This window comes from Centropristis striata, chromosome 15 (assembly GCF_030273125.1).
Source record: "Centropristis striata isolate RG_2023a ecotype Rhode Island chromosome 15, C.striata_1.0, whole genome shotgun sequence".
Taxonomy (NCBI): Eukaryota; Metazoa; Chordata; class Actinopteri; order Perciformes; family Serranidae; genus Centropristis; species Centropristis striata.
In genome coordinates this window covers 35,338,954-35,411,042 of record NC_081531.1, presented here as the reverse complement: position 1 = coordinate 35,411,042, position 72,089 = coordinate 35,338,954, and the positions used below count along the sequence as shown (strand labels likewise).

Below are 72,089 nucleotides of genomic sequence, written 5' to 3'. Positions count from 1 at the left end.
ATATACCTTTATGACAACATCAGGGTTAAGGGATCAGTTAAGGATCCTCAGGGTGTTTTTAAAGGTGAATACTCTCACCAGTCCTTATATTGCATGCAATTAAATATACTGAATTAGTTATAAAGTGCTTTTTTCTACTTTCATATTTTTCCTACATTTCTAAAAAACAAAAAATCCTTATATTAATGAGGAGGAATGGACCCTAGACATTTCGCACAAGATATTTCTGTGATGAATTTAAGTGTATTAGATTTGTTTGCCACTGGATCCTAAAACTGCTGCTACAACATAGCAAATTATTTTTTTTCCAAATTAAAGAAAAATCAATCCATTTGTATATGACATTTAATGTTGACTTAAAGTTGGTGAATCAGTATAATTTTCTTTCTTGGTGGAAAATGTGAAGATGCACAAACTCAGTATATCATCTACGGTGCTTAAAGATTATAATTATTATTATTATTATTGTACTTAGATTAGTGTGTTAGATTATCTCGATTTTACTCCTGATATACTATTAGACTGCACCGTCAACTTTCCTGGTTAATGGTAGAGTACAGGTTGGCGTTCAATACAACACATTTTTTTATTTTAAATTACATTTTTTCTTTTCAACCTGTTTTCTTATATAACCAAATTGTCAGATGTGATCAGGTTCATTCCTATGAGACAAGGTCAGCTAATGGTGGTCAGATGATGTTACCATGTCCAAAATCAAATGTCTTAAAGAGAACAGTTATTTATCGTGCTATCAGTTATTGGAATAATTGCCCACTGAATATACGTGAACTGAATAGTAAAGTATCTTTTAATTATTACTTGAGAATGCACTATTTAAATTTGTGAGTAGTGAATTAACATATTTACTGTATGAAAGTGAGAATTAATGTAATAGATATGAATGTAATAACTTATTCGGAATGATTTCTGATGACGTATATAATAATGTCTACAATGTTTAATTCTTAAGTGATTTTTGTTTTGTCTTGTGGACCCCAGGAAGACTAGCTCCTCCCACTTTTGGTGACAGCTAATGGGGATCTTTTTAACAATAAACAATATACTATTAGACCGATATGCTATATTTACTCCCTATTATACTTATTTATTATACTAAATAGTGCGAGTTTAATGTCATTACCTAATCAGAAAGAGAATGTGTCAAATGTAATAAGCTAAATATTTATTATTATTATTATTATTATTATTGTACTTAGATTAGTGTGTTAGATTATCTCGATTTTACTCCTGATATACTATTAGACCGATATGCTATATGTACTCCCTATTATACTTAAATAGTGCGAGTTTAATGTAATTACCTAATCAGAAAAAGAATGTGTCAAATGTAATAAGCTAAATATTTATTATTATTACTATTATTATTGTACTTAGATTAGTGTGTTAGATTATCTCGATTTTACTCCTGATATACTATTAGACCGATATGCTATATTTACTCCCTATTATACTTAAATAGTGTGAGTTTAACGTCATTGCCTAATCAGAAAAATAATGTGTCAAATGCAATAAGGTAAATATATAGAAAAATATATATAAAATATGCTTGTGTCAGTATAATTTAATAATAATAACCTGGTTCATTACATACTGTCTATGCACTTTATGTGTTTTTATGCACACTGTTCATTGCACCTTATTTGTTTCATAGCACCAACATTTTTATACTGTATATTCATATTTATTCTGCACTGGAATTCTATTCTACTCCTTAATACATACTCCTTCTTTAGACACTTTATATCTTATTGTATTTTTATTGTATTTTTATATTTTATTGCTTGAAGTATGCCTAGGTTGTTCTTTTTACTTAATTGTGTTGTTATTGTCTCTGTGTGTAATGCTGCTGCTACACTGTAATTTCCCAGCTTGGGATAAATAAAGTATATCTATCTATCTATCTATCTATCTATCTAGAAAAACAATATCTTCATGGTATATATTGATCTTTTGCTGCCCTGGTCATGTGACCGTAAACAGCATTGATCATCTGTTGAGTGCAGCCAGCATCATCCTCAGCCTGTGGTAGTGTTTCAGTATTTGTGGGTCAGAAGGTTCAGTAAATGCAGTCAGTATAAGTTGTGTGAGAGGGAAGCATGGCCCACAGCAGCCTCTAGTGAATCTCAGGGGTTACATCAGCTCGCTCCTGCAGCAGGACTGCTCCTCTGCCACTTGGCTTCTTTATAGATAAGACTATATGAGTCATACAGCCCCTGAATGAAACATCACTCGTTGGCACTCCTGGATTATTTCCCTGTGCGCAAAAAAAAACAGCACAAAATGCACCACTTAAGGTGGCGTTTAAGGTTGTGAAATTCATAAAATATTTAAAGCCTTGTGAGTGGATTATAGCATATTAAAGACTATATTATTCAGCCTATACATTGTCGTGATCTGCAGGCTTACATATTGGAGGACATTTTAAAACACTCCTCAGAAAATGTTGCACAGGCATTTTTTTTAAAAATGTTTAAATTACAAAAATGATGCTATTGTTTCAACTTACTAAATCACTAAGTTTAAAGCAGCAAAGCATCTGTCTTATTAAAAAAAAAAAAAAAAAGATGGTGCATTTATATTTATACTAGTTGCCAGCCTGGTCTAAGCAGATGAACAGGCTAATATTAGGAGGAAAACAACACCAACGTTAACTGCGTTTTATGTAAAAGGCGCACATTATTATTATTTTTTTTAATTTTTAACTCACCTGGTTTGTGGCCAAATTAAAATAGAAAGTAGAGCCAGAGTAGCAACAGAAGAAAAGCAAAAGAGATATCCAACAGGTTTATCCGACCCCGCGGGAAAGGTTGAAGTTAACGGACAGTTTCCTCTCAGTGCAGCTCTGTTTCCATGGCGATCAGCGTCACGACATTTAAATCACGACGACCACCAGGTGACAACCACTCAAGTTTGAAACAACCGTTGTACCTCGGGGCTACCCAAAAAACATCCCCGCAGTTTGATAAACTTATTTGCGGGGCTAACAGTGATGTGTCACAGTCTGAACTACCGGCGTGCCACCGCACTGCACCGCCTGGCTGTTGCGGGGTGAACATCACACCAGACGGGGGTGAGTCATCCTCTCTCCCCGCCGTGATCCACACCGTAAATCTAATCATCAATCAACCGCTTTCACCGCCTACTACCCCGCCGGTAGAACATCCACATCCACTTTTAACCGACCACATTCACCCGCCAAATAATATTAACCAAAAAAAAACACAGTTAAAATACTAAAAATGTCGTTTTTAACGGTTAACGGTTAGTTGTTTTTATAAATTTCATTCACATTTCGCAAAGGAGGGGGAGGAGGGGGGTATCTGCCTTGTGACGTAGGATGGAATACCGCCACCACGTGACCCTGTGACGTCGGCCATATTTTGGTAAGACACCAGGAAGTGCTGAAGAAGGCGAAGACCGAAACCTGAAAAGGCTGAAGTTTAACTAACAGTTTTCACGTTATTTAACTACTTTTTTCGCGGATTGCCCGCAAGGATTTGATTTTATAATAGTTTGGTTCGCCGAGAGTCGTCCGACATGCCTGGTATGGAGAGTATCCTTTTAAAAACAACGAGGAGAAAGGAGGGTGTTGTGTAAAGAGCGAGCGCAACAACACGACGATACTGGTGAGATTTATGTGTTACAGACACCTGGAACCTGATTATAAGGAGGTCACATATTCACCACAGACATAAGAGTTGTTGTTGAATAACCTGGACATGTCACAGTAGTTTTTAGGCGTCGTAAATCGGGACAGAAGTGGACTGAAGGCCCTTGGAGGTCCACTGCTAATAACTGGATATTCCCAACAACAGACATTTCGTGATTTACACTTTAACCATGTAGTCAGTGTGTTAGTTTAAATTCCAAATACTAAAGTAAATAGGTCCGTACCAGTTTCTGTTTTACTTGGTAATGTTGTGATCTTTAATTTAACACGGTATTAACACCAGCAGATGAATAGGAAGCTCAAAAGTAGGCAGTTACATAACTTGTATTTGCATGTATCAGGTGTACAGGTGTGGTAAATGTGTTTTAAATATATTGATGAAAGAAAAAATTATTTTCCAAACTTTTTTGTATTTTACACACCCTGTGTGTGTAGAATAAGTATACAATTGCATGCACGCCAGTGGAACGAAAGAATGGGAGGTTATACATTTAACAGCTTTTTTGTTATTATGCTCACAAATAGATTTTGGCAAATTTTGATTTTGTTTAAAATTTGGATTTATTGATATAGAATTTAGTCAAAAATAACAAGTAGATTAATGAAATAGAATTGTCAGCAAAGATTTCTTTATTTAGCAAATCCAAATGATAGAACTTCGACATAGTATGTGGTTGTTATTATCAGTAAGATGACTTAATTATGTATTTTGGTATGTGGATATATATAAATGATCACCCAGCCTTATTTAAAGGCATGTCTAGTCATTGCACTAATAGGTGCGACTAATGATTGTTTTTATTATCTGCTATTTAGACTATTTATAATAGACTATTTTCTCTATTAAGCGTATGTTCTTCAAATGTAAGAAAATAGTTTAAAAAATGTCCATCCCAGCTTCTCACAGTTGAAGGAGATGCTTTCAGAACGTCTTATTGGGTGGTTCTAAGATATTCAGTTTAATATAATTTTTTTTAAATGCACTCTGCCCTTTTTGCATTAAAAATAACAATTTATCAGTTATAAAGTTGGTGATTATTTTTCTGTCAAGAGATTTGATTAGTTCACTTATCATTGCACCGCTACATCCCATATTTCCTCAAACATAGAATTGTTAAACTTATCTTAGGTTGCCTCTTGTGTTTGGATTTTGTTCTTCTTAACCTGTGATCACAGAACAGCTCTTCAATTTGAAGTTCGCTGCCAAAGAACTCCAAAGAAATTCCAAGAAATGTGACAAAGAGGAAAAAGTCGAGAAGGCTAAAGTTAAGAAAGTAAGTTGAACCGATGTAGCACCGCATGAAAACCCTTTTTGTTGGTTTTTGCTGCAGAAGCACCTTATTTCTGTGTCTGTATCTCTAGGCCATCCAGAAGGGGAATATGGAAGTGGCGAGGATCCACGCAGAGAACGCCATCAGACAGAAGAACCAGTCTGTGAACTTCCTGAGGATGAGTGCTCGGGTAGATGCAGTGGCAGCGAGGGTCCAAACTGCAGTTACAATGAACCAGGTACATTGAATACTGGGTCACTACATTCTGCTCTAGGCCTTAAAAAACACGTTTCAGGCAGCAGATTTTCTTTTCAAACTTTAGAAAGTTTGTGTGTTGTCATTTTTTTTTTTTTTTTTTTTGAAATATTAAATTTATAATATTAATATATATATATATATACTATAATATAATATAATATATATATATTAATATATAATATTAATATTTAAATAATATTAAAATTATTTGAAATATTTTTTATTGCATTTTCCAACATAGACAAAAACAACAAACAACACACTGTGGCCACAGAAAACAAATATCCAATTACTTATTACGTAATACAGACATTACAATGAAAATGCTCTGTCCCATTACAATTGACAGTGATGTAGCAAATACACATCTGGAAAAAAAAGAAGTGAAGAGTCGTTAAAAATAAAAAAATTAAAAAAACAATTTTTCCAAAAATCTCAATTTCCATTTTGAGAGAAAGCTATTTATTTTTGATAATTAAAATTAATAATAAGTAAATGAATGTCCTTCCTTATAACCCAAAAACATCAATTAGCCAGTTTCCCTCATTGCCATCTATCATCCCTTTTAATACAATAGTTGTGAGTCGTTTACCAGAATATTTAAAGACCCAGATCTTTAAAAAATCATCCATCTTACATTTAAATCTGTGTGTTAGATATTCCATTGGTATTAGGTCAAATATCACTTTGTGCCAACCCCCAATTGTTGGAGGTGCGTTATCAATCCATCTGAGCTGTGTGTTGTCATTTTAGTGATGTGTTTTATTTCTCAGGTCACAAAATCCATGGCTGGAGTGGTGAAAGGCATGGACTCCACTCTGAAGAGTATGAATCTGGAAAAGGTAAGAGTGTAATTTACACATGAAATAATGTTGTCCTTCCAATGTAATTGTCATTATCAATTATCAATATTTATCATCAATAGTTTCTAACAATTTCTCTGTATTATAAAACAAAACCTTTTTTTTTTCTTCTGTCAGATTTCAGGTCTCATGGACAAATTTGAGCACCAATTTGAAACTCTGGATGTTCAAACAGCCCACATGGAGGACACCATGAGCAGCACAACCACACTCACAACACCTCAGGTACATTCCTCTGCTCCACTAATATATTCTTTCTTGTTGTTGTTTACAAGACAAGCACATTCACTATAAATCTAATGTGTGTTTTCAGAACCAAGTGGACTCATTGATGCATGAACTGGCTGATGAAGCAGGGTAACCTTTTCATTCTTTCTCTCAACGATCTTGATGTTAAATCACATAGACAGATTTATGAAACGCATTCTTAGAGTACAGTCATTGTTATTAAAAAAGCCCAACAATGATAGATATGAATAAACAGACTGTTTTATCCACTATAATCTGAGCAAAGATTGTGTTTTTCATCTAAAAATAAGAGTGTAATGTTGGTGTGTTCTTCATGTTTAGATTGGACCTGAACATGGAGCTTCCTCAGGGACAGACCGGATCAGTGGGCAGCAGCGTGGCCTCTGCAGAACAGGTATTCATACACACTTTGTGTTAAGCCCCCAAGTTATTTTGACAGAAATATCACAATTTTAAGCTTTGTTTTAGTAACGCTTTCTAATGGAAAACTTTGAAGCAGTAGTTCTCAACCTCACTGCTCACTGAACACAATCTTACACGCACAGTTCAGATCACCCAAAAAAGAAACAAAATGACCACAAAAAGACACAAAATGACTTAAAAAAAGACACAAAAAAAGACACAAATGACCAAAAAAAGACACAAAATGACCAAAAAAAGACACAAATGACCAAAAAAGACACAAAATGACCAAAAAAAGAAACAAAATGACCAAAAAAAGACACAAAATGACCAAAAAAGACACAAAATGACCAAAAAATTACGAAAAAGACAAAAAAGCCACAAATTGATCACAAAATTATTTAAAAAAGACACAAAATTACCAAAAAAAGACACAAAATTACCAAAACAGACACAAAATGACAAAAAAGACACAAAATGACAAAAAAGACACAAAATAACCAAAAAAAGGAAACAAAATTCCAAAAAAAAGACACAAAATGACAAAAAAAAGACACAAAATGACAAAAAAAAGACACAAAATGACAAAAAAAAGACACAAAATGACAAAAAAAAGACACAAAATGACCAAAAAGACTAAACCACATGAACACTTTAAACACAGTGGAGACAGAGCTGACTTCCAAAATAATCTGGCGACCCCCAGAAATTATCTCGCGACCCCAACTGGGGTCCCGACCCCAAGTTTGAGAACAGCTGGTTTAAAAGACTGTCGGAAAGTTCAAATTATATTCACGAATGCAGTATTTGCAAAAACTGTAATGAAATGGATTCTCTAAATAAGGGTGGTTCTTCTGCCATCTTCACCATCCTCACTTAACGCCTTAATGTCTTTGCTCTCCCTCGTCCAAAGGATGAACTGTCTCAAAGGCTCGCCAAACTCCGAGAACAGATGTGAGAGGCGCCTGTGGTGGACTGGCTCCAGAACACTAGCTGAATATTACTCCATTCACCTTCTACATCTTGTCTTTTCTCCTCTTTACATCTCATCTGTCTCTGTCCAGGGGCTACTGTATCATTTTATTTCTGTTGTTTTTTGTGGATAATGAGCCTTGTTGATTGTGTGTCAATAACAACATTTGGATTCTAACAGATGGTCGTTCTGGAAAATGTAAATATTTCTTAAATATACATATTTAACCATGAGGAAGATCTAATGTAGCCCTATTGTTTAATATGTATACTTAAGAAGTTCATACATTTTCTGAAAAGTATAAAGTGTGGCAGTTATTACCCTGTATTTATCCGCAAATTTCATATATTCATGATGAATAAGCAGGAGGAAGGTTTTGGACTGTAGAATTAAATTTTCAGTTCATACATGCATGATTGCAGCAAACTTATGCATTTTGTCTTGGTTTCAGAGTGAAAGAACTTCCTGCTTACTGTTTAAATGACTTGTTTAGATTTCTGGCATTTACTTTATGAGGAATATTTTAAGAAGATACCAGGTGATTATCCCGTGTTTGTCTGCTCATCATCAATGTTTTCGCTGATCATTTGGGAAGGGTGGACATTACAGACAGTAAATAAACAATAAAATTTTATAACACTTTTATCTCTTTTCCTTACTTTATCATTTGTAGTTATTCCAAATAGAATTCGGTAATACTTTACAATAACCAACTAAATAATGTTTATAGATGGTTTATAAACCAATTATTAACCATTTACAAAGTGCTTTACATATTTAATCGTTAAATGTTTTCAACCAATTTCTTAAAGGTGTATGAATCATTTCAAAATCATTAACATACTTAATATGGAGTTAAAAATATTAAAATGGGTGCAACTAAAACCATTTATAAACAATTATAATTTAATTGTTTGTTAATGGTAAAGTAACTATAAACTTACATTAATAGACATGTTTATAAATGAATATACATCTATTTGCCATTTATACATGATTAAGTTAGTTAAACATTAATAAATGATGTATTTACCATTCTAAATGGTCTATAAACAGTTTATAAATGATGATTAAACATTAATAAACTATCTGTTTACCATTTATAAATGATGGTTATTGTAAAGTGTTACCTAGAATTCTATTCCATGCACATTGAAATACTTGTTTTGAAAATTATCTGCAAAACAGTCACATACTTTATATCTTTGGAAGAAACTGCAGAGTGTTTTTATGTTTGGCGCTTCCAGCTGTCGGGCTGAACAGAAATGTTAATCAACATTATATAGGTGCCAATATTTGTCAAAGTTATGTTCCATCTAACTAATAATATCCTCAGAGAACCAAAAGAAATACATGTGAGAATAAAAGTGCATCCAGCTACAAGCATTCTGGATAATTTAAGTCGGAAATTCAGTGCAGATAAACAAGACAAAGGACCTTAATATAAATACACTACTGGTCAAAAGTTTTAGAACACACCAACTTTTCCAGAATTTAATTAAAAATGATGCAGTTTAATGTCTCAGTGTACTCTGAAATGAATGCACATTTGCAACATTTAAAATTCTTTATTGAGCATGATAGTGTTTTGAAAGTAAAATAAAGATTCAAGATGACATTTTATGTTGGACTAAAGGACTAAAAAAAAAGACACAAAATTACAACAAAAGACACAAAATGACTAAAAAAAGAAACAAAATTACCAAAAAAGACACAAAATGACTTACAAAGACATGAAAAGAATTCAAAAATGGACAAAATAGCCCAAGACTCCATAGAGTTAAGTTGTTAACCCATTTCTTGTTCCCTGAAAAAGGCCTACTTGTATAATTCTGAAATGTACATTATTTTCCAGTTTTGGTTAAGCTTACCTTTTTTTATTTACCTCTGGCAGTTCACCACTTACCTTTGGACCCTTTCAAGCTGTTCATTTGACTTGAACTGCTTGAATTTCAATAAAAAACTGGAAAAATTGGGGTGTTCTAAAACTTTTGACCGGTAGTGTACGTAAAAAATAACACCATATTTTTCAGATGTTTGTAATGTGGCTGTCCTTGCTTCAGTGTTTTATTTCTAGCTCTGATGTCATTGCCAGCAAATGATTTCATTCGCCCATCAACCCAAAGGAGACAAGTGGTCCAAATTAGCCGCCCTTTGTCTTCGTCCTCTGTCTGTGCTGCTGCTGTGTCCCTCTTGGTAATCATAGTTACCTTCAAGTGGGACTTCTTAATTCAAACATTTCTCTTCACTGCATAAAGATGAAGCCAGAACTAATCCATCACTATGTATGTTTCTATTTATTTTAATATTTATTTCCAATTTAATATTTTATTTCCAATTTTATTTTTTTAATATATTTTTTTATTGGAAATTAGCATTCATAAGCATCAGTATAAGACATAACTTATTCCACAGCTGTTTTCCACATTTTTGTTTTTTAAAGGGTACATTAGAACAAAGAACCACAAAAGAAAAATAAATACAAAACAAAGCAAAAAACATAGTATTATAATAATATATAATAATATATAGGGAGGCAAAAAAGCAGAGAAACAGAAACATTAACAATTATGCTAATAATACCAATACATAAATAAACACAGGATGCCAAGTATGCTCATTAAAAAAATAAAAAACAAAAAAAGATTTAAAAAAATACCTTAATAAAATAAATGAAAATTGGATGCATCAGATCTACTCAGTTGGGGTCCAGAGAGGTGAGACAGGCTGCCATCTTTTATAAAAATTGGCTGCTGAGCCTCTCAAGGAATATTTAATTTTTTCTAAAGACAGAAAAGACATTAAATCACTCATCCATGAAGAGGCAGGGGGGCGTTTGGGCTTTTCCAATGCAATAGAATACGTCTGCGGGCTATGAGCGAGGCAAAAGCAATAATATCAGAATTTTCTTTAGTGAGACTAGTTGGAACGGGAGATACCCCAAAGATGGAGATCAGTGAGCAGGGTTCTAATCTTGTATTAAGGACTTTGCTAAACAATTTATAAAAACATGACCAGAAATTGGCTAGTTTGGGACAAGAAAAAAACATATGAACATGGTCCGCTGGAGATTTTTTCTATTTATGTGCAAGAAAAAAACATCTTACTTCCCTTCAGTGGAACCAAGTTAAGTGTGAGGGATGTTAAAGGCATTCAGAGTGGTTGTCATAATATTTGGTTATTAAAGTGCGCTGTGGTTGCAGTATTAGGTTCATATGAAGAGTTCCTTTATTTAACTCCTTTTCATTAAGCCTCCTTTTATTGAGAATTGGTGGTTGTGGGCAGTGGGTTTTTAGGGGGAGATAGCATGTCAACAATAGATGCCACATATAAGGGGTGTACATCATCTGAAAGATGGAGTTCTGAAGATTAATTTGACAATTCATTTTGATTAATAATTAATTTTAAGGTGTATAATGCTTCACAAGAGTGTATGGCTTTCTGATGTCAATTTCCATGTTGAACTGTGTCTCATAGGTTCAATTTCTGGGTTGATACCACATTTGGTGCTAAAATTGGCAACTCATAATCCGAGAATGGTTAAAAAAAATGGTCAAAACCCCTCTAGAATATTGCATCAATACACCAAGACCTTTGGAACAACAAAGTCCAAAATCCATGCTGTGATTTGTTTTAAAAAACTTTAGACGTATTGGAGATTTCTGTATTTTAGGTGTTTGGATGACGAGCACTTCTGTTCTCTAAACTGCTTAGAAACCCCCTTTTTATCACTAAACTTGTAAAGCTGTACATCTTCAAATTTATCTACGTCTGTAGTTTTTGGTTGGAAAGATTCATGAGACTGTGATTATCCTAGAGGTCACAGCAGGTCATTTTATCCAGTAAGGTTTCAAGAAATGCTCTCTGCAATTAACTGACTATTACAGGTACTAACATCATCATACATGAATACAGTTTGACTCATTGAATCCACAAGTCTCAGCTTTCTAGGGATACCCATTGTTTACAATCCCCTTTTTAGGGATCCCAGTATGCAGAAATATTCAAATAGAATAGTCTTTGAGTCCATAGCATAGGTGCTTTAACCCTCCATTAAAAGTATGATTTACTTCCCCATACTGGCCAATGTGAGGAACTGCAATATAACGCTTATTTGCGAGTTGTGTTTTATCTTTTTCACAGTTTTCTGACCTGCTTATTGACCTCTATATGGATGTTCACTGAAGACAGCAACTTTGCTTTGATGAGAAAAGGAAACTTTAGTCAGCATTCCCAGGAAGGATCAACATTTCTCAAGGGTGTTACTGTGGTTTTCCACAGCGAAAACAAAACAAAACCTAAAACAAACAAAAACAAAAAATTAAAAACAAAACATATTAATTTATTATTATTATTATCATTATTGTTGTTGTTGTTATGAATAATAATAATAGTAATAATAATAAAAATAAATTAATTTGTATAGATTTGTATATTGTACTTTGTAGAGAGAGAGAGCAAAAACTGCTCAGTGTTGACCAATTATTCCTAAACATTTAATCCAAATGGCTATAAATTAATGGTTTGATTCTGCAAACTGTCTTTTTAATTTAGAATTTTTTATTATTATTATTGTTATTATTATTATTATTATTATTATTATTATTATTATATAATAATAATAATAATAACAAACTATTACTATAATCTGTGAAACAAAAAAAATATTTATTTGCATTCAATAAAAACGAACAGGTGCACACAAAAACAACAAAAAATAACATTTAAATTAAAATTAAAATCTGGGGCTGTTTTCAGTAAATGTTCTCTCAAATCTTACCCCTGTGTTTTGTCTGTTAGGCAATTTTAACGTCTTGCTGCCAGAACACTCTAACCTTCTCTTGTGTCATAACGATAGCTAAATATTTTTCAACCTGAAACTTAATGTTAATAGTTTAATCTGTGTGTGTCCCTAATTGGTGCCGAACACGACCGGGGAATTGAGAAAAACAATATATCCGTTAGACAAAACTCAGGGCAGATCGCAAAAACGTCGCGTCATGTGACTTTGGCGTAAACAGGAAGTAGCTGTCTCCACTACCTGCTTCTACCAAGTAATGTATACAAATGCTTTCTTAGAAACAAATAAACCATATAGTCTGAAAAAGCTCTAATTTAAGTAACGGCTCTACCCTTTTGGGGTAAGTAGACGATAATCTACTGAAATTTAATTTAGCTAGCTAGCCGTTTAGCTTAGCTAAGCTACATGACTTTAATCTGGACTGTTTGTCGTGCTAGCAAACTTAGCATTAGCTTAGGTGTTTATCCGGGACAGAAAACATAGTTGTTATAAAGTTAGTAAACTGTTTGTATATTAATCTGTATCTAATACGTTAATGACTGTATGAATATGTTTGAGTCGTTCATTATTTAAGTGTTAGGCGTGTTTTAGTAGTTATATCGGGTTTGTGTTGAGCTTACAGAAAGTGACAGCTAGGTGAAAATATTTGTTTCTTCTGCAGCTGAAGGAGGAAGAGGGGAGCTGCTGCTGCAGACACGGACTACAGTCATCTGACTTGCAGCTCAGAGAAATACTTTACATCGTGTCTGCTGAGGGGGATGTCAAGCACAGCGATGAAGAAAAAGGTTTGCATTGACTCTTTGTGGCATCATAAGCAGTGGTAGAGGACAAAAATGACATGGATGTTTTTTTTTAACCCTCTGAACCCCAACAAGCCGTTTCAGGGCGTTTTTTTTTTTTTTTATAACTTTCTTTTTTTTTTTTTTTTTAATTATCTTTTTTATTGATTCCACATATTAACATTCCAACGACATTTTACATGTGCTGTACAATTTTCCAACAGTAGTAGAATATTCACATACTTCTCCACCACGGAGCAGAGACATAGTTTGACACAAATTATCAAGTAAAGTTACAGTAGAAGTAAAATTAAACCTTTTTCCACTACTCTCCTTGTTTTCATACCTGTCTTGCATCGTCCCTTTTTCTCCCGTTGGAGGGTAAACATATCAAATAAACGTATGAACAATGAACAAGTTTGTAGCCTGAACCAAGGGGGTCAATAATCTACAATACACAGTGCCCTTACTGCACAAAGTCTGCTCTCAATGGAGACACAAAATCAACCCAGTTTTTCCACTAGATTATAAAAGTATCTGTTTTTAGTCTAGTTGAGAAAGTCAGTTTCTCCATTCTATATATATCCAGCATTACCTCCACCCAATCCTCTATTTTTGGTGCATCTGTTTTTAGCCATTTTCTGGTGATGGCCTTTTTAGCCGCCACCAACATTATTCGAAATATGTATTTTTCTCCTGACCTCGTAATCTCCTGGTTCTCTTTTCCCAAATATAAGACTTCAAATGTAAGTGGGAGTTGCACTTTCAGAATTTTTTCCATACTCTTCTTTAAATCCTGCCAATAAGGTATAATACCAGGGCATCCCCAAAAGATATGAAAATGATTGGCCTTATCTTCCCCACACAGTCTCCAACATCATGTGTCTCGAGATTTCTGTTGTGTCGTATAACTTTCTTTTTATTGTTTCTCCCTTAAAGCAGTGTAGAACATTATACATACAAGTAAAATAAAACAAAACAAAACTAAACAAAAAAAAAACTAACATCAAAAAAGGAACATGTTGGATCATTATATTTCTACAGTTAGATCCTGTATTAATGTCACTGTGATAGTCCTTGCCCAGTCGTTTTTATGTATTCTGTCCATTTCTCCCATTTCCGGCAGCATTGATCCTCTTGAATCCTTATTTTTCAGGGCGTTTTTTTAATTCTCTTTTTACATTCAGGGCCGGTTCTAGCCCACTGGCTGCCCTAGGCGATATTGAGATTTTGCCCCCCCCCCCCCCCGAACCACATCCATTCCATGTATTCATTCTGATATAGGTACACTATGTTATATGTATTATGCTGTACACTAATATTTGATACATGAACTACAAGCAAGGTAATGGTCTCAGAACATTTTTATTTTTAGAAACTTTGGAACTTTACCAACAACAACTGAATTGAAAATACGAATAAATAAATAAGAAAACACAGATCTTCATCAAATTAAGAATGGCAAAGACTGAAAATAAATAAAATGTAGACATACAAATGCAATAAAAATAAACATAAAAATGAAATTTAAATGTACATTTATATTTGATGCATGAACTACATACAGGCAATATAATGGTCTCAACATTTTAATTTTTAGAAACTTTGGAACTTTACCAACAACAACTGAATTGAAAATAAGAATAAATAAATGAGAAAACACAGATCTGTTGACTGTAAAGACTGAAAATAAATAAAATGTACAAATGCAATAAAAATAAATATAAAAAAATTAAGAAATGTAAAAATGTTTCGTTAATCAATGTTGTTAAAACAAAGATTTATGCTTAAGGGCCCCACAAGGGGGCGCCCCCTGCCAATTTGGCGCCCTAGGCAGCCGCCTTGGTGGCCTGTAGGAATAACCAGCCCTGTTTACATTTTACTCAATTTGGCCTTGTAATTTACTGCAATATATAAGTCCACCTTTATGGAATCAGCACAATTATGGCTAGAAGTGTGAACATATACGCATATACATATTGAACTACTTGCATTTTTAAAATCTGTACTTCTCCCGTCCCCTCCTCTCTGCTCTGTGTAAGCAGATTTTCATTGAATATTTGTCATGTGACGATCCGTCTCAGCAGAATCAATCATGACTTCACAGTTTCACTGAGGAGCAGAAGTTAATGTTTTTAACAGGATCTAGTTATTCCAAACATTTTATTTGGCAACATTTTAAATGAGACATGTAGAATAATGTGATTTTGACAGAAATATCACAATTTTTAACTTTTTTTACTTTTTCTTACAGAGACTTTTGTGACCTGTGATGATCTGTTCAAGGGCTGTCAGATTATGCCAGTTTTTACAGTTTCTTTCGACAATAAATTGTGCATTTTGCCAATCTTTTTAAGAAACATGGGCGGATAATGAGGTTCAGAAGGATAAAAAAATATATATATTTTCTAACTCCATGATGACCTGAATCTTGTTGCAGGTTAACAAGATGGACAAAGGTTTACAGTTTTCTTCTTAAATAAATTATGTATTTTTTTATCTATGAAAGTAAGCTTACGTTTCAGGATTGTGACAGGTTGGTGGGGTTCAAATGGTTAATGCACCCATAATATAAAACACTGGCAGGGTTTTTTCTGCTGAATTCTGAATGCTTTAACCCATTGAAGCCTGGAAAGCGGATACGTCATTTTGTAGTATTTGTATAAGCTCTCAAATACCTTTTTGAATTTCATTTCTATCTGCTACAGAGGCTGAAAAATCTATTATTTAGTAGAAGAGTTGACATTTTTTTCCAGAATTTCCAGAAAATTAGAGGCTTATTTTAAAATCACCCAGCGATTTTTCAGGCCTCAATGGGTTAATACTTCAAGTTGCTCATATTAATTATGCACTTTTAGAGGATAAATTTAGGAGTTTTACCTCTACTGAAGTGTTTTTATATTGCTATTTGTTGAAGTAAAGAGTCTAAATCACACTAAAAGACTGTTGGTGAAGATAGACTAGGATTTAACTTTAGTTATGAGTTGATCTGCTGTGCTTTCAGGTGTTACTGATGGGAAAAAGTGGGTCTGGCAAGACCAGTATGAGATCAATCATCTTTGCCAACTACATAGCTCGAGACACACGTCGCCTTGGAGCTACAAGTAAGATTACTTCAAAGGAAGGTGCTACATGACAAATGTTTGATACTAAGTGTTTCTTTAATCTCATCTATAAAACAATCTTTTCATCCTTTGTTGAATGTAGTTGACGTGGAGCACTCACATGTACGGTTTCTTGGCAATCTGGTTCTTAACCTGTGGGACTGTGGAGGGTAAAGTACATTACATGCCATCTTTAGACCAGCTTTGACAATTCAAAGTCTTTCCTCCTGAAGTGAAAGCCTCTGTCCTTCTGTGCTTCCTTTATCCAACAGACAGGACACGTTCATGGAGAACTACTTCACCAGCCAGAGGGACAACATATTCAGAAATGTAGAGGTGCTTATTTATGTATTCGATGTGGAGAGCCGTGAGCTGGAGAAAGACATGCACTACTACCAGTCGTGTCTGGAGGCCATCCTGCAGAACTCCCCCGACGCTAAAGTGTTCTGCCTCGTTCACAAAATGGATCTGGTGCAGGAGGACCAGAGAGATCTGGTAAGCTCTCTCATGCAGAAGCACAAATTCAATTCAATTCAATTCAACTTTATTTATAGAGCGCATTTCATGCACAAGGCAGACTCAATGTGCTTCACAATGTATACACATAATTACAGTTAAAAAAAAAACAACAACAACAAAAAACACAGAAAATCCAATCCAATCCAATCCTCTTTATTTATATAGAACAATTTTAGCAAACACAAGGTTTCCAAAGTGCTGCACAAACAATAAATACATAACACAATACAAAGAGATGTAGTAAATAATAGATCAGTAAGATGCAATAAATTAAAAATTAAAAATGGGATAAAAATAAATAAAATAAAATGTAAAATGTACTGCCCGCACAAAATAAAATATGCATGAATACAATAAAAACAAAAAATCATAAAATCATAAAATCAAACAAAAACAAACAAGAAAAAACAAACAAAAATCGATTTCAAATTAATTGAAGAGTGCAGGTAGACAAGCTATTCCATATTCACCACATACACACTTACTTACTCACACATGTGCACCCACTCCCACAACCACACATGCACACAATTTAACCAAATGCTGTAGAGAAAAGATAGGTTTTTAATCTGTTTTTAAAAATGGCTACTGATGGGGCAAGTTTAACTGAGTCAGGCAGGGTGTTCCACTTTCGCGGGGCATAAATACTAAAAGCTGCTTCTCCTTCTGTGGATCTGGTGTGTCTGGGTGGAGCAGTATTTTGAAATCAATTCTTATTCTAACGGGTAACCAGTGCAAAGATTTAAGAACGGGTGTGATGTGTTGATATTTCTTGGTGCCAGTGCAAACATTTGGACAACACATTGTTGCCAGAAACATCGCTGCTGTCTTTGTCTGCAGCGATGACAAATTATGACAAATCTGTCAAGTGATTGTCTGAAATTGACAATCACTTGACAGATTTTTTTACTATCCTGAGAGAAAAAAATTGGGACACAATTTTACCTCTAACAAAACAAATAGATAAATTAAAGTTAAAAGTTAAATATATATTAGCATTTAGGTTGAATTTTTTTTTTAAAGCCATGACAGTAGAGGAGGTTAGAATCGTCTGTGTTAAATATTGATCATTGTTCGATAATGATGATTCTTTAAATATGCTAAACTTTTTAAATGTAACAACAGTAATTATAGGGGTGCTTTTTAACATCTAGTATCAAGTATTAAGCTATCATTTCAAAGTGCTTCTTGTTTTCGTCTCATTTGAAGGTATTATCAAGCATACTTAATTGGAATACCTATTGAAAATAATAAGTGTCTTTAATTTTATTAAAATCCATGGCTGGACCCGAATATTCAGATATTAATTTGTTTGGTTTGTATTCGGTTTCCAGTTTTGTGATTTGGATGCTCATTTTTTGTGATGTTGTTTTGATACCCTAAAGAATCCTCAAAAAATAATAAACCTCTGATTAAACCCAAAGACACATGCAGTGATAACATGGAAGTCTGACAACTTGTTGTATTTGGTACCAATATTAGCTGTTCTTTTTACATCAATGTTGGGCAGAAAAAACGTAAATGCAAGCTGAAATTGAACCGTTCTGTTGGGATAAAGCTCTGAACAGAGGAAAGTCTGTCAGCTGCTAGGATTATTTATGAAGTGCCATAGGCTATCAATCCATTTCTGCCAAGAATGGAGAAATGTCCCCCTCAGACTGACCGAAGCTTCAAATATTCACCGTCGGAACTGTCCATGTGACTGTCTACACTGTTTTTTGTTTTTTTTGTTTTTTTACAGATCTTTAAAGAGCGTGAAGAAGATCTGAAGAGACTGTCCAGACCTCTGGCTTGCACATGCTTCAGGACATCAATCTGGGATGAAACCCTGTATAAGGTATAATAAGATTTGACTGGTTGTATGTTTGGATGTCAGGTTATTAAGTTGACACTGTCAGATACATTTTTAAATGTTTAATTTGCAGGCCTGGTCAAGCATAGTGTACCAGCTCATCCCAAACGTCCAGCAGCTGGAGACGAACCTGAGAAATTTTGCGCAGATCATAGAAGCAGATGAAGTTCTTCTGTTCGAGAGAGCCACCTTCCTGGTGAGAGCAGCTGCTTCCTCTGGCATGACAGTATAGTCAGGCAGCTTAGGACCAGATTTAAGAATAAAGGGGACACGTCGGACAAAAGCACCAAATTTCTTCCACATGCTCTCTATCACCATAGGTTTAAATTTTTGGTAGGAGCCACTTCATCAAGATTGTGGATCGGAGATGGCACCCATATAAAGTCTATGAGAACCAATATATCTTCCAATCCACTTAAAAGGTCAATCTTGGTGTCAAAATATGCATTTTCTGTGTCAAGGAATCATTTAAAGCTATTGAGAATATCACTAGAGATCTGACATGAGATTAAAGCGTTCCCTTGATTTTTTTTTTTTAGCAGTGTACATTGCAGCTAATCCGCTCTCTCCCGTGAACATAAATTCATTTTCAGCTCAGGATTCCTGCTGCAGCACTTGAAGACCTACCAGTCTGGGTGAAAATGAACATATCTATTTGATCAAATAATTATCTAGTGATATTCTCAATAGCTTTAAATGATTCCTTGACACAGAAAATGCATATTTTGACACCAAGATTGACCTTCTGAGTGGCTTAGAAGATATAGAGTTTCTCATAGACTTTATATGGCTGCCATCTCCGATCCACAACCTTGATGAAGTGGCTCCTACCAAAAATTGAAACCTATAATGATAGAGAGCATGTGGAAAAAATTTGGTGCTTTTGTCCGACGTGTCCCCTTTATTCTTAAATCTGGTCCTAAGCCACCTGACTGGTAGTATGACCAGAACATTTAGATCTAGTTATGAAAGTCTTTGTTTTTTATGTTTGTTTTGTAAATGCAGGTGATCTCACACTATCAGTGCAAAGAGCAGCGTGATGCTCACCGGTTCGAGAAGATCAGTAACATTATCAAACAGTTCAAACTCAGCTGTAGGTAAGTTCACTTTGCTTAAACATCACCTTCAGTCCACATGCTTGGTTTTTTTTTAGTATTTTTTATTAGACATATTTTAGCAAAATCCTATCTCACAAGTAACCCTAGCTTCTCCACCATTACAAATGTACAATATGATGTATCAAAACATCCATCCATCATTTCTTTTTTTTATATATATATATATATATATAACTTTATTTTAGGCATTTTTAGTTATACAGAAATGAGCATACATACATACATACATATACAAACATACAAACTCAAAATATAATCCCATATTAGTACCCTCCCTTTCTCCCTCCCCTTATACCCTCCCATGGGACCAAGAGTACAAAAAAATAAAAAATAAAATAAAACAAAATGAAACACAAGATCCAGTGCTGCAGAGGTATACCAATGGGCTAGTCAGACAGATGACTAGAGAAAGAGTGCTTTGATAACATGATCTGTTAAAGATTCAACTTCTTCACATATTCAATGAAGGGAGTCCACACTCTACTGAATGTGTCACAGGAACCTTTCAGTGTATGTCTGATCTTTTCTATCTGAAGTAAAGATAGCACCTCCTGAATCCATCTCCTGAAGGGTGGGCATTTATTAGATTTCCAATTCATTAAGATTACTCTATGTCAGGCATGTCCAAACTATTCCACAAAGGGCCGTGTGGCTGCAGGTTTTGGTTCCAACCAAGCAGCAAACCCCCAATAAAAATAGTAGATGAATGGATTAAAGACATTCACACACTCATAATTGCACCTTATTTGTTTCATAGCACCAACATTTTTATACTGTATATTCATTTTTATTCTGCACTGGGATTCTATTCTACTCCTTAATACATACTCCTTCTTTAGACACTTTATTTTTTATTGTATTTTATTGTATTTTTATATTTTATTGCTTGAAGTATGCCTAGGTTGTTCTTTTTATTTAATTGTGTTGTCATTGTCTCTGTGTGTAATGCTGCTGCTACACTGTAATTTCCCAGCTTGGGATAAATAAAATCTCTCTCTCTCTCTCTCTATCTATCTATCTATCTATCTATCTATCTATCTATCTATCTATCTATCTATCTATCTATCTATCTATCTATCTATCTATCTATCTATCTATCTATCTATCTATCTATCTATCTATCTATCTATCTATCTATCTATCTATCTATCTATCTATCTATCTATCTATCTATTTCTGATTTTTGTAAATTCATTTTTTTCTATTCCAGTAAACTTGCAGCCTCTTTCCAGAGCATGGAAGTGAGGAACTCCAACTTTGCGGCCTTCATTGACGTCTTCACCTCCAACACATATGTCATGGTCATCATGTCGGACCCCTCCATTCGTAAGTAGTGACGATGAGCATTTCTCTGCAGATAATGTGCATGAATTAATGAACCAAAAGAACATAATTAAGATCCATTTGTGTCTCCAATTTTGCAGCATCTGCAGCCACTCTCATCAATATCCGTAATGCTAGGAAACACTTTGAGAAGTTGGAGCGGGTGGATGGACCCAAGCACAGCCTGCACATGAGAATGCGCTAGCTGGTGCACTAGTCCCAGTGGATCCTCTCAGCCAATCAGTCCACAGACCGCAGCTTCCAGCTCCCAAACATATGAGCAGCCCTGCACTGTTTCCTCTATATCTTCACATTCAATCACAGTTATTACTGGAGAAATCATATTTTCTTTTGGTCTAATTTCTACAGTGATTATAAGTATCTTGAACAGCTTGACAGATACATTGTGTTGGAATATTTGCCCTTAACTCAACGCATTAAAATAAAATGAATAGTTGTGTTTACTATGAAGGGGGCTACCTTTGCTGTCACACTTTGTCTTACACAGTAGATCCATTCACTCCATGCAGTGAATCCCAGTGATCGGGGACTTTCTCTCCTAATGATGATTATGAGCAGCAGATACTGTTTGATTTTCAAATGCAGTTTGTAAGCTGTTACACTTTGAAAGTACGAACAATATAGTTATATTCAGAAAAAAAGCTTGTGTGATGTGTTTTTTTTTCAGCTTGGATGATTTATTTAAAAGGTATTGGGGAGACATCAGAGAGATTCAGACATACACTACCGGTCAAACATTTTAGAACACCCCAATTTTTCCAGTTTTTTATTGAAATTCAAGCAGTTCAAGTCAAATGAACAGCTTGAAAGGGTCCAAAGGTAAGTGGTGAACTGCCAGAGGTAAATAAAAAAAGGTAAGCTTAACCAAAACTGGAAAATAATGTACATTTCAGAATTATATAAGTAGGCCTTTTTCAGGGAACAAGAAATGGGTTAACAACTTAACTCTATGGAGTCTTGGGCTATTTTGTCCATTTTTTAATTATTTTCATGTCTTTGTAAGTCATTTTGTGTCTTTTTTGGTCATTTTGTGTCTTTTTTCGGTCATTTTGTGTCTTTTGGTGTCTTTTTTTTGTCATTTTGTGTCTTTTTTTAGTCCTTCAGTCCAACATAAAATGTGATTTTGAATCTTTTTTTTACTTTCAAAACACTATCATGCTCAATAAAGAATTTTAAATGTTGCAAATGTGCATTAATTTCAGAGTACACTGAGACATTAAACTGCATAATTTTCAATTAAATTCTGGAAAAGTTGGTGTGTTCTAAAACTTAAATCAGCAACTAGCAAAAATATCAGAAAGGTTGGTGTAATTTGCTCGTTTCTTTTCTTTTTTTTCTGTTCTTTGAATGAGTCAATTAATTTAATTAATTAATTTAGAACATAAACAAACAGAACAAGACTAACAGTTTCCGAAAAGGAGTAGGTAGAAGTTAAACCTAAATTTCCCTATCCCTTTCTTATAAATAATTTCCCCAATGTTTTTACATTATTTAAACAAATTCCCAAATTTAATAACAACCAATATACAAACAAAGTAGTTAAAATAGTTAAAATATGTAAACCACTATCCTAATTTTATGTGCAGTACAGGTACAAATACACTCATTGTTATAACCTTTAACACAACCTTTATCGATATAATTCCCCGAATATATATATATATTTTTAATAGTGTATTTAATTGATTAATATCTGTCCTGTTTCACAAATTCACCCCACAGACTGAATTACATATACTCCTCTGTGTTGTATGAACACATTGTTTTTTTAAAATTAAATTATAACCCCTCTCTCTGTCACAAAACATTTTTTGTTTGCTTGCTTTTAACTCACAGGGATGAATACAATATTATCTGCTATGATGTTACAGTGTGTTTTGATCCCTGCACAGACAGGTTGGCTCTAGTCTGGAGGTTTCAGGTTACTTTTATGGCTTTTTTTTTTTGTTGCCAAGTGCACGTTTGAATCTCCCCTGCAGTTGATAAATGTGAAAATACCTCTCTGGTAACAAAGTATGCACAGATACATGTGAATATAGTCAAGGTCGGACATTTTAGGGGACATAATTATCAGAAAATCATGTTTTTGTGCCTCAGCCTAGGAGGGTTTTTTCTGTTTGGTTTGTTTGTCAGTATGGTTTGGGAAAAAACTGATGATGAGATTTTCTTAAATGTGCTGGATCAAATCACAGGAAGGATACACAAATAGTTTTTCATTAGCAATGTTGGATAGGGAATAGCCATGGTGGAGGTTTGAGTGCCCTTCTCTTATGTAGTCATGAATGTTTAATGTCGTAGAAAAAAAGCTTCAATTTTGAAGCACTGAGTGCTAATTCAGATATTAAAAAAATATCAAAGCACATTCTGCATTATAAGCTAAAGTAATCTGTTTTTCACATTGTTCAACACATGCTGAACAGGTGCACTGAACTCTCTCTCTCTCTCTCTCTCTCTCTCTCTCTCTCTCTCTCTCTCTCTCTCTCTCTCTCTCTCTCTCTCAATTCAATTCAATTGGCTTTATTGGCATGACGTAACAATGTATATATTGCCAAAGCAAGCATCAGAAAAAAAGATAACAAGATAAGGAAAGCAATATTTACAATAAATTATTATAATTCTATTATTCATTTTAAAAGAAAAGAAAAACTAATAACAATAAAAGAAAGCAATATTTACAATCATTGAATTACAATCAATCTATCATTCATACAATCTAACTGTCCCAGCAAAAAAAATAAAAAATAAAAATAAAAACAAAACAAACAACAGCTGTGTCTCTCTCTCTCTCTCTCTCTCTCTCTCTCTCTCTCTCTCTCTCTCTCTCTCTCTCTCTCTCTCTCTCTCCCACCACCACTTCAAACTTTTGCCACCACATGTCATGTGTACAGGACAGCTGGTGCAGACTGTCAACAGGCTTCATGTTCAGGGTCAGTGCAGGGAATTAAAGGAATAAAATAAAAATAAAAGAATATAACCATGAACCAGGAAGTATATATAGTGCTAATATGTTTACCTGCTCAGAACATATCATATATATGACATGTTTGCATGTTTTTAATTTTCCTTTCTACAATGAATACTAATACTATTTTTTTATTTTACATGCAAAAAGAATGTTTTATTGTTTTATTATTTGTTCATGCTGTTTTTATTTGTATAAATAGTAAAAGAAAAATAATTGGTACATTTCCATAGAAACCTGTGTCTTTTGTTTGTATTTTGGGTTCCTGGCAGCGTTATATTTTTAATTAAAAAAAATAGATCGAAATATCTGACTGAAAGCCAAGTTTGTGTCGAGAAAAAGGAGCAATGCATGTGATGTAAGGACAGACTGAAAGATGCTGAACAGAGACAGAAATTAATGCATAGGAAGTTGACAAATTTGAACCAAAATCTCCTGGACTTCAGAGGTTTAATCCAATCTGTCCCACTTGGTCCATTGGTCTTTTCCCCAAACATTGCAGTTGATCTTTTTGCCATGAAGGAAAAATCAATTTTATTTTATTTTATTTCATTTCATTTCATTTCATAATAATAATAATGCATCAGTTTTATATAGCGCTTTTCAAAATACACAAAGACGCTTTACAAAAAAACACAAAGTGAAAAAGAATACAAATGGACAATACATACAGTACACACATACATACATACATACAAAAACATACAAATATTCAAAAACAACAATACAGTGGATAGGAAAGAGATAAGAAGACAGAGGGTGGAAAATGATTTATCAGGTGTTGTAAGTGATGTTGAAGAGGTGGGTTTTGAGTTGACTTTTGAAAGACAGCAGTGAGTCGGAGTTTCATTTCATTTCATTCATTTTATTTTATTTTATTTTATTTTATTTTATTTATTTTTTATTTTTTATTTAATTAAATTAAATTTATTTATTTTATTTATTTATTTTGTATTTTATTTTATTTTATTTTATTTTATTTTATTTTATTTTATTCTATTTTATTTATTTATTTTTTATTTTATTTATACATTTTTTTATTTTATTTTATTTTATTTTATTTTATTTTATTTCATTTCATTTCATTTCATTTTACTTTATTTTATTTTATTTTATTTTATTTTATTTTATTTTATTTTTAGGCACAGATTATACGCCATAGACCGGATAGGAAGTTGACAAATTTGAACCAAAATCTCCTGGACTTCAGAGGTTTCATCCAATCTGTCCCACTTGGTCCATTGGTCTTTTCCCCCAAACATTGCAGTTGATCTTTCTGGCATGAAGGAAAAATCCATTTTATTTTATTTTATTTTATTTTATTTTATTTTATTTTATTTTATTTTATTTTATTTTATTTTATTTTATTTTATTTTATTTTATTTTATTTTATTTTATTTTATTTTATTTTATTTTATTTTATTTTATTTTATTTTATTTTATTTTATTTTATTTTATTTTATTTTATTTTATTTTATTTTATTTTATTTTATTTTATTTTATTTTATTTTATTTTGTTTCGTTTTGTTTTGTTTTGTTTTGTTTCGTTTCGTTTCGTTTCGTTTTATTTTATTTTATTTTATTTTATTTATTTATTTATTTATTTATTATTTTATTTTATTTTATTTATTCATTTATTTTTTATTTCATTTTATTTTATTTCATTTCATTTCATTTTTATTTTATTTTATTTATTTATTTATTTATTTATTTTTTATTTTATTTTATTTTTATTTTTATTTTTATTTTTATTTTTATTTTTATTTTATTTTGTTTTGTTTTATTTTATTTTATTTTTTTATTTTATTGTGTTTTGTTTTGTTTTATTTTTATTTTATTTTATTTTTATTTTTATTTTTATTTTGTTTTGTTTTGTTTTATTTTATTTTATTTTATTCTGTTCTGTTTTGTTTTGTTTTGTTTTGTTTTGTTTTATTTTATTTTATTTCATTTCATTTTATTTATTTATTTTTTATTTTATTTTATTTTATTTTATTTCATTATTTTATTTCATTTCATTTCATTTCATTTTATTATTTCATTTTATTTTATTGTATTTTTAGGCACAGATTATACGCCATAGACCGGACATCACCGTCTGGCGGTGACGTCAGCGACGGGGCGGGGCCTACATTCCAGCTGCCGTCTCCTACTTTTGTCTCTACGTGGAGGAGGAGGACTGCATCAGGACGCTGTCTGGAATTTCAGGCGCACCGACAGTGAGTACCAATTTCCTGGCAACTTAGACCAACAACTACTTACAGCTTGACTTTGTCTCAGTAGCGTTTTACTAAAATAACACCTTTGTCTTAGTCTTTCCTCTCCGTGAGATCCTCTGTGATGAGCGCGGGACTGTAAACAGGGAGAGTTTCCTGCCCGCAAAACTTGCATGTGTGTCGCTAGCCGGCTAGCTTTAGCTACACCTTCACTGTAGCCTATTCATCCTCACGGCGCTGCATAGAAATCATGCAAATAACTAAAATAAAGTAGCTTCTAACTCGTTTAATTTGCATTTGGATAACTTGTAATACTGGCTACTACTCACAGAAATAACTGTGGCAACTGTACTCAAAACTATACACAACGTTCTGGTTTTCTTAAAATATTTTGGAAAATATCACTTCATGTTTGTGGCAAATTTTAAAGGAGCAAGTGAGACATAACCAGCACTTTTTTTTGTTTTTTTTTTTGTTTTAAGTATTCAGTATCAGAATCAGAATCATTGATTCTCGGAGGGAAATTTGGTTTCAGTACAGTTTCAGAAAAATAGCAAAAAAATTCAGACTTTAAAAAAATAGCAGGTGACAATAAATTATAATAAATCTGTTGTGAAGTGTTAATGTGCTAACACGACTACACAAGCTTGTCCATAAAAGACCCTTAGATAAACCCACAAGTCTTTACACAAGGTGCAGCTAAAGTGTTTTATGTCATTTGCACTATTAGGTGTGTTTAACTTCACTTTTCTTCTCATGGCAGATCACGTTTTGTCTTCTTGACACTGTATATAATGCCTGCACACTTCTACAAAATGTTGACTTTCTTTTTAATGGACCTGCCCCTCCCTCTCTGTGCCACATTTCTTTAAAACTGTATAAGACATTTGCAAACTGGCCCTGTCCGTTACCTGTTTTTTGCACTCATGTAAAGCAGTGGTCTATGTAAACTTGTTGACGGCCCTGAGTGATTTCCCAGATTTTTCCTGTAATTCCTGTATAGCCATCTGGGGCTGCAGCACATGTACATCTGGGATCCCAATTGTGGATCACAGCCTCAAACAACAAGACTGTATCATGAAAAAAACCACGTTTTTACTTGATAAATATTGAGATGTGGAACAAGAAATGTGTCAGAGGACATATTCTGTGCATCACTGCTGTTGATACGCAACATTATTCAGTATTTCTTGTTGTCTATCCTCAGTTAATGTCTTGTTTTACTTTGATAGACATTACATTATTACATTACATTACATTACATGTCATTTAGCTGACGCTTTTGTCCAAAGTGACTTACAATAAGTCCATTCAACCTGATGGTACTAGACATAGACCACAGGAATCAAGTAAGTACAGAACTTTAAGAGCTAACTGTCATTGCTACAGGAGTGCTATATGTTAAAGAAGAAAAGAATAGAAAAGAAGAAGAAGAAGAGCAATTTTTTTTTTTATATATATATATGTGTTAGGTGACCATGGCTTAACCGATAGAGATGTTAAAAACGTTTGTTAAAACGATGTTAAAAACGTTTTTAAATTATAAATGCATTAAATTTGACAACATGACTCAGCAAATAAACCATATTCTTCCTTGTGTCAGCAGTGGAAAAGTGCTGTTTGCACGTCCTTTTGTGCGAAAGGAAAAAAGGCTGTAAATCATTTTAGCTGTGGCTGTCTATAACTTGAATGGTGTGGTTAAATTGCCCATGAATGTGCATGTGTGGTATGTGCGCTATGCCTTACATCAGCTGAAGTAAAATGCGAGTTTCCCTTATTCATCCTGCAGAACCACATGAGAGCACCAACTGTACTGTGGGTGTGTTTTTTTTAAATACAGACGTTACGTGTGTGATGTTATCACTGTAAAGACAAACCAGACGGTCAAGAAGGAGGAGGGAGTGTGTTCACATTTAGCTTCCGCCCGACACACTCACACACCTGTGCCACTGAACAGGTTGCTCCACTTTCTGTGCTGTCAGGATTTAAACAGGTGTCTTCACTTGGGTTTTTTTTCCAATGCGGTGAAAGTGATCAAGTTACTCATCAGCTGCACTTGTTTTGACTTTTTCTTGTTTTTCTTTAGCTTATTTTATATAGTTTTGTAACAAAAAAAAACATGTTAGCTCCCTCTGGGTTTTTCTTAAAGCCAAATCCAATTAGAATAGTGTTAACAGTCATTAATCTACAGTACAGGCCAAAAGTTTGGACACACCTTCTTATTCAATCCTTTATTTTCATGACATTTAAATTCATCAAAACTATTAATGAACACATGTGGAATTATGTACTTAACAAAAAAAGTGTGAAATAACTGAAAAGAAGTCTTATATTCTAGTAAGCAAAGGGTGGTTACTTTGAGGAATCTAAAATACAAGACATGTTTTCAGTTATTTCACACTTTTTTTTGTTAAGTACATAATTCCATATGTGTTCATTCATAGTTTTGATGATTAAAAATGAACTCCTTCTATGTGAATTGTGCATTACATCAAATTTTGCACCATTGTGACTATGCAAAGGCACTAAAAAGGCTGCTTCAGTAGCCCTCAAATGTATGTTTTCTTTAAAAGAATTAAAAAAATTTAAGAACTTTAAAAAATACACAGTTTAACATAGAAAGAAACTGTAAAAACCGGTGTTATCGTCAGAATTTGAACTTTCCCACAGTTCTTGAACGGACGATAGGTTCCAAAAGTAATCAAAACGAAGCTTAAAATTGTGATATTTATGTCAAAATCAAATTTCATTTGACATGTCTCATTAAAAATGTCACCAAAAATAAAATGTTTGCACTAACTAGGTCCTGTTAAAACATTAAATTCTGCTCCTCAGCGATACTGTGAAGCCATGATTGAATCTACAATGTAAATAGTCATGAAAGTAAAGAAAAACGCATTGAATGAGAAGGTGTGTGTCCAAACTTTTGGCCTGTACACAGATAAATGGTCCTCTCCTCCCAGTTTGCTAGCACAACGTAACAATGGCGTTGAAGTAGGGAGGTGTACAGTGTCTTGCTCAAGGGCACAGGTGATGTGTGCATGAGTAAAGGGAGGTATTTTATAGTAACTGCTTTGTAATTATGCAGCATTTAAAGGATAATGCTTTACGGCGCTTTTGTTGTGTAATTGCAAACCCGTGTAGGTGTGGCTGGTTACCTGTAGCAGTAACAGCCCAACCCAACTGATTCAGCAGGAACCTGTCTAATGACATTCTTTAGGAATTGTTAGTAGAGATTCCTGGTTTACACCTTCACTAGAACAGGTCTCTCTCTTTTACCTGCTACCTCCTTTACTAGAACTTTCATTTGGGGAAATGTAGTGTTCTAGAGCAGGGGTTCCCAAAGTGTGGTGCGTGGACCCCTGGGGGTGCGCGAGATGAAAAATGTAATGGCGGTCTGATAATGACACAATTACATTTTTTTTCCCCTACACAATAAAGACGTGTTATTATTTAATTAATAAATACAGGCTATTCAATTTTGTGTCATTATTTGTTCATTTTTGCATCTATTTTTTGGTTGTTTGGTAATTTTTACATGTATTTTTGGTCAATTTGTGTCTATTTTGATAATTTTGTGTCATCTTTGGTCATTTTTGCTTGTTTTTGATCTTATAATGAAGCGTAGAAGAAGTTATCTTCTTGTTCTTGTATCATTTTCCAGCCTGTGTTATGATGACGGGGTTGTTTAGCTCCACGCTCATTTAAATTTGCTGCAATTTTTGTTCAACGCGGCTCAAAATATTATAACGTTTTTCCAACTGATCTGCTTTCTGCCTCTGATCCTGAGCCTGTCATCATCCTCCACCTTTAATATGGCTATAAAAAATATTATTGCATTTTGTTTTTTTTGAAGGTGTGGGGGATTGGGGGTGCGTCAACCCAGTTGGGACATAGAAGGGGGTGCACGGCTAAAAACGTTTGGGAACCGCAGTTCTAGAGAGAGCAAATTGTTAACATTAGCTGCTCACAATTTGGGATACTATCAAGGGACAATTTCATTTGAATATTTTCATAATGACTCACCATATACCCTAGCTTTTGAGCTTTTATAACACAGCTAAACCCAGCCCAGGGTGATATGCTTGCAGCTGCGTGTTATGTGATTGTACAAACTCACCGTTCAGTGTTTGTTGTCATCACCTGCTCCTTTACCTGTCAGTGTGGCTGTGCTTATCTTATCCACACAGCCTGAATAGGAAATAAAGGGCTGGTGTCACAGACTGTTTGGTGTTTATGAGTCACTTTGACTCACATCTGAGTAAAAATGTCCATGTTCTTTGCAGACTCTTACGTTGGGTGTGTGCATATGAACTTGACCACACTTGGGATGGGTGCCCAATCTATTTGTGTGCCTCACATTTCCCATGTAACTGTGTGGATGAAACAGTGACAGGGTGGGGTGTGTCGGGTCTACCCGTTTAACTGAGCCATCTGGGAGCAGCACTTTGCTTTAAATTGACTGCAAGATCCATCAAAGGCGACTGTAAAAAAGCGTCAATGTGCTATTTTTGGCTTGACAATTAAAGCTGGTGCTAGGAAAGAAATGCTTTTATATGTGTGATATGTAGTTGTTAAACTAGAGCTGGATAACTGAAGAGAAGCTAGACAAAGCTAGTCCAGTATCTCTTGTTATGCTACTGCTAGATATCACATGATCTGCATCATTGTGAACCCACACGGATGTGTGTAGACAGTGGTGGGAGAAGTATTCAGCTCCTTTACTTAAGTAAAAGTACTAATACCACACTGTGAAATTACTCCACTACAAGTAAAAGTCCTGCATTCAAAACTTACTGTAGTAAAAGTAAAAAATGATCAGCATCAAAATGTACTTAAAGTATCAAAAGTAAAAGTACACGTTATGCAGAATGGACCCACTCAGAGTGTTTTATATATATCAAGTATATTATTGGATTAATATTATGATGTATTTATGTAAGCAGCACAAGTAATCAAATGTAATTTGATCAAGTTAGGGATCGTTTTAACTATTTATTATACTGTTACAAGGTTTAATTAAAAAACAACAAGTCAAATCACTTTAAATGTATTTTTTTTATGTTAAATCTCGACCTGTAAAGTAACTAAAGCTGTCAGCTAAATGTAGTGGAGTAAAAAGTACAATATTTGCCTCTAAAATGTAGTGGAGTAGAAGTATAAAGTCACATAAAATGGAAATACTCAAGTAAAGTACAAGTAAGTCAAAATTGTACTTAAGTACAGTACTTGAGTAAATGTACTTTGTTACTTTCCGCCACTGTGTGTAGAGGACTTTTTTTATATATATGTTGTTTTATCTCTATGGACCTTTTTTCATTATGAATCAAGCATAATTTCAGTTAAAAGTGCAAAATCTTCCTTCTTCTTGTCTTGGTACACATTAGTCAAAATCATGACAGTCCCAGCTAGGCAAGAATCCTTGGCTTTCTTTTTTACTTTTTTACCCTTTTATTTGTCTTTTGTATCTCTAACTCTTGAGATTGAGTTTTTATTACTATTTTTATTCTATTTTATTCTGTTGTTTTTACTGTTTTCAGTATTTTATTCTTTTTATTGTTTTTATTTATACCCAGTTGTGTATAATTTATTCTATTTTAATAACTGTACAGCACTTTGGTCAACTGAGGTTGTTTTTAAATGTGCTCTATAAATAAACTTTGACTTGACTTGACTTGGTACACATTAGTCAAAATCATGACAGTCCCAGCTAGGCAAGAATCCTTGGCTTTTTTTTTTACTTTTTTACCCTTTTATTTGTCTTTTGTATCTCTAACTCTTGAGATTGAGTTTTTATTACTATTTTATTCTATTGTTTTTACTGTTTTAATAACTGTACAGCACTTTGGTCAACTGAGGTTGTTTTTAAATGTGCTCTATAAATAAACTTTGACTTGACAACACTTTTGTGATACTAAAACTCACTACTGCACTACAGCTAAGTGCTGACATTGCAATAATGTGTCTATCAGGACTATTGATATGCTTTTAAGCAAACATGAGCCACTCGGAGCCATTTAGGATCTCACTGCTGCAGTGAAGAGTGCAGGAATTTTCTCTTCTCTCCGACACACAGTCCAGCTGTCAGAGACGGCAACTGTCTCCGTAGGCTGACGCTCCGAACTCATTTTCTAGCCTTACACAGGATTTATTGCTGTGGTTTGTGACAGCGGTTACAAACCCGCTATTCTTCTGTACCACCATTGATACGTCTCACATTTGTCCGCTGCCATCTGTGCCCTTTGCTCCATGTACTTAACCCCTCTCTTCTGTTTCCCCTCTCCCTCTGTCGAGGGTGTGACAAGAGTTGGCAGCGGAGGGAATGTTTTGTCGGCCCTTATTGTAGCTGCATGGGCTGACTTCAGCAGCCACATTTCACATGCTTTTGGAGAAAAGTTAAATATAGCAACACTGGCATCGTCATTTTCCTAATCGTTTAGTCAGGAGTTCATACTTGCCCTGATTTAGTATTATTCTGCAGAAGAAAAACACTCTGTTCTCTGTGATTCATGGATCGGCATTTACAAGTATCTCTTTTAGAGTTGCTGCTGATTAAAGTGACAAAAAAGGCCTTGTTATTGTTGCTTCCTAGAACCAGTTTTATATTGAAATGAGCTCTTTGTATAAACCCATTGAAGCCTGGAAAGCGGATACGTCATTTTGTAGTATTTGTATAAGCTCTCAAATACCTTTTTGAATTTTATTTCTATCTGCTACAGAGGCTGAAAAATCTATTATTTAGTAGAAGAGTTGACACTTTTTTCCCCAGAATTTTTCCAGAATTTCCAGAAAATTAGAGGCTTATTTTAAAATCGCCCAGTGATTTTTCAGGCCTCAATGGGTTAACATGATTTCATACGCTTGACTTTGTTGGAAAACAGTTTTTATTTTATTTTGTAGCGCTAAGTGTTATCTCATCAGTTTGTAGTGCAGCATTATGGGGACTGAGTCACATTTCAGAGACCACATGGCTACTGTTGAATCATCTTTCATGAATACTATTAATAGGTTCATTCATGAAAGAGGATGCAAGGTTACTGGACCCTTTGTTCATTGTTTGTCAGCTTGAATGTGTGTCTGTGAGGCTGCTGTGGCCTCAGAAAGACGATGAAGATGTGAACACGCTCCAAGAAAATCACTAAATCAGGCTTAAAGCATTAATACTTATTACTAACAATCAGCTAGATTATAATTCATTTAACTAACTGGACATTCAACTATTTCCCAATATGGTTTTCCACGTGTCGCACGGCCTTGCCCAGGACTTCTGACTAATACACTGTGCAAGTCAACAAATCTGTGCTTTAAATCAGGAAGGGAACACTTCTCCTTCTGGAAAAATCTGTGATCCTGAGCACACCGCAGTATAAACCTCAACTTTGTTTTTTGAACGCTTGTGTTGGAGAGGAATGCCATCGTACCAGTTTAGCCTTCGATAGCGAGGCAGCACACCCTGCTCACCTCTGTAAGAGAAGCTGGACGGGCCAGGCCTCATGCATTCCTCCGCCACGACAGAGCGGGAAGGAGCTACCTCAGAGGAATTCCTGATTTTCTGTGATTTTTAGATGGCTGCTTTTCCTCAGAGGAGTTCGGGAACACTGTGTTTTTAGTTGAGCAAAACAACGGAGATTGAGTTTAAACACATTTAAATGAATCTTTCTGCTGGCTGAGGACTGTTTTCTCTGTTAAAGTCTACAGATATATATATATATATATATACAGTGGTGGAAAGTAACTAAGTACATTTACTCATTTACATTTTATTTATAGAGCACATTTAAAAACAACCTCAGTTGACCAAAGTGCTGTACAGTTATTAAAATAGAATAAATCATACACAACTGGGTATAAATAAAAACAATAAAAAAAACAGTAAAAACAATAGAATAAAATAGTAATAAAAACTCAATCTCAAGAGTTAGAGATACAAAAGACAAATAAAAGGGTAAAAAAGTAAAAAAGAAAGCCAAGGATTCTTGCCTAGCTGGGACTGTCATGATTTTGACTAATGTGTACCAAGACAAGAAGAAGGAAGATTTTGCACTTTTAACTGAAATTATGCTTGATTCATAATGAAAAAAAGGTCCATAGAGATAAAACAACATGTATATAAAAAAGTCCTCTACACACAGTGGCGGAAAGTAACAAAGTACATTTACTCAAGTACTCTACTTAAGTACAATTTTGAGGTACTTGTACTTTACTTGAGTGTTTCTGTTTTCTGTAAATGTATACTTCTACTTCACTATATTTTGAGGCAAATATTGTACTTTTTACTCCACTACATTTAGCTGACAGCTTTAGTTACTTTCCAGGTCAAGATTCAACATAAAACATATGATCAATTTAAAGTGATTAGACTTGTTTTATTTTATTAAATCTTAAAACAGTATATTAAGTACTTAAATGAGCCATATCTTTACAAAATTAAAACCCTGCTTACATAAAATCATCAATACAAATAATGTAATAATATATTTAGAATATATTAAACAATGTGAGTGGGTCCATTCGGCTTTATGAGTACTTTTACTTTTGATACTTTAAGTACATTTTGATGCTGATACTTTTGTACTTTTACTTCAGTAAGTTATGAATGCAGGACTTTTACTTGTAGTGGATTAATTTCATAGTGTTATATTAGTACTATTACTTAAGTAAGAGATCTGAATACTTCTTCCACCACTGTATATATATAACCCAAACATCCTTGTGATAAACCAGCATCAAAATCTTAACATTTCACAGAAGCAGCCCTCACAGAAGCCTCACAAATAATCCAGAACAAATAAAACTGGATTCAGTCTCCATCGCTTTTTATTACAGCTAGTTCAGTGTGCTTATATAGATTAATTTAACAATAAAATACAATTATCTCATTTTAATTGTGGAAAAAAAACAAGAGATGAAAGATTTTGAGGACATGCTGTTGCAGTAAACAGCTTTGTCAGAAAGGGTTTGTGTTTAAAATCATCAAAGGAATGCAGCTTTCTGCAGAGTTTCTTTTACAGCATGGGCTCTTTGCTATACAATAGAACAGGAAATGAATGATTATGGGAGAGCGACATGCTTGGAAAAGGAAAAGAGCTAAAGGGAGAAAGCAAAGGGAACAGGAGATATGATCAGCAGGGGTAGGGATCAGTGAAGATACATAAGAGCTTTTAGACCAGACAGAAGATGGAGAGGAAAGGTCCCTCTCTGCTGTTATCTGAGCAGCAGAACAGGGAGCAGTCTGGATACGTTTCAGGGCGAGAAAACGGAGGTTTCTGGTGAAATTGTGGTTCCTCTCATGTTGATGCCTGTTGTCTTTTCCTCTCCACAGTCCCACCGTTCTCTGGCTGACCACCTCAGGTCAATCACAGAAACATGACTGGAAAGATAACGAAGGAGGAGATGGAGGAGATGAGAGAGATCTTTGGGAAAATTGGTGAGTTAAAGCCATGTTACCATAAGAGTTTATCATATTTTGTGTATATATATATATATACATATACACTACCGGTCAAAAGTTTTAGAACACCCCAATTTTTCCAGTTTTTTAATGAAATTCAAGCAGTTCAAGTCAAATGAACAGCTTGAAAGGGTACAAAGGTAAGTGATGAACTGCCAGAGGTAAATAAAAAAAGGTAAGCTTAACCAAAACTGGAAAATAATGTACATTTCAGAATTATACATGTAGGCCTTTTTCAGGGAACAAGAAATGGGTTAACAACTTAACTCTATGGAGTCTTGGGCTATTTTGTCCATTTTTTAATTATTTTCATGTCTTTGTAAGTAATTTTGTGTCTTTTGGTGTCTTTTTTTGTCATTTTGTGTCTTTTATTGGTCATTTTGTGTTTTTTTTTAGTCCTTTAGTCCAACATAAAATTATTTATTTTCAAAACACTATCATGCTCAATAAAGAATTTAAATGTTGCAAATGTGCATTAATTTCAGAGTACACTGAGACATTAAACTGCATCATTTTCAATTAAATTCTGGAAAAGTTGGTGTGTTCTAAAACTTTTGACCAGTAGTGTATATATATATAAATATAATGTCACAGTCTTTCCAGCCTTTGTTTTACCAAATGTCCTGGTGTCTAATGTTTCTTTCTGTGCTTCATAGATCTGGACAATGATGGACATATCTGTGATTATGAACTCAATGACCTCCTTAAAGACGCTGGCCATGCCCTACCTGGATACGTGGTTCGACAAATCATCCAGAAGCTGGATCGCAACAACGATAATAAGATCAGCTTCGAAGAGTTTCTGGCAGTAAGTTTTCACCTTCTGCTCCGAGCTTTTTCTTGCTCTGAGTTAGTCTTTGTTTCCTGTTCTGCCTAAAAGCACCTCACCCTCCTGGGTGGGGCTGCTAAGCAAAGCAACTTTTAGCAGCTCTATGCACAACAGAGTTGAAAGGCCTCTACCAACCACACACACACATGCATACATACATACTCAGGGAATGTGGAAGTGAGGTCAGCAAAGTGGTGTGAGTTCCAGTATTTTGTTTCAGCAGTGATGAGCGAGCAGTCATTTAGAGGGAATAGTCCTTCACAGAGCAGCTTCTGGTGCAGGAGAGCAGCACCATTCAAGACCAAAGTGTTCTGTAGCTCGTCTTTTTTTCTGTGAGAGTTTCATTTTCGGCGGTGTAGCTGCTTTGTTGGCCATTAATAGTTTCCACTCTCCGTCTGTCGAGGGCGTGACAAGGGTTGGCAGCAGAGGGAATGTTTTGTCTGCCCTTATTGTAGCCAGTGGTGGAATGTAGCTAAGTACATTTATTTAAAGGAACACTCCACCGTTTTTTCATATTAAAACATGTTATTCGGTCAAGTAAGACGAGTTGATACAGACCTCTTGCGTCTCAATGCGTGCGCTCAATCGCCCTGGCGCGCGGCGCCACTTGGCTAGCACTTAGCTTAGCCCAGTTCATTCATTAGGATCCAAACAGATGGACAGTTAGAAGCGACCAAACTCCTCCACGTTTTCCCTATTTAAATACAGCTACACGAGTAGTTAAACCACCAAGTATGGCGACACAAAATAAAACGTGGCGCTTTTCTAAGCGGATAAAAAGGATAACTATAATGTATGGCGGAATAGCACTTGGGAGCACTTCGACTCGGCGCAGTAATATCATCACTGCTGAGGGGAGAAGATTTTTCAGGAGTGATGATATTACTGCAAAATCCAAAACTATTAGAACCTTGGTAAAGACATGTCCTAACCAATAGTTTTGGATGACATTATTGTCCCATCCAATACTTCACTCCAAAGATAATGCAAACAATTTGTATATTTTTATTGAAGTCAGATAATTCCAATGTTCCCTCCCTGAGGTTGTATCTCTAAAACAGCATGCTAGCACTGGATTGGCTGTAAAGGAAGGAGCTCACGTCTCATGCAAATATTTTACTTAGTGCCAGACATAGAGGAGATGAAGGATGCTCCACTCTGTTCTCCTAGAACACATTAGACTATAGGGCAGGTGGAGTTTTCTTTAAATTAATTTACTGATATTTTGAGGAAGGAAAGTAGTAAAATTCCAACTCTATATCCTCAAAACCTCAGAGAGCAAATATGTGACAAATATTCTGAATGTGCAGAATGTTTTGAACATCTTGCTGAAACACATTTAAGTCATGTAAGTCTAGAGGGGTTTACAAATTAAAACATGTGTCAGAGACATGATGAGGCTCACATTTGAAGAGGGCATTGTCCTGAATAAAACACATAAAAGATGGAAAATCATGCCTACGCGTGTGTTGACTTAGCAGGGACAACAGAAGCTGATCTACAGGATTATAAATATTTGACAATAATTTAGGAGACTTAAAAGCCATACCATATTATATTCCATAATCTTTTGAGTTGTTATCCAATGCCTGAATGTGGTATTTTCCTTTACATTAAGACATTTTCACCATAAATTGATGCAAAAAAGGCACTAGTTAGTTCATAAAAATTCACATTGGAGGAAAGGAAGTGTTTAATACTTTAAAGCTTTCTGGGCTAGGACCCCAGACGTGTCCCCACAGAGACTAAAACCAAACCTACAGCCTTGGTACGAACAAGATACAATGTATAAAAACAAAAGTTAAACTGGCGTTTCTGTGCAAAAATTGAATATTGGTCCGAAGTCATAAAGTGTATGAGCTCCATTTATTTCTGAGCTTCCCAGCATGCATTCTGGTGGCACCACAGACAGCATTCACCACTAGAAATGAGGCACCAACAGGGATCCAGAAACTTTATTGGCAAAAGAAAAATAACACATTTATGACTGAAAACATTAGAATATCCAACATTTTCTCCACTTGGAAATCTGAACATGGTCATGAACACTACATTACCCTAACTATCAACACTTTGAGGATCTTTCCATGCTTGTTCTGACCCCCAATATGAACCAGAACCAACCTCTAATCCTTCCTAATTATCCCAGTCCCTTTCCAACCCTCAACTAAAGTACACTGTGAAAAACAAGCAACTATACTCGTGATTACGATCCCAACTGGTTAGTTCACAAATCAAAAAAAAGGGGAACATTTCCAGTAGAGCACTGGTTGACATCCACAAACTATGCAACCTTGGCTTTCTTATCTCATCACTGGCCCTCCAGTCTCTCTAGCTAGCTAGTAGCATGCTAGCTAGCACCAGAAATGGCCAGAAGTAATTACGACAAATATGTTAAATTTAACAACATTTAATGGTGCAACAGCCACATTTTGGCCAGTGTAATACTGAAATGGCGAGCTCTGGCTTCTTATTGGTACTCCACTACATTTAGCTGACAGCTTTAGTTACTTGAAAATCCTGATAAATTTAAAGTGATAAGATTTTTTTTAATTAAACCCCATAACAGCATATTAAGTAGTTAAAATGAGCCCTGGCTTGATAAAATGAAATGCTACTTACATAAATGCATCATAATATTAATCCAGTAATATATTTGGAATATATCAAACAATCCGAGTGGGTCCATTCTGCATAACGAGTACTTTTACTTTTAATACTTTAAGTACATTTTGATGCTGATACTTTTGTACTTTTACTTCAGTAAGTTTTGAATGCAGGACTTTTACTTGTAGTGGAGTAATCTCACATTGTAGTATTAATACTTTTACTTAAGTAAAGGATCTGAATACTTCTTCCACCACTGATTGTAGCTGGGCTGACTTTAGCCTAAAGTGAATCAAATGGAATTAGATGAACCTAAAACTGCGTTCTTCCCAAATATCTGCCAGTTCACCTTGAACATGTTTCAGTCTTGAACTTGAACTGTTATGGGCTCATTCATAATTACAGTTACTAACTTACAGAATACGATAGAATAGACCGTAATAGCCTTTACTGTCATTGCACAGAGTATAACAATGTGAGGTATGACTTTTGATAAATCATTTATTATGTTAAATTATACAGAACCTTCCAAACAAAGTAACAAGGTACTTTACATGGGAAAATAAGGATTAAAACATTTCAGGACAACCATTACATCATACCAGCCAAATAAAAGAACAAATAATTACAATCAAATCCACAAAGAATACACGTAATTAATTAAATACATATTTTTCTACAATGGAGGAAATTAAAAAAGTTTAAAAAAAATAAAAGGCTTTAAAAAGACGTGAAGTGATTTGATGATGTCACTCAATAGATGTTCACTTTCTAACATCATTTTACACATAATTCATGGAAATAAGTTGCTGTTCAGTTGATTTTTTCGATTGTGCAAGACTGGGATTTGACTGTTGCAGTGTTCATGTCCCTGCAGGAAGGGAGGGATTTAGCTGCAAAACAGCATTGTGCCATTGTATTAGAAAGGTGTGTGCTTCTCTCAATGAAACACCCTTTTAAAAATGTTCTTATGGATGAGAACAACCTTTATAAAATGCATGTGGAATTAATGTGAGTATCCTTGTTTCTGGCCAAAAAAATAGCTTTTTGCTACTATGTGGAATGAATCTTTGCAAGGCCATGCTAATCTTGTTGTGGTTAACTCTTATACCTAAAGTGGCCAAAAAATTCAAGCTAGCAGCCAGTGACCTCGTGACCTAATGTCTTTTTTTGGTAATTTAGTGTCTTTTTTTTTTGTCATTTTGTTTCCTTTTTTGTCATTTTGTGTCTTTGTTTTTGGTCATTTTGTTTCCTTTTTTTGGTAATTTTGTGTCTTTTTTTGTCATTTTGTGTCTTTTTTTTTGTCATTTTGTGTCTTTTTTTTGTCATTTTGTGTCTCTTTTTTTTGGTCATTTTGTTTCCTTTTTTTTGGTAATTTTGTTTCCTTTTTTTGGTCATTTTGTGCCTTTTTTTTGGTAATTTTGTTTCCTTTTTTTTTGCTAATTTTGTGTCTTTTTTTTCGTCATTTTGTGTCTTTTTTTTGTCATTTTGTGTCTTTTTTTGTGTCATTTTCTGTCTTTTTTTTGGTCATTTTGTTTCCTTTTTTTGGTCATTTTGTTTCCTTTTTTTGTCATTTTGTGTCTTTTTTTATGGACATTTTTGATGTCCCTGCAGGAAGGGAGGGATTTAGCTGCAAAACAGCATTGTGCCATTGTATTAGAAAGGTGTGTGCTTCTCTCAATGAAACACCCTTTTAAAAACGATGTTCTTTTGGATGAGAACAACCTTTATAAAATGCATGTGGAATTAATGTGAGTATCCTTGTTTCTGGCCAAAAAAAAGCTTTTTGCTACTATGTGGAATGAATCTTTGCAAGGCCATGCTTATCTTGTTGTGGTTACCTCTTATACCTAAAGTGGCCAAAAAATTCGAGCTAGCACCCAGTGACCTCGTAACCTAATGTCTTTTTTTTGTCATTTTGTTTTCTTTTTTGTCATTTTGTGTCTTTTTTTTGTCATTCTGTTTCCTTTTTTGTCATTTTGTGTCTTTTTTTTGGTCATTTTGTTTCCTTTTTTTTGGTAATTTTGTGTCTTTTTTTTGTAATTTTGTGTCTTTTTTTTGGTCATTTTGTTTCCTTTTTTTGCTCATTTTGTTTCCTTTTTTTGGTCATTTTGTTTCCTTTTTTTGCTCATTTTGTGTCTTTTTTTTGGTCATTTTGTTTCCTTTTTTTGTCATTTTGTTTCCTTTTTTTTGGTCATTTTGTTTCCTTTTTTTTGTCATTTTGTGTCTTTTTTCTGTCATTTTGTGTCTTTTTTTTTGGTCATTTTTTTTTGGTCATTTTTTTTTTCATTTTTTTTGTCATTTTGTGTCTTTTTTTTTTGTCATTTTGTGTCTTTTTTTTTGGTCATTTTTGATGTCCCTGCAGGAAGGGAGGGATTTAGCTGCAAAACAGCATTGTGCCATTGTATTAGAAAGGTGTGTGTGCTTCTCTCAATGAAACACCCTTTTAAAAATGTTCTTATGGATGAGAACAACCTTTATAAAATGCATGTGGAATTAATGTGAGTATCCTTGTTTCTGGCCAAAAAAATAGCTTTTTGCTACTATGCGGAATGAATCTTTGCAAGGCCATGCTTATCTTGTTGTGGTTACCTCTTATACCTAAAGTGGCCAAAAAATTCAAGCTAGCACTCAGTGACCTCGTGCCTATTTGTGGTGTAGTGTGCTGAGCTCACAGCCTCACAGAGTCGGGCTGAATAGTTCATTGTGAGCATACCGATGCTTGTGGGGCTGAGGTCACTGATGGAGCAACGATAACTTCAGGTTCAGGAAGTATCGCTCATATTACCATATAATACGTATTGTCAAAGCAGCTTTGTGACAAACTAAATACACTATGAACTCGTACAGAGCTCTCTGTGATCCAATGAATTGTTGTTGAGAATTACTTTATGTTTAGAGATAATTAAAAGGACAGTTAATCCTTAAAATCTGAGAGCAGTTTTATGTATTTTCTTTCTAGTGTATTTAACCCTTTGATGCACAACATGGGTCAAAAATGACCCACATTCATGTTATTCAATGCTGCTGTGTGCTCCATCTTTTGATATCAACTTATTTTATGATTGAATATTCCACATATTCTTTAAATATCTTTTTGATAACAACAGATCATTATTTCCATTTTGCTTCTCATACTTTATGAAGGAAAAAACGGTTTGTATTATTACATAGCTAACTTCTTGGCTAAGTAGCTTGCTAAGCTAAATACTTAGCCAAGAAGTTAGCTCAGTATTTAGCTTAGCAAGCTACCTAGCTAAATACTTAGCCAAGAAGTTAGCTAAGTATTTAGCTTAGCAAGCTACTTAGCTAAATACTTAGCCAAGAAGTTAGCTAAGTATTTAGCTTAGCAAGCTACTTGGCTAAATACTTAGCCATGAAGTTAGCTAAGCATTTAGCTTAGCAAGCTACTTCGCTAAAAAATGTATATGGGTCATTTTTGAAGCATTAGAAGGGTAGACAACACAAAAAGGGATTTTATTCCAAAATGAATAAAGGAAACATAAAAATTAGGATGTATGATGATCAAAAACAAACTTAATTGAGGAAAACCTGGAATACTGAATGATGAAAATAATTTATTGCAAAGATATAGAACATAAAAACTCTGTCAGGTCACTTTAGACCCATGTTGTGCATCAAAGGGTTAAAATATAGCTTGATAAATAGCACTAAAGGAAAGAAAGACAGAAGGAAATCATTTTTCAGTGAACTGTCTGTAAGGACAACCACGAGGTGGGTGTGTGTGTGGAGGATGATAACAGCTGTAGCCCAGGCGGTTTACTGTTAATGTTGATAAAGATTCACTGGCACTCACACATTCAACACTGTAATACTCAGATTAGATGTTCAGTGAATGCACCGTCTCACTTTAAATCACAACATAGTGTACTGACATGCACAGTATAGTATCAGTTGCTCTTATGGACCCATTTACCCGACATCTTCCCGGACCTTTCATATTAAATTAACTCAGCTTTTCTGCCCATTTGTACATTTCAAAATCTCAGTTGCTAGTTTAGATGTTCACCTTATCTTCTCAGCCCATCGTCTATGCAAATAACTGTAAAATCTCCTTTTGATGTATCTATACACTACCGGTCAAAAGTTTTAGAACACCCCAATTTTTCCAGTTTTTTATTGAAATTCAAGCAGTTCAAGTCAAATGAACAGCTTGAAAGGGTACAAAGGTAAGTGGTGAACTGCCAGAGGTAAATAAAAAAAGGTAAGCTTAACCAAAACTGGAAAATAATGTACATTTCAGAATTATACAAGTAGGCCTTTTTCAGGGAACAAGAAATGGGTTAACATTTGTTCATCTTTGAATTCTTTTCATGTCTTTGTAAGTCAGTCTTTTTTTTGGTAATTTTGTGTCTTTTTTTGTCATTTTGTGTCTTTTTGTGTCTTTTTTGGTCATTTTGTGTCTTTTTTTGTCATTTTGTGTCTTTTTGTGTCTTTTTTCGTCATTTTGTGTCTTTTTTTTGGTCATTTTGTGTCTTTTTTTAGTCCTTTAGTCCAACATAAAATGTGATTTTGAATATTTTTTTTTACTTTCAAAACACTATCATGCTCAATAAAGAATTTTAAATGTTGCAAATGTGCATTGATTTCAGAGTACACTGAGACATTAAACTGCATCATTTTCAATTAAATTCTGGAAAAGTTGGTGTGTTCTAAAACTTTTGACCAGTAGTGTACATTAAAACAGATTAAAGCACTGTATGCTGTTTATGGAAAAGTATTGAGTATTCTTTGGTCTGATTTTTAGATTGTCCAGGACCTGAGGGGCAGCGAAATTGCAAAAACTTTTCGCAAGGCCATCAACAGAAAAGAAGGCATCCTGGCTGTCGGAGGGATGTCGGAGCAGTCGAGCGAAGGCACACAACACTCGTTCTCCGGTAGGTCATGAGTTCATCCTCCTCTTCCTCTTCCTCTCTCCAGTCGCTGCTAATGTTTGTCAGAAGCTGTTGACTTTGTACCTGCTGCACTTCAGCTGCAGATGCTCCATAATGGACAACGTGACCTACTGAACTGACTCATTATGAGCAATACTGTCACATTATGCTGTTGGTGTTTTGCCTTTTAACCCATTAAGGCCTAAAGCGCCTGGAAAAAAATGCCTGTAAAACCTCTGGGCGATTTTCAAATGACCCCCTAAAACCTGAAGTTTTTCTGGAAATTCAACACCTACTAAATAATAGATTTTTCAGCTTCTGTAGCAGATAAAAATGAAATTCAAAAAGTATTTGAGAGCTTATACCCGTGGCTTTCATACAAAGTTGAGTTTATTTGTCCAAACCTTCAATAAAGTTTTTTTAAAAATCAACAAACTCAGCAAATGTTACATTTGACTGAATAAAATATCCTATGCATAATACTAATACATGCCCATTAGCAAGATGCAAACATGATGTGACCATTGGAAGAAATAGACATAGTTCTCATTAGCCTACTGTAATAATAAAAAAAAATAATTATAATAATAATAATAAATAATAATAATAATACATTTTATATATTGCACTTTTCAGGGTACTCAACGACGCATAAAGTAATATAAGACATAAACAGTCATGATTTCTTATATCATCATCACAATCAATTAGCCTATTATTATTATTAATATTAATATATTATTAATAATATTATTATTATCTCCAGATGGCCACAAATCTGTCTGTTCTTCGGTGAAAACATGTCGTCTAAAAACATATTCCTCATCCATAAATCCTGGTCGATTGGTTCCGAGGGTTCAAAGATCAAAATAAAATCATCGGCGCTGTTTTCATCAAGATCGCTTCCGTCACTTACTGCTGAGCTCTTCCGCTATAGATATATATATATATATATATAGATATAGATATGCCTCCGCTATAGTCGTCTTCACCATGATTTAAAGTTCTGGAAAAGTCAGATGTTGCATTGCGACACTCCCACATGTATTCTGATGCATTTCAATGGCCAAGAGACCGAAAATAGGTGGAAAAAAATACAAATACTACAAAATGACATATCCGCTGTCCCGGCCTTAATGGTAGAATAACACAACAGCGCTCCTGGTTTTAATGGTAGAAATGCGGTAATGCTTTCCCGATGTCAATGGGTTAACTGATGCCTGTGTGTGTGTTTGTCCTTGCAGAGGAGGAGCGATTTGCCTTTGTAAACTGGATCAACACTGCTCTGGAAAACGACCCCGACTGCCAACACGTCCTGCCCATGGATCCCAACACAGAGTCTCTCTTCACGTGTGTCGGAGACGGTATCGTGCTCTGGTGAGACTTCCTGTTTTCACCTCAAACTCCCCCCTCCCTCACCGAGCTGAAATAAATGTCACATACCTGCATCTCATTGCACATAATGTTGTCATCACATCCTTGCTGAGGAAAAGACGAATATGAGCCTGTATCGGGATATCAATCATCCATAAAAACAGTCTGTGTGTTCATGTGTTTTAGTCTTTTTGGTCATTTAATGTCTTTTTTTGGTAATTTTGTGTCTTTTTTTTTGGTCATTTTGTTTCCTTTTTTTGTCATTTTGTGTCTTTTTTTTTTGGTCATTTTGTTTCCTTTTTTTGCTCATTTTGTGTCTTTTTTTTTTGGTCATTTTGTTTACTTTTTTTGGTCATTTTGTGTCTTTTTTTTTGGTCATTTTGTGTCTTTTTTTGGTCATTTTGTTTCCTTTTTTTGGTAATTTTGTGTCTTTTTTTTTTTTGTCATTTTGTGTCTTTTTTTTGGTCATTTTGTGTCTCTTTTTTTGGTCATTTTGTTTCCTTTTTTTGGTCATTTTGTTTCCTTTTTTTTGGTCATTTTGTCTTTTTTTTGGTCATTTTGTTTCCTTTTTTTGGTCATTTTGTTTCCTTTTTTTGTCATTTTGTGTCTTTTTTTGGTCATTTTGTTTCCTTTTTTTGGTAATTTTGTGTCTTTTTTTTTGTCATTTTGTGTCTTTTTTTTGGTCATTTTGTGTCTTTTTTTTTGGTCATTTTGTTTCCTTTTTTGGTCATTTTGTGTCTTTTTTTGTCATTTTGTTTCCTTTTTTTGGTAATTTTGTGTCTTTTTTTTTGGTCATTTTGTTTCCTTTTTTTGGTCATTTTGTTTCCTTTTTTTTGTCATTTTGTGTCTTTTTTTTGGTCATTTTGTTTCCTTTTTTTGGTAATTTTGTGTCTTTTTTGGTCATTTTGTTTCCTTTTTTTGTCATTTTGTTTCTTTTTTTTTTTTTTGGTCATTTGGTGCCTCACATTGCAAGAGAGAACTAATACGATCGTGCTATATTCATTAAAATTTTCAGCACAAAACAATGAACTTGCTATCTGATGTATTTTCCACCAACTGGATCAAATGTCTGATACAAATTCTGCTTTTTGTTTTGTACATTTGCATAGCAAAATGATAAACCTGTCAGTGCCAGAAACGATTGATGACAGGGCCATAAATAAGAAGAAGCTGACAACATTTACCACACAGGTCAGTTGGATTTACTGCATGTCTGTCAGGGCTGTTGTTAGTCCTCCGTTTTTATGATGAAAATTTTCCAACATCTGATGTTGTGAACCCTGCAGGAGAATCTGAACCTGGCCCTGAACTCAGCTTCTGCCATTGGCTGTCATGTGGTGAACATTGGTGCTTCAGACCTGAAAGAAGGGAAGCCACATCTGGTGCTGGGCCTGCTGTGGCAGATCATCAAGATCGGTCTGTTTGCTGACATCGAACTCAGCAGAAATGAAGGTACAGGACCGTTATGTAACATGTTCACTACCGGTCAAAAGTTTTAGAACAGCCCAATTTTTCCAGTTTTTTATTGAAATTCAAGCAGTTCAAGTCAAATGAACAGCTTGAAAGGGTACAAAGGTAAGTGGTGAACTGCCAGAGGTAAATAAAAAAAGGTAAGCTGAACCAAAACTGGAAAATAATGTACATTTCAGAATTATACAAGTACGGTAGGCCTTTTTCAGGGAACAAGAAATGGGTTAACAACTTAACTCTATGGAGTCTTGGGCTATTTTGTCAATTTTTAAATTCTTTTCATGTCTTTGTAAGTCATTTTGTGTCTTTTTTTAGTCATTTTGTGTCTTTTTTTAGTCATTTTGTGTCTTTTTTTGGTCATTTTGTGTCTTTTTCGGCCATTTTGTGTCTTTTTGGCCATTTTGTCTTTTTTTAGTCATTTTGTGTCTTTTTTAGTCATTTTGTGTCTTTTTTTTTGTCATTTTGTGTCTTTTTTTTAGTCATTCTGTGTCTTTTTTTGGTCATTTTGTGTCTTTTTTTTTGTCATTTTGTGTCTTTTTTTTTGTTATTTTGTGTCTTTTTTTTTGTCATTTTGTGTCTTTTTTAGTCCTTTAGTCCAACATAAAATGTGATTTTGAATCTTTTTTTTACTTTCAAAACACTATCATGCTCAATAAAGAATTTTAAATGTTGCAAATGTGCATTAATTTCAGAGTAGACTGAGACATTAAACTGCATCATTTTCAATTAAATTCTGGAAAAGTTGGTGTGTTCTAAAACTTTTGACCAGTAGTGTATGTGAGTCTGGGTTTCCTGGTCTGTTGAGTATCTAAACGGGTCTTTAACGCCCCTCTGCAGCGCTGGCAGCATTGCTGAGAGACGGGGAGACCCTGGAGGACCTGATGAAGCTGTCTCCAGAAGAACTGCTGCTGCGCTGGGCAAACTTTCATCTGGAAAACGCTGGCTGGCAGAAGATCAACAACTTCAGTTCTGACATCAAGGTGGGTTTACTCAATAATATTGAAGATGGCGTATCTACACAGTAGATCAGACCTGGGCATTGGGCACATCCGGCCCGTTGGCTGTCCTTGTCCGGCCCGCGTGAGGTTACCCAGAAATTAGAAATCAATATAACCGCAGTGCTTTTATTTTGAAAAAAATAGCAAACATTAGCATTAGCACTAGAGCTAACAAGCACTTTTACTATAGTTAAGACAACAAATATAGCCACTAATATGTATGACAGAAGAAAATAAACTTTAACAAACCTTGTGCCCTGTCAGCCAGCCACTATAGAAGCCTTTTGGATACTTTATATCAACTTTATATGAATTACTACGCACTCGTTATTATTTACCATTCGTTTTTTCATTTAACCGTTCTACCGGTTATTTCCTGTCACTACCTTTCAAAATGAAAGCACCCGTTTCACACTGGACGGCACCTTTTCAAAAATAAAAGCATCACAACATTGTAAAACACCTTGAAAATGTACAAACATGAAAAACAAGCTATATAATACAAAAACACAAATAGGAAGCTTACTAAAGGTCATTTACAGTTGTGTTTAAAATAAATGGAAAAGTGATATAGTGATTGGAGTATTAACTACTTTTTACTGCTTTGATTTACTCCACATTAACAGTCTCATCATAACTGGTTTTCCTATCAGTAGCAGCTCAAAACCAGATAATTTACTGTATTTTATAAAGCGATTAAATTAATATTAAGCAGAATTTAGTTCAGAGTTTTGGTCCGGCCCCGTAACCTTCGTGGTATTGGTCATGTGGCCCCTTGGGGAAATTAATTGCCCACCCCTGCAGTAGATGCTGGTAGAGAAACTACTTTTAAGAGAAAATACTGGTTACAAGATCAAAAGTTTGGGGTTTAAGGTTCTTTGAGAGAGTCTGTCACTTGTTTATCTCACACACACCAACACGGTGTGTGTGTCAGCACACTGGGCCAGACAGGACATGTTTGTTTGCACAACTCACTCACAAATATACGCCTCCACTGCTCCACAGATAGGGTTGAATGGGTAGTGTCTCTTTCCTGGAAATATTGTCAAATGCAAATGAAAGCACTGAAGGTTTAGTCTTTTTGGTCATTTAATGTCTTTTTTTGGTCATTTTGTGTCTTTTTTTTGGGTCATTTTGTGTCTTTTTTTTTGGTCATTTTGTTTACTTTTTTTTGTCATTTTGTTTACTTTTTTTTGTCATTTTGTGTCTTTTTTTGGTCATTTTGTTTCCTTTTTTTGGTCATTTTGTGTCTTTTTTGGTCAATTTGTGTCTTTTTTGGTCATTTTGTGTCTTTTTTTGTCATTTTGTGTCTTTTTTTTTGGGTCATTTTGTGTCTTTTTTTGGTCATTTTGTGTCTTTTTTTTGGTCATTTTGTTTCCTTTTTTTTGTCATTTTGTGTCTTTTTTTGGTCATTTTGTGTCTTTTTTTTGGTCATTTTGTTTCCTTTTTTTGTCATTTTGTGTCTTTTTTTTGGTCATTTTGTTTCCTTTTTTTGTCATTTTGTGTCTTTTCTTTTGGTCATTTTGTTTCCTTTTTTTTGGTCATTTTGTGTCTTTTTTGGTCATTTTGTGTCTTTTTTTGGTCATTTTGTGTCTTTTTTGAGACTAGTCTCCACACTACAGTTTTGATACACAGCGTTTCTTGTCCATTCATTAGTAGAAATCTAACTGTTTGTGTTATTTTCCAGGACTCGAAGGCCTATTTCCACCTCCTGAATCAAATTTCTCCAAAAGGCACCGAGGAGGATGAGCCACGCATAGACATCAACATGGCAGGCTTCAGTGTAAGCTCTCTGACAGCTGAGCATCTCCAGCACATGGTGGCAGCTGTAGGGCGTCTCTGATTAGAGCATGTGGTCTCTGTGTGTGTTTGTTCAGGAGAAAGACGACGTGAAGAGGGCCGAGGCCATGCTGCAGCAGGCCGACAAGCTCGGCTGTCGACAGTTTGTCACCCCAGCTGACGTCGTCAGTGGAAACCCCAAACTCAACCTCGCCTTTGTGGCGAATCTGTTCAACAAATATCCAGCGCTGACCAAACCTGAGAATGAAGACATTGACTGGGGACTGTTGGAAGGTGAGAAATTATAATAGTCAGGCGGCTTAGGACCAGATTTAAGAATAAACACGTCGAACAAAAGCACCAAATTTTTTCCACATGCTCTCTATCACCATAGGTTTAAATTTTTGGTAGGAGCCACTTCATCAAGATTGTGGATCGGAGATGGCACCCATATAAAGTCTATGAGAACCAATATATCTTCCAATCCACTTAAAAGGTCAATCTTGGTGTCAAAATATGCATTTTCTGGGTCAAGGAATCATTTAAAGCTATTGAGAATATCACTAGATGATTATTTGATCAAATAGATATGTTCATTTTCACCCAGACTGGTAGGTCTTCAAGTGCTGCAGCAGGGAATCCTGAGCTGAAAATGAATCTATGTTCACGGGAGAGAGCGGATTAGCTGCAATGTACACTGCTCAAAAAAAAATCAAGGGAACGTTTTAATCTCATGTCAGATCTCTAGTGATATTCTCAATAGCTTTAAATGATTCCTTGACACAGAAAATGCATATTTTGACACCAAGATTGACCTTTTAAGTGGATTGGAAGATATATTGGTTCTCATAGACTTCATATGGGTGCCATCTCCGATCCACAATCTTGATGAAGTGGCTCCTACCAAAAATTTAAACCTATGGTGATGGAGAGCATGTGGAAAAAATGTGGTGCTTTTGTCCGACGTGTCCCCTTTATTCTTAAATCTGGTCCTAAGCTGCCTGACTATAACTTTAACTTCTCATTTTAGAGCTTTGTAATGTTTCTTTTTCACAAATCTCTCACTTTCCATCCCTGCTACTGTCATAAAGGTCCACTTGAGAACAAATAAGGTTAAAATACACGTATAACTACTTTTACAGCCTGAGAAAACCTGCTCTAAACAAACAGCTGCTGTTTGTATCTCACTAACTGGCCTACAGGCTTATTTAGCATAGAAACTCATTTATTATTACAATTTGACAGTAAGCCACTCCTGACTTTGGCTCAAATTTGAACATGAATTGAAAACAAGTCAGTGATATTTCCCTAGCTACCACGTATTTTGCTTATAGAGCGAGAAGAGTGACCACAGGCCTTTTCAGTTCTCCTGAGACAAGCGAGCTACATGTTTAAACTTCCTGTTTGGCTGCCAGCTAAGGCCTAGTCTACACACATACACAGGTATTATTTAAAACATTGCTTTGGTCTTCCATCATGCAATAAGCTCACAGTAAACAGCTTGTGTTGACATGTGGATATGGAGTTTCTGCTTTGCAACGTCAGAATTTGTGCCGTATCTTCTTCACAAATGAGGCAACATTTTATGCAAGGCCAATACATGGCCAATAAAATGCTTGTTCTAACTTTGCAAACATGACTTTTTACATGTTTAGACATAAATATACACACAAATGTACTCTTGCACTATATTGAGCAACTGACACCATAATATGGTAGAGCCGGACCAAAACTCGGAACTAAATTCTGCTCAATATTAATTAAATTGCTTTATAAAATACAGTAAATTATCTGGTTTTGAGCTGCTACTGATAAGAATACATGTTATGATAAGACTGTTAATGTGGAGTAAATCAAATATATCATTAAAAAGTAGTAAATACTCCAATCACTATAACACCTTTAGCAAGGTTCCTATAGGTGTTTTTGTATTATATAGCTTGTTTTTTCATGTTTGTAAATTTTCTAGGTGTTTTACAATGTTGTGATGCTTTTATAAAGTATCAGAAAGGCTTCTATAGTGGCTGACAGGTTGTTAAAGTTTATTTTCTTCTGTCATATATATTAGTGGCTATATTTGTTGTCTTAACTATAGTAAAAGTGCTGTTAGCTCAAGTGCTAATGCTAATGTTTGTTATTGCTCTTATGGTGGATTCACAAGGTGACCAAGGAATGTTTTATTTTTATTTTCATGGAGCTACTATTAAAATAAATAAATTAATACTACTAAACATACATTCAAACCACAAAAACAATATAGAGCATGTATTTTATGCAGTAAACCAGTAATATATTAACTTTATGCAAAAAGCAATACGTGTTTTTGACAAGGTACCGAGGTAACTCGGGTAACTCAGATATACGTAAATCGCCTTCAAAATAAAAGCACTGCGGTTGTATTGATTTCTAATTTCTGGGTAACCTCACGCGGGCCGCCCAATGCCCAGATCTGCTCTTGACGGAGCCTCAACTGCCTTATTAGATGTAGATTTTTTTTTTAAACCCCCAGAGTATTTTAGACTGTGTACACCAGGTCTAAACCCCATGATCCTTTTCTGTCTAGGTGAGACACGAGAAGAAAGGACATTCAGAAACTGGATGAACTCTCAGGGAGTAAACCCACATGTCAATCATCTCTACGGGTACGTACCACCACCGAGGTGCTAGGACACAACTCTTCTCACTCCTATACACACTTTATAATGATTATCAAACTCAATCTTGTCTTGCAGAGACCTGCAGGATGCCATGGTGATCCTTCAACTCTATGAGAAGATAAAAGTGCCAGTTGACTGGAACAACAAGGTCAACAAGCCGCCTTACCCAAAGATTGGAACCAACATGAAAAAGGTACATCAGATTGCTTCTAATCCAAAGAAAAAGTAAAAAAAAAACCAAAAACTCTTTAGCTATATTATTGTTTTATTGTTATTTATTTATTTCCTCTCCATTTTTTTAATTTTAATTTTTTTTTAAATATTTAATTTATTTAATTTATTCATTAATATGATTTAATTTAATTTATTTATTATTATTTATTAATTAATACATTTATTTTATTTTATTTTATTTTTTATTAACTCAAGTATTTGTTTTCCTCCGAGATGGGGTTTTATGACTGTATGTTTGTTGTTGTGTTCATCGTGTATTACATTTTGGGAAAAAACTCAATAAATAAAGTTTTGAAAAAAAAAAAAAAACTCCTTAGCTGCTTTTTGACAATACATTTTCTCAACATCCCTAGTTGGAGAATTGTAACTATGCAGTGGATCTGGGCAAATCGGCCAAGTTTTCCCTGGTTGGCATCGGCGGGCAGGACCTGAACGATGGCAACGCTACGCTGACTCTGGCGCTGGTGTGGCAGCTGATGAGAAGGTGAGACACAATAAATCAAACTTGTATTGTATATTTGTATTTGTATAGCACTTTTACTACCAATAAAATGTGACACAAAGTGCTTCACACAACCGTCACATTAAATTACTTCATAATTAATAGAGGTAATAAGAACAGCATTCAATAATAATTTAAAACAAGAACTGAAAATGCTAACCGCAACCTGTACCAAGAGGTAAAAACACATCAAATTATAAAAATAAACTAAAAAAAAAAGGAGAAAACAATACATGGTAACCCATTGAGGCCTGAAAAATCGCTGGGCGATTTTAAAATAAGCCTCTTATTTTCTGGTGTTTGTAATGCCATTATTAACACTTATATAAGCTTATAAACACACATTAATGTTAATAAGCATCTTGTAAGGACTTACAAGGGCCTTATTACTTGTTAATTAATGGTTATTACAAGGACCTTAATATGAAGCGTTCCCCTGTTATTCAGTACTTAAATTAACCCATTGAAGCCTGGAAAGCAGATACGTTGTTTTGTAGTATTTGTATAAGCTCTCAAATACTTTTTGATCTGCTACAGAGGCTGAAAAATCTATTATTTAGTAGAAGCGTTGACACTTCTGTTGAATTTCCAGAAAAACTTCAGGATTTAGGGGCTTATTTTAAAATCGCCCAGAGGTTTTACAGGCATTTTAGGCCTCAATGGGTTAAAGTACACAAGTAAGACAAATAAAGAACTAAACATGACAAATGAGGGCCTTTAAAAGTGTGTATAGTCTGGGACCAGGACACATAAAAGTCAAGAGGAGGCTTGGGATATTTGGATACATGATCTTGGATTAATGTAGAATACAGCTGCATCCAAATAACACTTTATTTTCTACTCTGCAGGTCTTTGTGGCATCATCTTCATTGTTCGTTTTATTGTGTTTACTGTAAACAGTTTCTGGGTCGTTTGTGACCTCCAGTTCATGCGGGTGGCGTCGTTAAAGTGTGTTCCTCCAGATTGAGACCACGTTCCCATAAACTCAGTTGCCAGGATGCGTGTTGACATATTCAGTGTTTTTACATATTTCATATGTTTCTGTCTGCGTGTCACAACAATACAGAAGAACACGATGGCTAAAAGAAAAAGGGTCCAGAACAAGGTTATTATAGTTAACGAAAACTAACGAAATAACGAAAACTAGAATTGAAAAAACATTTTCGTTAACTGAAATAAAAATAAAAACTAGAGTTTAAAAAAAACAGTAACTAACTAAAACTGTATTGTGAGGTTACAAAACTAACTAAAACTAACTAAAATTATAGTGAAAATGTCCTTAGCTTTCGTTTTTGTCAACTTTTTTCATTCATAATTCAGTGTTTCTATTTGAACATGCAACACATGGTGAATATGTTTACTGAGACTGGGATGTTTACACTAGAACCAAAATACAAAACACCCAGAACTGTAAGAGTTAATAACCTTATTGAGGCTGAGATGATAAACCAAAGGAAATAAAGGAAACATTTATTATGACCTCTTTGAATCTGGCAGCCAACACATAGCCCATTACAACAAAACTAAAACTAACACTAAAACTAATAAAAACTAAACTAAAACTAAGCATTTTCAAAAAATAAAAACTAAACTAAAACTAGCAAACGCACTCTAAAAACTAACTAAAACTAACTGAATTTGAAAACAAAAATTCACAACGAAATTAAAACTAAAACTAATGAAAAATCCAAAACTATTATAACCTTGGTCCAGAACCCAGAACCCTCCACAGCCCTGCAGAGGAAACAGATATCTGTTGGATGATGGGTGTTCTTATGTTCCTATGTCTTTGGTCACCAGTGGATAATAATTAAACTGGAGTGTAAAATACATATTGTGCTTCTTCACTCTTTCAGATATACGTTGAATATACTGGAGGACCTGGGCGACGGAGAGAAAGTTAATGATGACATCATCGTAAAGTGGGTGAACAAAACGTTGTCGGAAGCTGGAAAATCTACAAAGATTTCGAGCTTTAAGGTAAACCTGTTTTCCTTAAATGACATTTAACCTTTAACCACTATCTTTCAAAATAAAATGAGAAAAACTTTTTTATATATATTTACTGTATTAACATAACAAAAAGCTGTGGCGGTTTTTTTTTGTTGCTCTTTTTTACTCACTCTTGTATTTCCCTGCAATATACACTACTGGTCAAAAGTTTTAGAACACACCAACTTTTCCAGAATTTAATTGAAAATGATGCAGTTTAATGTCTCAGTGTACTCTGAAATGAATGCACATTTGCAACATTTAAAATTCTTTATTGAGCATGATAGTGTTTTGAAAGTAAAAAAAAAGACACAAAATTACTAAAAAAAGACACCAAGAGACACAAAATGACCAAAAAAAGACACAAAATGACCAAAAAAGACATGAAAAGACTTTAGGCTTATTTATTTCATTTTAGTAATTATTTTCCATTAGTGAATTAATGTACAGTACAGGCCAAAAGTTTGGACACACCTTCTCATTCAATGCGTTTCCTTTATTTTCATGACTATTTACATTGTAAATTCATCAAAACTATGAATGAACACATGTGGAATTATGTACTTAACAAAAAAGTGTGAAATAACTGAAAACATGTCTTATATTCTAGTAAGCAAAGGGTGGTTACTTTGAGGAATCTAAAATACAAGACATGTTTTCAGTTATTTCACACTTTTTTTGTTAAGTACATAATTCCATATGTGTTCATTCATAGTTTTGATGCCTTCAGTGAGAATCTACAATGTAAATAGTCATGAAAATAAAGAAAAACGCATTGAATGAGAACGTGTGTCCAAACTTTTGGCCTGTACTGTATGTTCGAGGGGATATAAATGAAAATGTTTGTACATTTGACATAAAGTTTGATATGCACTTGAAACTTCGATAAAAAATATTGTAAAAAAAAAAAAAAAAAAAAGTCAAACGAAGCTGTCAGTCAGGTAAACCATTGCGTTGACATCTCCGTGTGCTCTGTGTTGACCAGGACAAAGAGATCAGCAGCAGCTTGGCGGTGTTGGAACTGATCGACGCCATCCAGCAAGGCAGCGTCAACTACGAGCTGATCAAAACCGGCAGCCTCTCTGAAGACGACAAGCTGGAAAACGCCAAGTAAGATTTGGACTTAACAAGAGAAAATTATTTCCAACAACGATGCATGAAACAGTGAAATTGTGCATAAACAACCTTTGGGCTTGCACAAGTGCAGTTACTGCATTTTTCCACAACAATAATACTGATAACCGCTTTACTTTATACACTGTAATCATCTCCATCATAACACATGTTTTTATACTGTAGAATAAAGATTTACCTTTTAAAAGATAAATAAATAAATATAAACTTCAGTAACATGGTGGTATATCCATATTTTGTATTATATAGTTGTTTAATTTCACACATTATGAGATAAAGCTTTTATTGGTAACGCTTTATAATAAGGTCCTTAATAACCATTAATTAACAAGTAATAAGGCATTGTTCTCGCTTTAGATCCGGTAGTTGCAAAAAGCATAGTTAACTTATAGTTAACTTATAATAGATGAGCAATAAAGTATATTTTAATATCAATAAGCAAATAAAATAAGATTAATAAAGGCATGGCAAAGACATAATGGGTGGGTCATGGGTGTTGTAGTGCCATTATTAACACTTATATAAGCTTATAAACACACAATAATGTTAATAAGCATCTTGTAAGGACTTACAAGGGCCTTATTACTTGTTAATTAATGGTTATTACAAGGACCTTAGGTAACACTTTACAATAACAACTAAATAATGTTTATAGATGGTTTATAAACCAATTATTAACCATTTACAAAGTGCTTTACGTATTTTATCGTTAAATGTTTTCAACCGATTTCTTAAAGGTATATGAATAATTTCAAAATCATTAACATACTTAATGTGGAGTTAAAAATATTAAAATGGGTGCAACTAAAACCATTTATAAACAATTAATTATAATTTAATTGTTTGTTAATGGTAAAGTAACTATAAACTTACATTAATAGACATGTTTATAAATGAATATACATCTTTTTGCCATTTATACATGATTAAGTTAGTTAAACATTGATAAATTATGTATTTACCATTCTAAATGGTCTATAAACAGTTTATAAATGATGATTAAACATTAATAAACTGAACTAAATCTATTTACCGTTTATAAATGATGGTTATTGTAAAGTCTTACCGGACCTTAATATAAAGCATTACCCATTTTTTTTATGACAAAAAATAAAGAGAAGCAACCTTTTTCTTTTATCCGTGTGAAAAGGTTTCTAAAGGGAGTCACATTCTCTGTCACCCCGTAGATACGCCGTCTCGATGGCGAGGAAGATCGGAGCGCGGGTCTACGCGCTCCCTGAGGACCTGGTGGAGGTGAAGCCCAAGATGGTGATGACAGTCTTTGCCTGTTTGATGGGTCGGGGGATGAAGCGAGCCTGAGAGACTTGCTGGGACCATTGTGACACTAAATCATACCCACAAGCGTTTTGAAGAATTGCCCCAACTGAAGGAATGATTTTTCTTTTTTTTATCATCATTATTATTATTATTTTGAATACAACAAACATGCTGTCAAAATTGGAAATTCGCACACGTCCCTGCCTCTTTTGGAAGTGTTTACTGAAGAATAATAATGTCCTCTTATTTAAATCCACAAAATTTCTACAGAGATGGGTCTCGTGTTACAGGGAACAACTTGTTACTTTAAAATATGCAGAACGCTTGGTTCCTGTATAAGAAGGCTGTTTTTAAAAAAAAAAAACGAGCATTCGTATTTCCAGCTGCAAGGTTGTTTACATATTTTTACTCAGACTGATAAGTAAATTATATCCTGAACTCAGCAACACACATTCCTAAATACCGTACAAATCAACATGGTCTCACAGAAATCCGTGGAATAGCCACGGATTTCGCTTAACTCAAAATCCGTGGAATAGCCACGGAATCACTCAAATTTCCGTGAAACTGACACGGATTTCGCTACAATGCAAGTTAATGACAGTCATGTCCCGTGGCTATTCCATGGATATTTGTTCCTATTGGTTTGTTCCAAGTCACGTGACTTTCAAGGTCCCAGCGGTCAGAACAAAAAACATGGCGGACAGTTCTCTCATTTTATTGAAAAAAATCAATATTTTGACTTAGTTTCTGCATAAAAATGGATTTTGATCACATTTCTAGCAAGAAATATATGTTTTATTTTCTATTTTCTTCACCACAAAGTGATTATGAACATTCACTGAGTGAATATTTAGAAAATAAAACATATATTTCTCGCTAGAAATGTGATCAAAATCCATTTTTATGCAGAAACTAAATCAAAATATTGATTTTTTTCACAAAAAAATGAGAGAACTGTCCGCCATGTTTTTGTTCTGACTGCCGGGACCTTGAAAGTCACGTGACTTGGAACAAACCAATAGCCACGGTATATGACTGTCATTAACTTGCGTTGTAGCGAAATCCGTGTCAGTTTCACGGAAATTTGAGCGATTCCGTGGCTATTCCACGGATTTTGAGTTAAGCAAAATCCGTGGCTATTTCACGGATTTCTGTGAGACCAGGTTGGTACAATATAATGCTTGACAAGGCAAAAAAATAAATAAATAAGTGAGGCGAGATGTTTTCGGTGGAGCACACGTCAAAAAACACCCAAACATTGCCTTTTTATTAATGAAGTACAAGCATGTCTTAATAACTGGCACCATAAACGTCTACATATCTGTATACAGAAGCCATAAGGTCAAATTATAGTCATGACCAGCCTGGCGTGCTGTCTGTATTCCTGTACTCGTCATTTGTCTGTTTTTTGTTTTGTTTTTTTTGGGTTTCTGGTCTGTTTGTTTGTTTGGATTAGTTTTCTGTGGTCTGTTACGTTGGAGGAGGAGCAGGCGGACTGGACTCTCCTGGCTTCTGCTGTGCCTTCATGATTTGTACTCTCGCTTTCAGGTTTTTCCCCTTTTTTTTTTTTTTTTTTTTTGTATTCAACATTACTAAATATAAACAGCAACTTCATTCCAGGTATCTTCATGATATTCTATGACAACGGGCCAAATTGTATTTGGTCTCATGTTCATGTCTACTCTTAAGTGCTTTACATGTAACAATAAATATGAATTTGAAAAATGCTCATGTTTTAATTTTATAGTTTCTGGTTACACTGCAAAAAAAGAAAAGTTGGGTGAACTCAAAATTTCAAGGCAACAAACTTCGATAAAATTTAAAGTTGGACAATTAAACTAAGTATTTTAAGTTTTGTTTTTAAATTTGCTAAACTCTGAATTCAGAATTTTGCCAACTCAACTGTAATTTGTACTAACTTATAATTTTACATTGTAATAACTTTTAATCCTTACTTCTGCTAACTTCTGCAATGTGCTGAATTGGCACGATTGTAACGCTGCTATGAAATGTCAGCTAATGTTGCGACCACAATGTTGAGTTAGCATTGATACGCTAATGGCTACTCTTGTAGCTGTAACAAGCAGCGCCGCTAGCATCAGTTAGCCGCTAGCATCAGTTAGCCGCTAGCATCAGTTAGCCGCTAGCATCAGTTAGCCGCTAGCTTTTGCTAATGCCCGCATTTCCCAACAAAGAAATAAGAGTTATCAGAACTATTGTCCCTTGTTGTGAACCCCAACTTAAAGATATAAGTAACAACAACTCACCAACTTGTTTTTGAGCAGACAACTGGCTTCCTTTGTTGTGCTAACTTACATTATTGCCCTAAATGTCAATAATTTATATTTCCAAGTTTTACCAACTTAAATCACTGTTTTAGGCCAAAAAACACAAGTTGGCTTTCTTGCAGTGTATGGGCTTGAGCACAAATTTAGTTTTTTCATCCTCATGATAGATCTAAAAATAATAGGAAGCTTATAGCATTTTTTTAAGACTTTATCCCTCCAGGAAGTTGGGTTTTTTTTTAATAAAAATGTAATCAAAGTGGATTTAAACACACAATATGACATTTTTTCATAGTTGGGGGTCTCTCAATGAAAATAATAACAAAAGACAGAGTTGAAGACCACTTTGCCTGGCCAGGGGATCTGAAAGAGTTTGTTGTTCAGGAGTTTTTGGAAGTTGAATTATCCACACAGACGTACAAGGTGAAAACTACCAGCAGCACATTTTTAATGCTAGTAAACTTAAGCATGAACAAAATGTGGTACACTGAATAACCTGACTTGTAAGATGATAATCAGTTGTAGGCAAAAAGCTAAAAAAAAAAAAAAAAAAAAATGCTAACTAGAAGAGGATTATAAGTTACATAGAGTCTAATATCTGCCCTTCAGTCTGAGGCTTTAAAAAAAATACTGTAATCTACTGAATTTAACAAACTTTCACTTTTTAATTCTTATTAAAAATAATAATAGAATAAGAAACAATGACTTACAGAGTCTACATTTGTCTTGCATGTAAACTTGCATATCTGAACTTAAATGTGTTCGCTTTTTATTAAATGCCCTCTGGGTTAAATTACTTTTATGTTCAACCACTCATAGTACAAACTGGTGTTACTACATTCAAACGGTAGTAAGAAGAAAATGAATTAAAACAAAATACATTAGTAAATAAAAACACAAGTGAGCAAATCAGTCAATAAAAAAAAGTTCCAAAAGGAAAGAGTGCCACCAGTGGTTGTTTTAGGAAGTAAATATTCAAACTAAGGCAAAGACATAAAAAAAAAAAGAAACACTAAAGGTTTGGAAGCCTGAACCTTGAGCTGAGCTTCCTTCTGTGTTTTATGACAGAAGTACGACACGTTTTGCACACTTGTTTTGGGGTAAAATTGTATTGTAAGTATGGCTAATGAGCAACTGCTTTAACCCATAAGAACCTATGGTGACACCAGTGTAACAAACACTTTAAATGTTTAAAAAGTAGCTAATTTTAAAAGCTTATTTGTTGGTTCTAGGCTAAGTTTAAACCCATTTAACAATTATAATCTGTTAAAAAGGTGTCCTTTATTACATTTAACTTATTCTTACCTTATTTCCAGAACAAATTAAAGTCACAATTTTGATATATGTTATGGAGATGCAAACAAAAAGGCAAATGTTTTATTTGTTTTTATTTGTAATTGATTTATTCTTATTTTTGTTACTTAAAAACAAATCTGAAATCTTAAACAGCACTATTAATGTCACATTTTCCTATATGTTATGGAGATGAAAGAAAAATGCAAATTTGTGTTTATGTAAGCAGAAATTGTGTCTTGTAGGTTTTTTTATTTTAAAACAAGAAATATAAACATAAATACCATAAACGCCCAATGTAACGTTTATGTATCACCACAGATCTTTGACATTAAAGGGTAGAATTTTTTTTAAAACACCATAACAGAACATCGTCTGTGGTATATCCCCCATAATTGTCCTTTAAGGATTACTGCGTCTGGCTTCTTATGGGTTAAATGCCAACTTTAACCTTTTTTTTTTTTACCAAGGTGGACAAGAAGCTCTCAACAAACTCAGAAATGATAATCTATTGCTACAACTCTATCTGCTGCTCATTAAGATTCATGTCATGATAAATGTCAAATGAACCTTTATGATCCTAGATAGATAGATAGATAGATATACTTTATTTATCCCAAGCTGGGAAATTACAGTGTATCCTCATATTCTCTTTACCGCTTCTCCTTTCTCTTATCTTTGTTACTTCCCTGATGCTTTTATTTTCTTCCCTTTTTACATTGTAAAACACTTTAAATAGTGCATTTATAATATATGCATTTATTGTTGTTTGTGTTTCCTGCTGCTCTTTGATGCATGACTGTTCAGTCCCAAAAGGACGATAATGCATTATGATATTCTGTCAATCTGTCTGTCCTACAGTTTATTATGTGTCTGGTGGTACAACAGGGGACAGCGGTGACAGATTGTAGTTTCCTGTTCACTGGCCTGAATCTCAGTCCGGTATTTAATCCTTTGGGCTCGACTCCCTGATGGGTTTCTCAGTGAGTCTCCAGTTTTCTAAGGATCCGATTAAAGCTCAGACTGTCGGGCTGAGAGCTGACACTGTCTCCTGTGGATCTTCATCATCTGGATTTTTCAGCACCATTTGAAAAAAAACAAACACTTGAGAGCATTATAGCAGGATCGAAACGTACACTACTGGTCAAAAGTTTTAGAACACACCAACTTTTCTAGAATTTAATTGAAAATGATGCAGTTTAATGTCTCAGTGTACTCTGAAATTAATGCACATTTGCAACATTTAAAATTCTTTATTGAGCATGATAGTGTTTTGAAAGTAAAAAAAAGATTCAAAATCACATTTTATGTTGGACTAAAGGACTAAAAAAAAAGACACAAAATGACAAAAAAAGACACAAAATGACAAAAAATGGACAAAATAGCCCAAGACTCCATAGAGTTAAGTTGTTAACCCATTTCTTGTTCCCTGAAAAAGGCCTACTTGTATAATTCTGAAATTTTTTATTTACCTCTGGCAGTTCACCACTTACCTTTGTACCCTTTCAAGCTGTTCATTTGACTTGAACTGCTTGAATTCAATAAAAAACTGGAAAAATTGGGGTGTTCTAAAACTTTTGACCGGTAGTGTATGTTACAAAATGACCAAAAAAAGAAACAAAATTACAAAAAAAAGAAACAAAATTACAAAAAAAAGACACAAAATGACTTAAAAAAAGACACAAAATGACCCAAAAAAGACACAAAATTACCAAAAAAAGACATTAAATTACCAAAAAGACTAAACACATTAACACATGAACACTTTAACACAGTGGAGACAGAGGACGCATTTAAATTTAATACATTTTTATCAAATATATTAAGTAAAATGAAATGACTACAGAATAATTTATTACAGTGAATATTTAATATTTTTTAATTTGTGAGAAAAAAATCTCCTATTAACGGTAAAAAAAAGTTACAAAAATGACCCAAAAAAAGACCCAAAATGACCCAAAAAAGAAACAAAATTACCAAAAAAAAGACACAAAATGACTACAGAACAATTTATTACAGTGTATTAAGGGTTAAACCACAAGTCAAAAATCCAAACAGAGCAGCAGAGCTGAGGTAAGGCTCTGCTGAAAGGTTTCCCCTGGAGACTCCTCCGTGTGGAGCATCATCTGGGCTCCTAAGAACCATTCAGAGGTTTCTCCGCCCTGCGCCTCCTCCGTCCTCCAGCCCCCTGGACGCTCCTGGTGCATCTGAGGATCAGGAGCACCACGTGTCCCTGCTCCTCAGGGGGAAAAAAGAGTGGAGCACACTTCAAGAAGAGACTCACAGAAAGTGTTGCAGGAACAGGAGAACAGGAGCTGGGATTGTTTTCTAACAAGAGCTGGATGCAGTTTGGTTTTTCCTCTGTAGCATCACTGGGCCTGACGATGGAGCTGCTCCAGGTGAACTCACCAGCAGGATTTTATTACACTAACTAAAGGAAACTTAAGGTAAGACTCAAGATCTTTGTCTTCTCATTTATTTATTCCATGACTTTCATGGTTTTCTTTCTTTCTTTCTTTCTTTCTTTCTTTCTTTCTTTCTTTCTTTCTTTCTTTCTTTCTTTCTTTCTTTCTTTCTTTCTTTCTTTCTTTCTTTCTTTCTATCTATCTTTCTTTCTTTCTTTGTTTTACATATTGAACTAATTGCATGGTTTTCTTTCTTTCTTTCTTTCTGTCTTTCTTTCTTTCTTTCTTTTACATATTGAACTAATTGCATGGTGTTCTTTCTTTCTTTCTTTCTTTCTTTGTTTTACATATTGAACTAATTGCATGGTTTTCTTTCTTTCTTTCTTTCTTTCTTTCTTTCTTTCTTTCTTTCTTTCTATCTTTCTTTCTTTCTTTCTTTCTTTGTTTTACATATTGAACTAATTGCATGGTTTTCTTTCTTTCTTTCTTTCTTTCTTTCTTTCTTTCTTTCTTTCTATCTTTCTTTCTTTCTTTCTTTGTTTTACATATTGAACTAATTGCATGGTTTTCTTTCTTTCTTTCTTTCTTTCTTTCTATCTATCTTTCTTTCTTTCTTTCTTTTACATATTGAACTAATTGCATGGTTTTCTTTCTTTCTTTCTTTCTTTCTTTCTTTCTTTCTTTCTTTCTTTCTTTCTGTCTTTCTTTCTATCTTTCTATCTTTCTTTCTTTCTTTCTTTCTTTTACATATTGAACTAATTGCATGGTTTTCTTTCTTTCTTTCTATCTATCTATCTATCATAACGCTAATAATCCATGATTGTTAGTAATGCTATTTAATGACAAATAATCTTATTTAGGATAATGTTAATTTGATATTGTTTGTGTAAAAATAAAGCTGATATTCAAAGCATTCTGTTACTTGTCAAATAAAAAAATAAAATAACAAAATTACATTTAATACAAAATATTTACAGGCAATTATAGGGAAACTTTCTTGTCACCATATAATTTAAATTTATATATTATAATTTTTAGTTATTGTTTTTTTTTTTTAAAGGTAAAGCTTTTATACAGTTTTTCCTGTATTTTTCTTAATAATTTCCGAGAAATAACTATAATTTGGCACTAAATTTAGGGAAAATAGGAAATCCCCTAAAAGTAAATATAAAGTAAATATTTATTCTCAATTTTTTTTAAATTGTTTGCCATTTGTTACAATAGAATGCATTGGTATGAATCCTATAGTTAAATCACTATGTTCCTTTTAAGAAACTTTCAATAAAATAATTAGAAAATTGTTCAGAAGTGATGGAACCACAAAATAAAACATTAATTTAATTTAATTTTTTCTCCTGTTTTCCTGTATAAATAAGATAATATTGTCATGAAATCATAAAAACTGAGAAAACAGAACAGGAATATTTTCATGACATCTTTTCTCCTAACTCTGAGATAACAGTGCAAACATAATTTTTTTCTCAAATGTATTACACTGTAAAAAATAATCTGTTTAATTTACGGTAAAATACCGGCAGCTGTGGTTGCCAGAACTTCACCATAAGAAATACAGTGAGTGGGTTTTCTACTGTAAATTTAAATGTAAATATCAGTAAAAACTGTAATTTAGACTGAATAATCCTGTTATTTTTAGGGTAATTATGTCATTCATTCACACATCATGGTATTCCTCCATAAATTTTGCATGAAAATGTTATATTTTTACAGCAAAACTGTGTGTTTCTTCCAGTTTATGACATATTATCTGAAAGTGTCTAATATGGTGATATACAATTTTTATTTTATGCCCTATTTCTGATGTATTTGACAGTGTTTTACTGTTATTTCTACAAACATTTTTTACAGTGTACACTGTCTCTTTGCAGTTAAATCACGGCATTATAAAGCGCTGCAGTTATGTCACATGCATGCCAGTCGGTGCGCTGGTTTCCTAAGTGATGCTGCTCCTGAGGGAGAGCAGCTGATTGGCTCGCTGAGCCTCAGAGCTTCAGGCCAACTATGCATGTGTTTTCGTTAATGATCCACCAATTAGTCACACAGTGGTAACAGTGGCCTAATCACCTCCTCATGTGTCTGCAGGGCAGAGAGTGAAAACCTGCCGTTGCACTCAGGTTCTGGGCTGATAACGCTCCTCTACTGAACCTCTGCAGCTCCTAAAGTCTAGTCCAAACAATGCAGCATCAGTTTGTCATGTATCTGCTTCAGTCGCCACAACAACCAGCTGCTGTGTGACGATCCAGGTGAGAGAGTGCAGCAGACAGTCCCAGTCGTCTCCCCCATGTCCCCTGGCTATAACCTGTCATATGCACCCATGAACCCTCCCACAGACTCCCTGTGAACCAGAAAGACTCTTCTCTGCTGCCACGGTGTCAGTGCATGACTGAAAACATGCATCACTTAGTCAGTTAGTTAGTTAGTTAGGTTCTTTATTGTCCCCAAAGGGATAATTGTTCTCACACAGTCAGGTTTTTCTCACGACAGCATACATTTAAAAGAAAAGGGCGAAGCACAGTGTGGCAACACTGTGTAGCACACAGATACCAAATACCCCCTGTAGAACCTGATAATGTAATAAAAATCTGCACTTGAGCCCATTGAAAATGCAATAAAACCTGATAATGTAATAACTTCCCAATAATGTAATAAAGTGCATTTCCCAATAATGTAATAACTTTTTCCCCCAATAATGTAATAAAGTATAACATTAATGGGAGGTTATTACATTATCACGTTAGCCTTCATTTTGCAAGTCCTGATTATAATGTAATGATTCCCCAATATTGTAATAATTTAACAGCAGACCACCCATTACTTGGGTTCAAGTGGTGATACTGTGTATCAACTCTAGCTCAGAGCTCTAGCGCCACCAACAGGTCAGAGTTGAATGTTTATTAACTCGTTTTTCACTAAGGATGTATCACTGGAACCATTGGGCCAATCCCAGCTCAATGCATCCTCAATGGAGTTTTTCGGCCATATTGGATTTTCCGCCATCTTTTGATTTGATCAAAAACCTTCCATTAATGTTATACTTTATTACATTATTGGTAAAAAGTGTATTACATTATTGGGAAATGCACTTTATTACATTATCGGGAAGTTATTACATTATCAGGTTTTATTACATTTTCAATGGACTCAAGTGCAGATTTTTATTACATTAACCCATTGAAGCCTGGAAAGCAGATACGTCGTTTTGTAGTATTTGTATAAGCTCTCAAATACCTTTTGAATTTCATTTCTATCTGCTACAGAGGCTGAAAAATCTATTATTTAGTAGAAGAGTTGACACTTCTGTTGAATTTCCAGAAAAACTTCAGGTTTTAGGGTTAGGTTAACCCTAACCCTAACCCTCTTCCCACATATACAACATATAACAGATAACCCCTCTTCCCACATATATCACAGCGAACATATAAGATGTCGCGAGATGATTTCTGGGGATCGCCAAATCATTTTGGAAGTCAGCGTGTGTTAATGTGTTTTAGTCTTTTTGGTCACTTAATGTCTTTTTTGGGTAATTTTTCTGTCTGTTTTGGTAATTTTGTGTCTTTTTTTTGTCATTTTGTGTCTTTTTAGGTCATTTTGTGTCTTTTTTTTGATCATTTTGTGTCTTTTTTTTCCTCATTTTGTGTCTTTTTTTCCTCATTTTGTGTCTTTTTTTGGTCATTTTGTGTCTCTTTTTAGTCATTTTGTGTCTTTATTTTTACATATACAGCAGCAAACATGACACCCATTCATGACAGATGACAAACCTCACCACAGAAAAACATCTAGAGCAGCACAAACATGACATGGACAATACACAGTGATGCCAGTGGAATCTACATATTCTTATACAGTGCTATGATGGCTGAGGGGACAAAACTTTTTTTGGAAGTGGGCCTTTCTGCAGTCCAGTACACTATATCTGCATCACAGAGGAGAAGACTGCAAAGGAGGCTGTAACATGAGTGTTTGTCCACAGCTGCAGGTGTGAAGATGACGGGCCAGGTGGCGCAGGAGAGAGACCGCTCACCGCACAACCTGTCGGTGAAGACCACCTTGGAGGAGGAGATCGGGAGAGCTGAGAGCATCCTCAGCAGGTGAGGACCACCATTAAAACCAGTAGCGGTTCTAGACCAGTTTTACTGTGGGGGCCAAGCAGGGGCCAGTGTTTAATCAGAGGGGCACATTAAAAAACGGCAAAGATGATATTTAAGCATTCAAAACCTTTATTTTAGTTAATTTAAAAATCTAATTTAAGTATATTTGGAAGATACAAATACATTGACACTTACCAACAATAACAACTATTTTTGTACGACAATGAGATTTCTCATTTTTGTGCACCATTACTTTTTTTATTTTGAAAGTGCAGTACAGTCAGAATGATCTTTATATATATATATATATATATATATATATATATAAACAAGCTTTTATTGCACAATTAAACTATTAGACAATGTACACATTCTGGGTTCCTTTTGTGTACAATGAGATATTGTTTGAACAAACAGGAAACTGTAAAAAAAATAAAAAAATAAATCCAATATTTTTAAAGCTTGTGTTTTGAAAAATAGCGTATCTTTTCAAGAGCAAAGTGAAAAGTAAATCCTTTCAGCTTCTGGAAAATTCCACAGATTGATTGTTTCTTTCACACACAGGAAAAAGCAAACATTGAGGGATTTTACAGAGTATATATACTAAAAATGATAAATTATTCATGTATTTGTTTATTTAATCTATTTATTTTCTTTATATGTATTATTTAAATATGTATGTTTAGGGGGAAAAAAATTGTTAATTGAGTAGTGGATAAGGTTTAAATAAGCATATTATGCTTCATCCTACTCCTTTTTGGACATGTTGTGTTCACATTATAGCTTTTGTTTTGACTATTGCTATTTTTTTTGTTTTTGTTTTGATTATTCTCATTGGATTTGTTTGTTTTTGAGTTTACTTTGTTGGGTTACTCGCACATGTTCGAAATAAAAGCTGAACTGAACTGAGTATGAGGTCACACAATCATCAGAGTAAATACTCAGAGTACATAATTTAGGATTAAGAGGCACCTCTTTACCAATAGTGTTTCCCACATATAATGGAAAAGAAAACCCTCTGGTTGTTGCATTTAATGCACATGTCAGGAATATGAAGCGATGATGTGCTGAATTAAACCTGAAGTAAGCAAATAAAATAGGCAAATAAAAGTAACAGAACCATTACAATGCAATGTGCAGCTGTGACTGAGAGAGTTTTCTGCTGTGTTTTCTCTCCCAGGGTGCCGTCAGTGTGTGATGACACATCCTCAGAGCTGCAGAGAGTCGCTGCCCTCGACCCTAACGGACGCTTTTCCAGAAATTCTTTTCAAAGGACCGGAGCCATCTCAAGGTAAAGCAACAACAACCCAGCTGTGTCTGCTTCCTTCACAAAGTTTTTAGAAAATGACTTAGAGAAGGTGAAACATTATTGTGCAGCTCTTATTTTGATGACAAAAATGTTGTTGATATTTTTCAGGTGAAACACTTTGTGTTCTAGCTGCACAAACACAGAGAAACAGTTTTCTCTGGTGCTGAATTCAGGAATCTTAACCCATAAGAACCCAGACCCAGTAATCCTTAAAAAGGAAAATTATGGTGGATATACCACCGACCAAGTGGACCTTATGATATTTCTTATTTTTAAATAAATAAACTAGACACATTTTCTGCTTACAGAAACACAAATTTGCCTTTTTCTTTGCATCTCCACAACATTTATCAAAATTGTGACATTAATAGTGCTGTTTAACAATAAATTATTTTTTTTAGATTTGTTTTTAACTAACAAAATAATATTAAATCAATAATAAATAAAAACAAATAACCATCTGCCTTTTTTGTTTTCATCTCCACAACGTATATCAAACTTGTGATTTTATTTGTGCTGTTAGACAACAAATTCCATTTCAGATTTGTTTTTAAGTAACAAAATAGTAATAAATCGATAATAAATAAATATAAATAACACTGCCTTATTGGACGGCTTCTCAACAAGCTACTGTAGCTGTAGAACACTAAAAAACACTCTTATGTACTTGAGAAAACATACATGAACATTACTAGAACATTTAAAATGTTTGTGACACCGTGTCACTGTGGGTTCTTATGGGTTAAGGTCGGAGGTCAAGGGACCACATTATAGATGTTTGTTGTTGTTGTTTCTAGCACAGTTTCAGAGCTCAAATGTAGCCTCACACCCTTCCCGACTAGATATCACAACATGGCAGAGTTGTTCTGCAGTTCTTTGAGTAAAGAAACTTCTTTTGTGTTTCTTGTTTGTGTCAGACTGGTGAGTCTGGTGGTGAGACTGAGGGAATGGGCCCACAGGAGCCTGCTGGAGGAGGAGGAGCGGCCAGACTCCTTCCTGGAGCGTTTTCGAGGCCCTGAGCTGAGAACGGCCCCCAGCCGCATCAGCAACACGCAACCAGACGCCAATGGCAACAATGCCAAAGGGATCTTTAGGTATGCCTGCCTGTGCAGTTTAATAAACGGTATATAAGTGACCAGCAGAACAGAAACACCAGATCATTGTGATGCAATCCAGCACTCCAAACAGCTCTGTAATAATACAAAAAAAATATTTAACCCTTTGAACCCCGACAAAATGTTTCAGGGCCTTTTGCTCTTTTTTACATTTTACTCACTGTGGCCTTGTATTTCACATATTGAACTATTTACATTTTTACAATCTCTATTTGCAACCAGTAGTATAACATCATGCACTGCACAAAAAGAAAAGTTGGGTGAACTCAAAATTTCAAGGCAACAAACTTCGATAAAATTTTAAGTTGGACAATTAGACTAAATATTTTAAGTTTTGTTTTTGAGTTTGCTCAACTCTGAATTCAGATTTTTATCAACTCAACTGTAAGTTGTACTAACTTATAATTTAACATTGTAATAACTTTTAATCCTTACTTCTGCTAACTTCTGTAATGTGCTGAATTGGCACGATTGCAACGCCGCTATGAAATGTCAGCTAATGTTGCGACCACAATTTTGAGTTAGCATTGATACGCTAATGGCTACTCTTGTAGCTCTAACAAGCAGCGCCGCTAGCATCAGTTAGCCGCTAGCATCAGTTAGCCGCTAGCATCAGTTAGCCGCTAGCATCAGTTAGCCGCTAGCTTTTGCTAATGACCGAATTTTCCCGCATTTCCCAACAAAGAAATAAGAGTTATCAGAACTATTGTCCCTTGTTGTGAACCCCAACTTAAAGATATAAGTAACAACAACTCACCAACTTGTTTTTGAGCAGACAACTGGCTTTCTTTGTTGTGCTAACTTACATTATTTATTTTTTTTACAGTTTTACCAACTTAAATCACTGTTTTAGCCCAAAAAATACAAGTTGGCCTTTTTGCAGTGTGGGGATCGCAACATTTTTTTTGTGCCCTCACCCTCGCCTTAAACACAAACTTCTTTGCAGTGATATGTACTATTTGTGTGTATTATTAAAATAATATTGTATTATTTGCAATCTCTCAATTCTTCCAGGAAAAAATGGAATTTGTTTGTGGTGTGCCCCTCCGATGACGCCTACTACCGCTGGTTGTTTGTTATCGCCACGGCGGTGCTCTACAACTGGTTCCTTGTTGTGGCAAGGTCATTACACCACGCCATCATATTATTATCATTATATACTACTATTATTATTATTATACCGGCCTTGTTTATTATTATTATTACTATTACTATTATTATATATTTATATATTATATATCATATTATTTTATTTATTATTATTTTATTTTATTTTACATTGTTACTATTTATTTATTATTACATATTATATACTATATACTGTACTATTATTACAATTATATACCGCCTAGTCACTATAGCATTGTTGCCATCATATCATCAGTATAATTATAATTACCATCTTTTTTTTGTTGTTTTTAACTTCTTAAGTGTTCTTGTTCTATTCTGTGTTTTTTTCTATTGTTGTTTTTATTTATACTACCTCAGTATCTTATACTATTGTATTTTATTGTATTTAAAATCTATCTATCTATCTATCTATCTATCTATCTATCTATCTATCTATCTATCTATCTATCTATCTATCTATCTATCTAGGGCGTGCTTTAACAGGTTACAGGTGGCCAACTACATCTGCTGGCTGGTGATGGACTACCTCTCTGACACCGTGTACTTAATGGACACTTGTGTCCGACTTCGCACAGGTAAGTTCTGGAAAGAACAACATACAGAAATAAAACATAAAAAACAAGAACTTTCAAAACTATGGACTAAATGGACTAAATATATATATATATCCTTTATTTAACCAGGTAAAAAAGTCTTGTTGAGATTTTAAAAATCTCTTTTACAAGAGAGACCTGGCCAAATATGGCAATCCTAATTAAATAATAATACAGTATACAGTCCTGATTTTTTCATTTGTTAATTATTTTATTTGTATTTTATTCCCTATTATTTATGTATATG

The 72,089-nt window shown here is 34.3% G+C and overlaps 5 protein-coding genes across 6 annotated transcripts in view; 4 read left to right on the top strand and 1 right to left on the bottom strand.

Annotated features, from left to right (window-relative positions):
* Nucleotides 1-3,323, bottom strand: part of LOC131986630 (uncharacterized) — an 8,020-nt gene extending 4,697 nt beyond the window's left edge. The window contains exon 1 of the mRNA XM_059351683.1: nucleotides 2,729-3,323. The gene's annotated coding sequence lies outside the window, so the exon portion shown is untranslated. The remainder of the gene's footprint in view (nucleotides 1-2,728) is intronic.
* chmp1b (charged multivesicular body protein 1B) lies at nucleotides 3,321-8,352 on the top strand. Its single transcript, XM_059351685.1, has 8 exons — nucleotides 3,321-3,574; nucleotides 4,868-4,965; nucleotides 5,054-5,200; nucleotides 5,994-6,062; nucleotides 6,201-6,308; nucleotides 6,397-6,440; nucleotides 6,654-6,726; nucleotides 7,648-8,352. Exons 1-8 carry the CDS (start codon nucleotides 3,559-3,561, stop codon nucleotides 7,690-7,692), a joined length of 600 nt encoding a protein of 199 aa, XP_059207668.1. The 5' UTR covers nucleotides 3,321-3,558; the 3' UTR covers nucleotides 7,693-8,352.
* Nucleotides 8,353-12,742: 4,390 nt separating this feature from the next.
* Nucleotides 12,743-21,738, top strand: rraga (Ras-related GTP binding A). Of its 2 annotated transcripts, none has more exons than XM_059351272.1 (10): nucleotides 12,743-12,848; nucleotides 13,170-13,293; nucleotides 16,292-16,391; nucleotides 16,495-16,561; nucleotides 16,664-16,886; nucleotides 18,652-18,747; nucleotides 18,836-18,958; nucleotides 19,768-19,859; nucleotides 21,091-21,206; nucleotides 21,305-21,738. In XM_059351272.1, exons 2-10 carry the CDS (start codon nucleotides 13,267-13,269, stop codon nucleotides 21,406-21,408), a joined length of 948 nt encoding a protein of 315 aa, XP_059207255.1. In that variant the 5' UTR covers nucleotides 12,743-12,848; nucleotides 13,170-13,266; the 3' UTR covers nucleotides 21,409-21,738. The 2 variants fall into 2 exon arrangements, with proteins under 2 accessions (XP_059207255.1, XP_059207256.1); XM_059351273.1 differs by having other exon boundaries at nucleotides 12,744-12,761.
* Nucleotides 21,739-26,330: 4,592 nt separating this feature from the next.
* LOC131986364 (plastin-3-like) lies at nucleotides 26,331-58,104 on the top strand. The gene is made up of 16 exons (XM_059351271.1): nucleotides 26,331-26,405; nucleotides 35,725-35,829; nucleotides 36,510-36,661; nucleotides 44,058-44,187; nucleotides 45,429-45,561; nucleotides 46,668-46,749; nucleotides 46,845-47,010; nucleotides 47,866-48,008; nucleotides 49,714-49,809; nucleotides 49,904-50,099; nucleotides 52,369-52,447; nucleotides 52,538-52,655; nucleotides 53,050-53,180; nucleotides 55,055-55,178; nucleotides 56,176-56,300; nucleotides 57,512-58,104. The coding sequence occupies exons 2-16, from the start codon at nucleotides 35,769-35,771 to the stop codon at nucleotides 57,642-57,644; spliced, it is 1,869 nt and encodes a 622-aa protein (XP_059207254.1). The 5' UTR covers nucleotides 26,331-26,405; nucleotides 35,725-35,768; the 3' UTR covers nucleotides 57,645-58,104.
* A 9,486-nt stretch (nucleotides 58,105-67,590) lies between these two features.
* cnga2b (cyclic nucleotide gated channel subunit alpha 2b) overlaps nucleotides 67,591-72,089 on the top strand; it is a 6,299-nt gene continuing 1,800 nt past the window's right edge. The window contains exons 1-5 of the mRNA XM_059351109.1: nucleotides 67,591-67,694; nucleotides 68,875-68,985; nucleotides 69,921-70,097; nucleotides 71,133-71,240; nucleotides 71,718-71,824. Coding sequence (XP_059207092.1) covers nucleotides 67,591-67,694; nucleotides 68,875-68,985; nucleotides 69,921-70,097; nucleotides 71,133-71,240; nucleotides 71,718-71,824 — 607 coding nt within the window. The remainder of the gene's footprint in view (nucleotides 67,695-68,874; nucleotides 68,986-69,920; nucleotides 70,098-71,132; nucleotides 71,241-71,717; nucleotides 71,825-72,089) is intronic.

Bases quoted from the DNA above. Each gene is read 5' to 3' on its own strand.
- chmp1b (XM_059351685.1), top strand. The intron at 5,201-5,993 runs GTACATTGAATA...TTTATTTCTCAG, and splicing joins CTGCAGTTACAATGAACCAG to GTCACAAAATCCATGGCTGG. The intron at 6,441-6,653 runs GTAACCTTTTCA...CTTCATGTTTAG, and splicing joins GAACTGGCTGATGAAGCAGG to ATTGGACCTGAACATGGAGC.
- rraga (XM_059351272.1), top strand. From the start codon at position 13,267: ATGTCAAGCACAGCGATGAAGAAAAAG. The intron at 18,959-19,767 runs GTGAGAGCAGCT...TTGTAAATGCAG, and splicing joins TCGAGAGAGCCACCTTCCTG to GTGATCTCACACTATCAGTG. The intron at 21,207-21,304 runs GTAAGTAGTGAC...CCAATTTTGCAG, and splicing joins CATGTCGGACCCCTCCATTC to CATCTGCAGCCACTCTCATC.
- LOC131986364 (XM_059351271.1), top strand. From the start codon at position 35,769: ATGACTGGAAAGATAACGAAGGAGGAGATGGAGGAGATGAGAGAGATC. The intron at 35,830-36,509 runs GTGAGTTAAAGC...TGTGCTTCATAG, and splicing joins AGAGATCTTTGGGAAAATTG to ATCTGGACAATGATGGACAT. The intron at 44,188-45,428 runs GTAGGTCATGAG...TTGTCCTTGCAG, and splicing joins CACACAACACTCGTTCTCCG to AGGAGGAGCGATTTGCCTTT.